The following is a 72089-nucleotide window of genomic DNA, read 5'->3' as shown; positions in this document are numbered from 1 at the left end:
GCATCATTATTGAGACCATTCATTAACTACGATCTAAGCCAAGAGGATCCCCTAACATGCGACAAAGGGATGCCCTATCATACATCCTTTTCATCCTCTTCAAGTCTACCTAATAGCTAGCCTATATTGACGATGTGGATATTATGGGAAAAGCAACCGGACATGTACAATCTACCTTCATCTAGATCGAGCAGGCGGCAATTGGGCTACACGTTAATGAAGGCAAGACGAAGTATATGGTAGCAATGTCAGCACCAAGAAAAGGAATCATTAGCATCAAATAGCACTGCTGAAATAGAACAATAAAGATAGGAGACTGCAATTTTGGGACCGTTGATAATTTATCGTATCTAGGCATGAAATTCAAAACCGATAAGAGCTACGACAATACGCGAACACTTATTGGCAGTTCAGTTCATCCTACGAAAACTGTTCGATTTATCGAAGGTTTGGTTTGAAAATGGAAGTACTTTATTATTTCTATGATACACTAAATTCATTTCTGGTTTGAACACACATTCTGCTCGTCTTCCTTTAAACTTCCGCCAAAAATTACCCAGGCGCAGCATGAGACAACTTAACTAAAATAAGCGAAGACAGCATGGCAGGGAAGGAATCCCATAGATCACATCTCAATAGGAAGATAACACCTCATACAGTAAAGATAATTCATGCTGAACTCCTCTTCCCTCAATGATGGTATTCGAGTAAGTAAAATATTAGGATTCAGTTGCTCCGTCGCAAAATTTACTGTTCTTCCTCTTCCATTTTCGGTTCGAGCCAAGATGTACACGAAGATCGTCACTGGCCGGCTGGGGCACAAACTTTGAACCTAGGGCTTGCCATACGGGGCATAAGGGGCTTCGGCTAACCGGTAGGAAGCATCTAATCCGACCTGGAAAGGGAACATCATCTAATGGTGGCTTATCGTGGATTGCATCTCGTTACTACCTCTGCCAACTAGGGAAAAAGCGTCGTTCCTGAATCAATATGGGTCGACTCTTCGATACCGCTGCCATCCAGTAGTCGGAAAACTTTCTCGCTGTGAAAACGACACAAACTGAAAACGGCTCGTCAGAGAGTATTGATGAATACTGAGCCACCATCCAAAGTGTCTTTATCTCTGGCGCGGGTGACGCCATCGTAAAAGGAGGTTACAAGATTTGGCTGACTGCGGAAACGTGCGGGCAGATTGATAAATATAAGGAACTTCTATCTTCGTGGTTGATTGGATGGGGGGAGCGACGGGACGACCTGGAACTTCATTAGTAAAAAAGTACGATAAAAATATGACAAAAGAAATTCTACCATTGCTTTGGTTACGATCTTGACCGCGTATCCGATACAAAGAAATTTGTAGGTGAATGTTTTGGTGGCCTTATGACGGATGTCAACGGTAGGCATTTAATTTACGATGATGAGGAACTGAAGGAGTGGAAGGAGCACTGCACCACAATTCTCAACTCAATAACATCCAGTGAAGTTCTACCTCTGGTGGATGATATGGAAAACCACCGTACCATCCCGATACGAACTGCTTCTGCAAATAGAGGCAACATAACTATTGCTATCAACTTACTCAAATGGAGTAAGGCCACCGGTCTTGATGGTATCCCTGTGGAACGCTTCCTTAATGCAGTGTCAGTGAAGTTGGTGCTTCACTCATTCGTAAATCGTAGGAATTTGAGGTCCTTTCCATTGATTAAATGAAAGTAATGTTGGTAAGGACTCGAAAGAAGAGCATTCGTCACGAGCGCGAGGAGGGTATGTCTTACTGTGAAGGCACAAGCTAACTATCGACGATTCGTCCGCGCTCAGCACGGAAGTGATGCAATTCACCAAGGAGTAAAACTCAGTCCTCTGCGTGGCGGGTCTACTTGGCGAAGTGAAAATCACGACGCTGGCGGAGCAATCGAGTTTTAAAAAAGCCAATAATTATTGATGAGTGAAAAATAGTTGAGAAATTCTTAAATTGAGTTGCCATAAGTCATAATGGTTTATAATGGTGTTCTCTCTTATAAGTAATAAATAATTTAAATTTATTGGACGAACTAGCCGCAATTTAATTGTGAACCCTGCGAATTGTAGGATTCAGAATTAAAGACAACTCAATTTAAGAAGATTTATCAAATATTAGACATCGTCGTTTTCGTATATTTTAATTTAAACGACGAAAAACTTTTCTCCACTATTTAAAATAATGAAAACAAATCCTTGTTAGCACTGATGAAGAGAACAAGTGGTTCCCGAAATATCGGCATTTACAAAATATAAATCAACACTAGCAAATATTATAGGAAAACCAAGTTTTTATTATTTTAAATAATTTAATCGCTAGAAATACCGCGGAATTATAATCAGATTATCTCAACTATTTTTCACCCATCTCTAATCACTGATTTTTAATGTTTTGCGTAAAACAAAACCTTATTAAAAACGATATAATGTTTGTCTGTCTGTCACACGCACGTTTGTCCAAAACGGCTAAATCGATCCGAACGAAATTTCGTGGACATATGGGAACTATCAAATCCCACGCATAGAGTGGGAGACATACATTTATCTGCAGTTTAAAGGGGGGCTCCCCATACATATAAAGGCGGTGTAAAAATTTTCTTCATCGAATATAGTAGTGTGTATCAAATGAAAGGTCTCAATTAGTACATTCTGAATTGGGTATTAGTTTTGCAAAGTGCACGAGTAAGGAGTCAAAATGTACACACTTAAAGTGAGGCAGGGCTCATTTTCGAGAACTACCCAACCCACAAATTTGAAAAAAAACAGGAAGGTGTGCTTAGATGAAATCTAGGCTTCAAAATACGTCCCATTCCAATATTTGTTCAAAAAATTTAATAATAGTATATTACCCACTTTTAGAAATTGACTAAAAGTCCCCTTAAATTCATCCTAGGGCTATCAAATACCAGCATAGAGAACAATATTTCGTATACATATACAAATTTCAAGGAAATATGGCTAGTAATGCCAAAGTTATAGTAGTTCAAACTTATCAATTTCGTGCGAATTTACCGCATCCTAGGCCATACAAATAAGTTGCTGACGTCATAAATGACGAGGATAATTGATATTCGAGTGAAATATTCAAATTCCATTCATGAAGAATCTAGTTCTCCCCAGTAGTATCTGTTGTAGGTTAAGTTCTTCACATTTGCTAATAATATTAAACTGCGAATGGCAAGCGTATGACGTTGACTGTTATCAATGCAGTGCTTGCCATCAAATGATTTATGTGAATCGCTTTCCAAAATATAGAGGGCAATTGCATTTTTAACTATGTGAACTGTCATGCATTTATGGCTTCTCACATCTTCTTTTCTTCAGTTTTTGTCCTGTTCTTAAACGGGGTTGGCTCGTCGTGATCGGTTTCGCCATTTTATTTTATCAAGTGTCTGATCAGGATGTAATCGCGAGGCTTTGAAATCCCCATCTAGCATATCAAGACACCGTTGTTTCGGCTAACCTTCTGATGGTTTACCATCGACTTCGATGTGCAAACCAATCTTGGCAAAGAAATTCTCGATAGCGAGAATTACGTGACCATACTATCGAAAACGGCTCTCTCACAGTTTTTCCACGATCGGTGCAACCCCATTTCGATCGCAGATATCCTCATTTCGGATGTGATCAAAACATAATCGCAACATCTTCGTCCCCATTACCGCAAGATGCTGTTCATTGTCTTTTATATTCGGCCAACACTCAGAACCATAGGGAGCGCCAGGGCGGTCGACATTGCGGTAAATTTGATATGTCGATCACTAAGAACACAAATTGTGGAATGCCACTTCATCCTGGTTGCGTCAATGCATGAAGCAATTTTATTACGCGGTTCTCCATTTGCTGATCACATTGATTCGAGATATTTAAATCGCTCCGTTCTGTTAGCTGTGACCTGCTCAGAACTGGGCAATATGAGGATATCCGCACACGCGTCACTGCCGCTAACAGAACTGAACTATTAAAATACCTCGAGTCAATGCTATCAGCCAATGGAGAACTGCGTTATGCTCCTCACCTAGGAAAACACAAAACCTTTTATACCTGAAGCGTGAAGCTTCCGGTTTCCCGACTTGTTTTAATACCCGTTTACTCCGTGACTTTCACCTCGCTACCCACAGGCAGGCGAACCAATGAGGCGGGTGAGTTTCAGTCCGTAGTGAATTTTATCATTCCCATGCGGAACCCGGTAATTAGTTTGGGCCTCCACACTGCTATAGTTAAAATCATCTTTCGACAATTTAAACAAGGAGTACTTTTCATATAGTGTTTCTGAGAAGGCGAAAGTGGCTATGAATATATCAAATATTGACAAAGAATGAAAATTCAAATGTCAGCTATGCATTAGGACTCTCTATCCCAAAATGACCAGCGAAAGACAACGATAGCGCATAGGTGTGTTTGGCCCGCTATGCTCTAGATAGGGAATTATGGTAACCATGCATCTTATCTACTCCCGTATTTATTACGATCCCCTCCCCTCGAGGTTTTGTATAAGGAGTCCCCTTAAATATGACATCAAATAATTCAAAATTCTGATGAAACTTCATATCAGCAGGTCCAGGTCCAGGTCCTTCCTTGCGCGTTACAGGTAGTCAGATAGGCAGGCTTACTAAACTGATTCGTTAAATCAAGTATTCTTTCGTGCAAAACGTTAGAAAATTTATTAGCAAAACAATCGATTCTGTGCCCTCTATAACCATCCCTGTAAATTACATTACCATTTTCAATTAGCCAGAAACATGGGCCAAATACGGTTAGGCAACATCTGCCACCAACCTTGGGTAGGCCTTATCTGTACATTTCGAATATTTACCCATTCATAACGTGATTAATAGTTTTCCACCCGGTGGAGTTTTTTTTCGAAAGTAGACTGTATAAAAGCTTAAAATTAGTCAGATCTTCATTCATTCCGATAAGCAGATACCTATTAATTTCGCCTCTTAGCGCTCTTTGTCTTTTTAAACATGAGCAGACATTATAAATTATACGTCGTTTAACGCTTTTTTATTGGAACTCACGATTTAGTGACCGGCAAGTAAATGATTCGAGGAAATTTTATCTTTACGCATTTTGGCACCTAATTTGAAGTTCTCTCGTTTCAGCAATTTTTCACTACACCTTCGCATTTACGAAAAGTTTTCGGTTTCACCAAAACATACATTTCAGAATCGTTAGAACAAAGAGCAAATCTGTTCGTTGTCAAGATATGCCTACGTACCTATCTTTGATGTATCGCTTGTTAATTAAGAATTTGACTACTGACATGAAACAATTCTGACTCCGCGCTCTATGCGCTCGCATCAACCAGTAGATATCCTATCGACCTTCCTTGTTATTTGCTTGATTTCATCGACATGAGAAATGCCAATGGAGCATCTAAAATCTCGTATCTGGTTTGGAACTGTTAATGGGATACGTTAGGCGGAGGTGATATACGGGTACAGTCTCGTAAGACATGTTTTCAGCGTGTTAAAAGATCATTAACTTCTTCTATTATGAATTGAAGTACGTTGGAGGTAGTGGTCGGGTCTGCCAAAGACTCAAAAAGAGAGCTTAACTTTTCAAGTTTTGAATAAAGTGGATGTAAATTTCCTTCAGAACAGAAGAGATTAGGGGGCATCAATGAGTCTTTCGAGGTTTTGCTCGTACGTATTCAATTTAATGTTTTAGGTAGAAAAACAATTCTTCTTTGAATTTCCGGTAAAATTAACGAGCAACGAGGCATGAACAGATTGGCATGGGTTTGCTGAAAAGAATTTCTGGAATAGTGTCAGAAAACTAGGACCTGAATCTGTCCGTTTGCGGGTTGAATATACATTATCTTCTATTCAATAGATAGCCCTCTCTCGCCCCCCTCAGTAACGAATAAGACGTCTGTCTAATTTGCGTTGCTCCCTATTCAAGTATGGTTGAAAATGTAGGGTCACCAATCCTGCACTAAAACTCTTGAAAAAGAACTGCGACCACTATTCGATGACATGATTACAGATAATATACTACTTGCTAAACTGGAGATGCTAATCTGCCCCATAATCTACATATTCCCCGTATCGTCGTTGCTTCCATCTATCATAGCTGCAAATCCGACCTTTCCAATAGTTTAGTACGTTTCCTACCACGTCTTTTGCCAATACAAGGCTTTCTTTGGACTCCGCTCTGTGCCACATAAAATTCCAATTTGTCGTGGCTTATGCCTGCCGCGTTTCAACTCCACTTCCAACTCCACTTATTTAGTGCATCATGAACGTGTTCTTGTATCGTTGCTCTTATCATTTAGGATCTCCTTTCGAGAAGATGAAACGAGCTCTAGGAACGGATCGAATTGGCTGTATGCAAACAATATAAATTACTTTAAACGATTTGTTATTCCTTCTTGAAAGAGCTCCTTTTACATATCAGCCGGACAGACTCTCGCCGAGACGGAGGATTTCATTTCGGTTCAATTCAGTTTCGAGTGCAGGCATGTTGTTAATCACGAACAAATCACCCGATGGTGATAATTCACCAATAAATCTGTAAACGGAATGCACTAAATAAATTCCAGATGGTATCATCACTGGCAGTGACATGGTTAAAAGTTTTCCAAGTTGGGGAATTGCTCCGTTTTGCATTGGATTTGAAGTAAAAATGAGAACGTGGCATTGCCAGCAGTTTTGTATCCATATTCAGAGCGTTTATAGAATAAGGAAGTTATTTCAGTTTAGTTTTGAAAATGAAGTGATCCTTATTTCAACCATGTAAACCGCATGAAGTTGATCTACAAATTCCTTCGTGACTAAATTTTGAAATTACCTTTCATAATTCTACTCTGTAAAAGTGTTTATGGTTCATCATCTTTATAAATGCGGGAGGAATTCAAACAACCAAATGTCAAGCTTGACAAGCTGGGGCAAAAGTCATATGTATGTTCTAAGAAATGGGTACTGAACTCCAGATCCCCTCATGCAACACCGGACGCCGTATTGTACTGAATGTAAGTAACACATAATTTTTGATGACCGACCCGAATGAAATAGGCAGTACCGCCGTCAGTAGCAGTAACCTGCCCAGGACTGAGCGATTTAAATATGTCGGACCAACCAGTCAGTGGGGAGTTGCGATATGAAGTTACTTCACGTATTGGAGCACCTCGGAAGAAGTGGCGTTCCACAACTCTCGTCCTTTGCGGTAGATATATCAAGAAACATTTGAAATCTAAAATTTACCGTCATGTTCTCATCTGAAATGGCGACATCCGGTTGGACCGATCATAGAAAAATTGGGAGAGAGGCGTCTTCAAGGGTATGGGCATATAATTCACACCGATGAGAATTTGCTTCCACTGGTGTGAACTTCGAAACTTGAGCTTGGAGCTTGATACGAGCGAGATGATTTGAAAACGTCGTGATGCTACCTAGACCAGACCTATTATTATTATTATTCTGTTAAGGGGAAGTTGCACCTCGTCCTTAAAGAACTATTGTGCTCTTTTTACTGGTTATAGTGTACCTATTATTTATAGTATTTCAAGCAACCCTGTTAACCGTTAGTCACTTTAGTATATTCCCTACTTCCAAATATTTCAACTTTGTTTCTGGTATTAAGTGTTCTCCCAGACGCCTCGACCTACTTTGCTCAAGTGCCGGACACTGTACCAGAACATGTATAGAGGTTTCTTTACACTCCGCACAGAACCTGCAGGCAGATATCCCTAGCTTCCGAGGTGATAGTTTAGCCGGCAGTGACCAGTGAGAGTTCCCACTATGATACGGAAGTTCTCTTGGTGTGGCTTAAGCAATGCTTTGGGCTCTTGTGTTCATATCCCCCAATAAGCACCCAGGACGACTCCATTCCTGGTAGATCCACCAAGTATAGTTCCCTCAATCGTTCCTCTTCATTTTTTAATGTCATAGCCATGAACCTATTTCCAATTCCAGAAAAGGGTTCTGGGTCATGTAAAGGCGTCCCTGCTCCTTTCTTGGTCAGTTCGTCCGTTGCCTCATTGCCTTCCAACCCACCATGGCCTGGAACTCAGCGAGCCGAGCTTATTCAGTCTTTCAAGGCATTCCCATACCAGTTTAGAGTTCACCTGGTTGGACCTAAGCGCCTTGATCACTGCTTGGCTGTCAGTCAGAATAGCATGTTCTGCCCCCTGTAGTTCCTTTCGAGTTTAAAAGAGGCACAACTATCAATGGCGTATATTTCTGCCTGGACCCAGGCACCTGCTCCTTCTGGTGTGACCCGTCAGTGTACCAAGTAATCAGTTGCTGGTTTACGTCATATGTCACAGCCACGCTCTCCGAGTTGGCCTTGTTAGTTCAACGTGTTTCACACTTTTTACCGAAGTGAAACCTCGCTGTCATGTTATCCCTTGGTATCAATAATTCGGAGTACCGCTTAGAAAGAATATCAATCTTCCTTCCATTTAGACAGCTCTCCGCCTCACTGATACTCCCGGCCATCTTGAATATTGCCCTCCTTGCCTGCATCTGTATGTATGAATGGAGAGGGTCTAATCCCAAAAGGACCTCCAGGGATGCCGTTGGTCGTGTCCTCGTTGCCCTTCACTTGTATGCTGAGCTCAGTTCTTTCTGCCCAGATTACCGCCCATAGGTAATCATTGGCGTTACTATTGCTGTGTATATGCAAAGTAGTATCTTTGGGATGCCAACCCATTTTTTCCTGCTTTGGACCTGCAAGTCATAAGAACCCTTGTGTTTCCAACATACATCTTCCAGAGTAATTTATAGTCTGCCGTGATTCCTAAATATTTGACCTCGTTTCACCTCCATGTCACATAACTTTATAGCTTTCAGCTTGGATTCCATCAGATAGAAGATAGAGATGAAGATCATATTTGCCCCTACAGAATAAAACAATGTCGTCCACGTAACCCTGGATTCAAATATGTGTTATCGAATTCTCCAATATGTGCTATCGAATTCTCCTTCAATATCCAAAAACACACCCAGTAGTACTCCCGTCAAATGATACAGAGCAGTTTGGGTTGACCGTCCAGCCCGATAAGCGAGTTGATACTTATGTATTACGCTTTAGAACGTGAGTTCTAATTCAGTTGTCTTCGACTTTCTCCACGATTTTGAATACGAAATATGTTTGGTAAATTGGTGTGAAAGATAGAGGGTGAAAAGGATCCTTTTGATCCGCTTTCGGAATAAAGACAAATTTTGTCAGCCTCCATGCTGTCGGTATGTATCCCAGAGTTATGCTGCCCCTTGTCACTCTCAGAAGAGACTCTAAGATGATTCCTAGGCCTCTCTGGATTAGTGCTGGCAAAATGCCATCTACTCTGGGTGATTTCGGTGGTTTTAAAGATCCTACTGCCCACCTTACCCTAGCTTCCGAAAACACCTCTTTTGCTAGTTTCCAGTTCTTCATTTCTTCGCTTTCGTTCGTTGTTGGGGTATCAGGCAGTATGTCATCGTCTTCTGCCGTTGGGTATGACCCCGGGAAATGAGTTCTGAGAAGCAGGTACACTCTCTCTTCAAACAAATAAAAGTCTCGCCTTTGGCTAGAGCGAGATACCTACCTACCTATAACCAAGCAAAATGGCGTAATCGATCAAGATGAGCCGACCCCGCTTCTGAGCTGAAGAAAGGTTGGAGAAGAAGAAGAAAACTTCAGTACTAGTTTATGGTTAGCACTCTACGGTGAGGGCCTTTAGCGACCGAAGCACAACAACAAAACTAATGGCACCAAAAGATTGCAGATTTTCCTCGTCCACCGAGATTCCCACAATATTGATTCTTGAACAAATTTAAGCAATTTGCTTAACATTTACCTTGTTTTATAAACCTAAGTTAATAATATCATGGCAAATGTCCACTGTAAATTTCCCGCATTAACCCTGTTTAGTTTTTTCCGCGATAGAGCACAGAACAAAGTTTTTCTAAACACAGACTAAGAAGGTTGTAGTAAGTCCTACTTAAACGAACAGTTGGCATAACCCTATTAAGGGGGCAAGAGACTCGTCTCTATCCTTTTTCGTTTGCAGTTATCCATTTAGAAAGAACTCACAGCGATAACTACATGAGGTCGAGATTGACTCCGGTAGCATCCAGTGGATGCAGGATTCGGGACTGAAATGGCACTACAGATATTTTTGAATGTTATGGAAGCTTCGTGTACATAACAGAAGTTTGTTCAGCATCAGACGACAAATTGGGGCAGCAGCTAGCTGAAACAATTGCGTTACTGGAAGTGCGCTAAGCAGGGACCGGTTCCATAAAGAAAGGAGACAATACCATTTATTATATTTGTTTAACCACATGCTCGGACTAGGTTTGCTAGTAACCTAAAAGTGAAGTCGGTCGTTATCTGCCTTAAAAATACCAACGAACCGCTATGCACTTTGGGCAACAGAGGCAAATTTTGAAACATTAAGCTTGTAAACGATCATTCTCTCACCGTGGGGACTGTCGAACCGGAAAAAGACACCTTCGACGAGTTAGTAGAACCAACCCTTGAAGCCTGCCTTGGTATGAAATAAAAGTGAGATTCGGACATTTGAACAGTATAGTGGGGAGGGACCCCGTATTCAGGCGATACGTAGTTTGCACAAATGCACCACGAACTACGTGTCACACAAAATGGTTGCTAAGATCTAATATCTAATGTACGCAGATGGTTCACCAAGAAACGTGTATCGCTCCTGACAAGAAGAAACTTTCAGTCTATTTGATCACGTTTTAATCGAATGGTGCTACCTCTCAGATTCGACAGGTAGAGAGGAGTCAGTATAGACTCAAGTCACTATCCGTTCGGAATAGTGCTTCCGACTCGAATAACGACTTCACCCAAAATTATTTCTGACAATCAGGTAGAAGTAAGTGTTATAAATGAAGCCCCCCTTTTAGGGAAATGTATGCTGCCATAACCGCAGCTATCACATGCCTGCCACAACTGACATTCATAACTATTGACTCGACAGATCGAAAAAAGAAGCCCGAGAAAACCAGTAAGTCTGCGAATTCTAAAATTATAGACAGATGCTGAGGGGATGTCAAAAGTTTGGCTCCCCTTAGCTGTTGCTTGGTTTCTGGTGACGAGACATTCAGGCAGGTGTCTTTAGTCTTCCGCCCAAACAGCTAGGCTTTCAAAATCGATTGATAGTTGACTTTGGGGAAGAAACCACGCTTGAAGTTTAACATGCTCCTTTTTAAGATCCTTAAAGGTTTTCGGAAGCGGGAAGTTCGACATCGCTTGTACTTTGACTGGGTCCGGTTGTACGGCCAAAGAGGTAATCAGGTGACCGAGAATTTTTATTTCCCAACGTTGAGCTCGAAAGTTGCGCATATTACTGTTTGTCTTTCAAAGCTAGCAGAGATTTGGTGATATGCGTTGATTAAGTTCAAGGTCGAGAAAATACAGAAGTCTTTGATAGAGTGTGAAAAGTCGAGGATGAGTGTAATGGAGCATCGGTTTGAAATTGTCTGCACATTTAGACTTGATTTGATGGATACACCTTAGGAAAGACAGGGGGCAGTAGTGATGACGTGATGGTGGACATCATGCTTAAGGGCCCGGAGAGACTAAGCTAGTGCACGAATACCTGGATCGACAACGTCTTCAAAAACGATTAAAAGACCTTGCAGATTGTATTCTTCTTGATGACCTAAAGGAGGTTGTGGGGTCAATATGGGATTTCTTGTGTAGATCAACTAACAATTCATGTTAGTGCAGGAAGTCTGCGCCTAAGATAGGAGTGCTGATATCCCTTATAATGAAGCGCCAAGAAAATGCTCGACGAAGTCCTAGAGTCATGTCTATCTGCCTGTAGCCATACGTATGGGTCGACTAGGAATCTGCTGTCGCGAGCTTCAAGGTTTCCGGTGTTAGTCTATTATTTCTGAGTGCTGCGAGAACCGAGACTTTAGCGCCTGTATTGAAAATGCATTTAAGCCCCGGCACATGCTGGGAGTCCTGACGACCTATTCGATCCCCTTTTCGAAAAGTGGATCTAGGCTGTGATCTAGTCCTCTTCCTATATGCAAAACATTTATACGCTGCCAACGTCTGTTACAGCTGAGCAACCTGGTCAGACGTGTCACGTAACATCTTTCCAACCACGTGTCGAGCGTAGAACTCATGGCTTTTGCAGACTGTGGGAGCCAACGTGCCTAGAGACCTCAAATTCAAACACGCTCTTCGGAAGTCTCTCCAGCCACAAAGACTGTATTAGCTTGATATCGACTTTGTCACCACTTAACTGCTTCATCTAGCGCAGCTGTTGGCTTGGCGCAAGGTCACCAAGCGCTAGCTTTGCCTGTAACTGATTCGATTTAGCCATTTTACAGGCTTTCAGCTGCATGGTAAAACAGCGTGGCGTCCATCGTGATATCGGCTAAAGCAAATTGTGCTTCGAGCTGGCGGAAACATGTTGCCCGTTTGCGGTGGTACCCAGTATGGATGACAGTACGCCACAGAAATTATTGAGGGCCCTACCATGGTCCTGTGCGCAATGAATTACATTGAACTGAATAAATTTAAAGGGGCTCCCCCATATACCCGAAAGTTGGGTGAGTTTTGCAAATACGGTATCAAATAAAAGGTCTAGATTATTATCAAGTGAAAGGTCTAATATTCTTAGCATTGTAGCATTGATTTTTCAATTTCCCACTTGGTTTTAATTTCAAAAATACATTTTACAAATTATTATGAACATATATAGCCTAATGCTGTCACCGGCTTATCGCTGGTACACTGTTCCAGCAGAGGGGCTGCTCTAAGGCCACAAGATCATTTCGGTTTCGACTAACCGGCAAGGAATGTATAAAGTCATTTGGGTTTCGGCTACTTTGGGAGCAGTAGTAGATTTGGCAGTTGCCTTCTTGCTGTGCGTAACCAAAGAGTACCACGGCTTACGTATCACTACTAAATCTGCTTGCAGCAGAATATAGTGAAAAAAGTTTCATTATCCCTGGTGCTGATAAAGTTGTTTGAGACCTGACTAAATGCAGAAACTAGGAAGCGGGTCGATGAATAGTACTTTACCACAATAGACTTCACGCCCTATTTTCACTAATGACTAATGTTCCGAATTGGTTTTTTTAACGGATATGGTCAAGCTACTATTTCGGCGTAAAAAATATTTAGTCATTTTCTAACGCGGGTAGTCTATTTTGAGTCATATAACATCTGTCGAAGTTCAGCTTCTTGTTGATGATGTGGCTAGCTATCTCTGATCTCAATGTCCTCAACGGAATAAAGCCGATCCCCTTGATGGTCCTCCTGCGGAACTTTGCCGTGTAGCTACTGCAGTCTCTGCGAGGCTGTTACTTTAACTGACTTGTAAACACTGACAATCTGACGTCTTCTTAATACGCAGAAAAGGAGGTGCTGCTGCGAAGATATGAGCCAAAATAATCCTGGAACATGGCAAGTCGGTTTTCAATCCGGATTCTCCTGTATCGAATAAATTATCGTATCGTTATGAAAGCCGGAACTGAGATCATTACTTCGTCGATTTCGAGAAAACTTGCGATAACGAGAACGGGGAATGTACTATCTTGAATGTCATGTGCTATATTGAGGTAAAATTTCGCCAAGATTGCTTCCTATTATAGATACTTTTTTTCCTCTCTTTCGTTATTAATGACGCTCTACATGCTGACTTGGGTGGTGGAAGCGATGAATTTCAATGGAAGATGTAATCTTTATTCAAACTCCTCGAGTAAGATAAAGACTTTTTTCATGCCCACAGCTTCTTCTCATAACTACTCGTGGACTTTTGCAAGCAGGATCAGATTAGAATTAAATATCACCAAAACTAAGCCTTTGATTTGGCTGGTTACAGTTCTATATCCTGTTGGAATTAATGGACAACACATTAGTAGCAGCAAATCTGCCTTATGTTCAAAATTGGCAATGCAATTATCTCAACACCAATATCAAGTTGAGTTTGTTTCGCGCCATTGTGCTCTCCCTGGCGTTATATGGGAACAATACGTAGGAAATAACCGACACGGGTACTCGGAGGTGGCAAGTTCTTATCATTTCATGTCTGAATCGTATTATCGGGGTATTTCTGCCTAAAACAACAACTACCGGTGAACTATATTGGTCAACAGTCCAGATACCAGTACACATAATTATGGGAAAGCGGAAGTTATAGCGGATAAGTCACACAATGGAACCCACTGCACCAGGTTGTCCGACGAATAGGTCGCCCTTAAGCCGCTAGAACATTTCGACCCTAAACCTGCATGTGATATTAGGGTGGCTTAATGAACAACATTTATAGTACACTCCTTATTACAGATGACGAACAAGTTATAAAAACCAGTTAAGTTCTACGATCCTCGCCTGAAATTGTTAGCTGATATAAAATGTAGATGCGGAGTCATTAACTTTTTATTTCATCGTCTAAGCAGAAGCGTTGACATTTTTTAGGGAAACCCTATTCAAATTTCCTGAAAATAGCTTTCGCTGATTGCAAATATAGCGGGTGTGACAGACAGACAGACAGATGGTCGGCTAGATAGATATCCAATCGATTCTGAGAAGGTTTTTTTTATATAAAACTTTAAAAATTAACAAGCGGTGCCTAAATGATACCCATCTGAACTCATTAAATCAGGCTGTCCATGGAACATGAAAGCTATTCATAATTTAATTCTTCATTTAGACGCGCCAATAGATCCCGCAAGAGTGGTCAACAAGAGAGATTTGCCTTATCCGCAAAAAAGGTGACAAGTAAGTGTGAAAATTACAGAGGCATAGCACTACTTTGTAGGTCCTATCTTCACAAAAATTTTAAAAAGAAGAAGTAGAGAGTACGTCCGTAAGACAAGTAGTGAACACCAAGGAGATTTTCGGACTGGAAGATCAACCATTGACCAGCTATTTACGGTGGAACAGGTGATAGAAAAATGCTAAGAATACAACATCCATGTTTGTGAAATATTCGTGGTCTTCAAGTCAAGGTATGATCGAAATATACTGTACAAATTAATGAATGGCTTGAGAATTCCAGTAAAAATGGTAAGCCTTATTGACATGGCAATATCCCACACAAAAGGCAGGTGAGAATCAATGCGTTTGAGGCAAACGTCGAATTATAATAAGAAGATCAGCTAGCACCTCTACTGTTCAATGTAGCACTGGACTAGGTTATTCAACAGTTGCCTGTGAACACAAAAGGCACGCTGCTTTATAGGTCCTGTCAAATCGCCACATATGCCGACGTTATATGTAAATATTATGACGCGATTTTTCGCATCAGCAGAGAAGATTTTTATAAATAGCAAATAAAGCTGATCTACAAATTAACGACAGCAAGGTGGAAATTATGACGGAAACAAGGACGCCTACCACACAAAATATAATGATTAACGAGTATAACTTAAAAAATATAGGCAAATTTATATAGTCAAGCGTACAACTAATGAAAGACGGAGTTGAGCTTCACGAAATAAAACCATCAGCTTGCAATAGAGCCTTCTACTTCCCTTTTCCTCATCATCATCAACGGCGACACAACCGATATCTAGTCTAGGCCTGCCTTAATAAGAACTCCAGACATCCCGGTTTTGCGCCGAGGTCCACCAATTCGATACCCCTAAAAGCTGTCTGGCGTCCTGACCCACGCCATCGCTCCATCTCAGGCAGGGTCTGCCTCATCTTCTTTTTCTACCATAGATATTGCCCTTATAGACTTTCCGGGTGGGATCATCCTCATCCATACGGATTAAGTGACCCATCCACCGCAACCTGTTGAGCCGGATTTTATCCATAACTTGACGGTCATGGTATCGCTCATGAACTTCGACGTTATGTAGGCTACTGAATCGTCTATCCTCATGTAGGAGGCCAAAAATTCTTCGGAGGATGCTTCTATCGAACGAGGCCAGGAGTTCGCAACTTGCTAAGAACCCAAGTTTCCGAGGAATACATGAGGACTGGCAAGATCATAGTCTTGTACAGTAAGAGCTTTGACCCTATGATGAGACATTTCGAGCGGAACAGTCTTTGTAAGCTGAAGTAGGCTCTGTTGGCTGACAACAACTGTGCGCGGATTTCATCATCGTAACTGTTATAGGTTGTGATTTTCGACCCCAGATAGGATGTTGTTGGTTGATTCGTCTTCGGTGCTGACGTTGCCACCATATATTTTGTCTTGCCTTCATTGTTGTGCAGCCCAAGATATCGTGCCGCCCGCTCGATCTGGATGAAGGCAGTTTGTACGTCTCGGGTGATTCCTCCCATGATGTCGATATCGTCAGCATATGCCAGTAGTTGGGTGGACTTAAAGGGGTTCGTACCTCTTGCATTTACCTTAGCATCACGGATCACTTTCTCGAGGGCCAAGTTAAAGAGGACGCATGATAGGGCATGATTGGTCAGGGTTAGCCTAGTCAGTCTTATCAATTTCGTGGGGATACCGAATTTTCTCGTGCCCGTGTACAGTTCTACCCTGGATATGCTATCATAGGCGGCTTTAAAGTCGATGAAAAGATGATGCAACTGATGTCAATATTCCAACAGTTTTTTCATCGCTTGCCGCAGAGAGAAAATATGATCTGTTGCTGATTTGCCTGGAGAGAAGCCTCTTTGGTATGGGCCAATGATGTTCTGGGCGTATTGGGCAAACCGGCTTAACAAAAAAGCGGAGAATATCTTATATATGGTACTCAGCAACGTGATACCTTTATAATTGCTGCACTGCGTGATATTACCCTTTTTATGTATGAGACAGATAATGCCTGTCCGACAACTTGAGCACAAGTTGAAGAACCTCTTGGTGTATAAGGCTTCATCCTGCTGACTTGTTGGTAAAACTTCCGCGCCTGGTACGGTTGCTCCCTGTACTTTTCGAGTTCACAGACTTGTTGGTTTACTTCTCTCCGCTCGGCGGAGTTCGTGATAAGTCTCTACGCGTGCTCGCGTTATTTGAGAATGCAGCATTATTCGTTATGCAACATTCTTCCTTTCTGTTGCTAGCTTACATTCATCGTCAAACCAGCCATTCCGACTCATTTTGCGGCTGGGGCCAAGTATGTTTGTGGTCGTATTTATGATAACGTTCTTCAGGTGATTGTGAAGATCATTTGTTGATGCTTCATCTCCAGGATCTCTGTTGACTGCGGTTATTGCGACATCCATTTCCTTCTTATAGCTGTTGCGGAGAGCTGCGTTGTGGATGGCTTCAGTGTTAACTCCCATCTGATTGTCAGAGGGGATTCTGGGTGGTGTTGTTATTCGAGCTCGTAGCACCATGCCAACGAGATAGTGATCCGAGTCTATATTGGTCCTCCTATATGTTCTCACATCAAGGCTGAGAGGTGGCGGCGTTCGATCAACACGTGGTCAATTTGGTTGAAAGTGGTTCCGTCTGGAGAGGCCCACGTATGTTTGTGGACCGCTTTCCGCGCAAACCAGGTACTTCCAAAAACTATTTCGTGTGACACTTGTAATTGAATGATCCGCAGTCCGTTATCATTTGTTTTTTGGTGCAAGCTATCGGAACCGACGTATCGCCTGAATACGGGCTCCTTCCCTACTTTGCTGTTAAAATCCCCAAGTATGATTTTGATATCATATCTGGGACAGGCTTCGAAGGTTCGTTCTGCTGCCTCGTAGAAGGTATCCTTCTCCGATTCGGCAGCCTCCTCTGTTTCCAAATTTACCTCGCAAGCGCAGAGTGCATAGCCGTTCGCTTATATTTTCAAAGCCGATAACAGCCTACTCCGAGCACATGGTTTACTGGATTGCCGCTATAAAATATGGTTTAGCGACTTTCCTCCAGGAAGCCGGTCCCTGTCGAAAGCATCTGATGTAACACTTTTACATCAGTCCTGTATTGGAACAGGGTATTCGCTATCTGCTCATCAGCTTCATCTCTGTACAGAGAGCGCACGTTCCATGAGAAAATGCGCAAACCGTTATTCCGTTTTTGTTTTCGGGTTTGTCGTTGTAAAATCCATCCCGTCCGTGGCTTCTGTTGTGGCTTCGAAAGTTCGGTTTTCCGTGTCAGATTATCAGCCCTACCCAACCCCCAACCTGGAGGACCAGTTGGTACAATTGTTTGTGTGTTTGTTTTTAGATGTAAAAGATTCGCCTTCATCCTTCTCCGTCTGCAGCTTTTCGTTAATAAAGAGCTCCCAGTGGTTACCACGTGGAGGTGGAAATAGGCTTTAGTAGTAGAGCTGTTGGTGTTGGTTCAGCAGGCATTTCTTAGGTTTTATGCCCCATCGTGGTTATCAATCCACGTTTCGCCCTGGGACCTATACTACCCTTCGGCCACCCTCTTCCTACCGATTCTGAAAGCCAATTGCATGCACAGCAAAGCTAAGGTTCGTGAACAAAATGATAGTCAAACCGGTGCTATGCTATGGATGTGAAACATGGACCCTAACACAGACTTCCAAAAACCTACTCAACACCTTCGAAATTAAGGTCCTGAAGAGCTAAACGGGAGGACGACCAATGACAAATCGGATACAACCTTGAGTTGTATTAAATATTTGACGACCTTGTAGTCTCCAAATCAATAAAACTTCAGAAATTGTAATCGATTAGGCACGTTTTGTGTATGGACGACATTCGATTACTTAAAAGGGTATTGGAAATGACGGCAAAAGGACGTCCGGTAGGAAAACCCCAAAAGCGCTGGGCACATTCTGCTGCCGAAGACAACGTATCACTGCTAGGACTTCAAAATTCGACGACCCAATCGATGGATCGAGATGATTGGCCAAAGGACATCCTGAAGGCCAAGGCCCAAAATGGGCTGTAGAGGCTCGACGACGATGAATCTCGAAGATTATTTATCACTGATTATTCTATAGAGGATCCTGATTTCGTTTTAAGAAAATCTAGAGGCAGATTACTCTTCATGAATTATATTATCTATGCCCTCATGTTTATATTATCTATGCTTTCATATTTCCGTTTAGTTTATCTGGAAATTTAGGAGTGATTTTTGATGGATTTTCACTTAAATTTGTATTGTTTGCGGGCAAATACTTTTCGACCAGCTGCAACAGCTCCTCTAAGATTTAGTAGTTAGTCTGGTTAAGCAATTTTTCCTGTTAGTTTCTCCATTATATTTATACCAGCAGAAGAATTATATAATATTAGACTCTTTAATTTGGTATTATAACGCAACTCTATTCATTTGTATAGTTGGCAACATCACACATTGATGGGTCGCCCGAGTTTTCGGCCACTTACAAGGCCAATCTTTCACCACTCAGATACATATCCCGAAAGGAAATTAATATATCACCTTGATTTATTCAAAATAAAGACACACAAAATATTTATCAAGATCGTCTTTACTCCTAACACCCACACTCCTGTAACTTTAACTGAGAGAGGTTGGACATTTTTATATTTTGTAACGACACTTCATGCTCGAGTACGTTCTGGGCCTTAGTGTAAAATGTGGTCAAACGTGAAGCACCTACGCCTTTCCCGAAGGAGTACTTTGGTTGCATGAAACACCTTTTCACGTAATTGTGACAAAATGCTTTCCGGTTAAAGAGCAATTCATATCTGAACGATGAAAGCATTCGGATAGGTTTCATGTACGCCCCTATCTGATTTATGAGGTAAAACTCGGTTCGGATCAAGGGTCCAAATCGTAAAAAGTCTACATTGAAGCAATTGAATATGGACGGAACGAGTAAATATTGGCGACCAATGCTCAGGATAAATTTTATATGAATTTTAGTAGCCTTTAAAGACTGCAATGAAATTATCATTTTTGCAATTCTGGAATTGCGAGTTTAATTAAAAATTCAGCACTTACGAGCGCCAAGTAAAACACTAAACATTTACGATGGCACGAGGGTAGTGGACATGCAAGTTTCGCTGAGTGGTCGCTCCGATTATGGTCGCAAAATTTGCTGCTGAATAAATTAAAAGTTATAAAGGCAGTCGTGCTGGCCAAAATAAAAGAGGCTCAGTATTGCGAATTGAAGCCTATTCACATGTGGAAAAATAGATTTCTTAAGGAGTTATTATAAAATTCTCAATTTCCATTCGTCAAAAGTAATTTTAAATTGTTTGGACCCGCTACTAGGGTGATACCGACAACCCTCTTTGGACTTCAGCACTATATGTTACGGCAATAGTTCAGTTCATGCCAATTACTGTTTAATCAAACAAACATTCCATCCATTTATAGCTAATAATTTTCGCGGGTTTATGCCTAAATAATAATAAGATATTGGAAATTAGCAGTAAACCCCTTATTTCTTAAAAATCTTCAACTGCTATATAAGCATAGTTTGGGGAAAAATCATAAAACTTGAATTGGAATGGAACTTGCTTGCGAGCGTGAAGATTAAGAGAATATCAGAGGTCATTACTTGGAAGACTTTATAACCTCTCTGCGAATAACGGCTGAATTAATGCATCATGACAAACAATGAGCAGTCTTAATTAAAACATCTCATTTACTGTAGAGATCAATGTCTCATTTCAAGTTATTATCGTAAATCTTCGAGAATGAGATAGTCCTGAGTTTATAGTTAAGGGATCGAGTGATTGAGCTCGAAGGGAATAAGATTGTGGTAGGAGGCGATGTGCGATTTTCGCTGGCTCTATATAATAGGATTATTGGCTTATATCATTTTTACAGCTTCTGAATTTTTCTGGACTAGGCAATCAACGAGAAGTTAAAATAAAGAGTTAACCTCTTTTTCACGATATTCGGATTGGAAACGATTTTCACAGCTTTTTTGGCTAAAGTATGATTATTTTTCTGATTGACTTTGTTTTTAAATTTGTCTTATTCATCTCTCCATACTGGTGGACCAAACTAACAACAATTTTAATAATATCGGCTGAGAGTGGCCTTTCACAAATTCCTTGCATGCTGTCACAATAAAATACAATATCCTCCTGAAGAGAAACAAAAACAATCTTTTTTTTAACCTTTGGAATCCCCCGGAAAAGAAAACGTCAAAGATTTATGAAAGTCCTAATGGAATCATGGATATATTTGTGATTATTGTGAGCTACATACTAAATATAGAACGATACAAGGAACTTTGGTATTCTACTATGAACTGCGATGTGCGATCTTCCTCCATTTGCAAAATTATTTTCCAGAAAGTTATTGAAAAAACTCTAAATTTTATAGTATATAAATAGGGTAGGTAGGTAACACTGACCGCTCCGAGATGCCTAATTAGCGCTGTGATACGCCGTTTTGATGCAACAAGAGCTGGGAAATCGTAAAGGAATTGCCTAAGAGTTCTTTCCTCTTCTCCGCAGCTCCGGTAATGCTCGCCGAACCTGGAGCATAATTCCATACAGGCAAGTGCAACCGTGCAGACCACAATAGTCTTGTATGCTTCTGCAGGCGTCTGACAAAAGAGCTGTCATGATCGGATTTATTGTAAGCCGGGCCAAATCCGCATTGACTTGGCGCGGGTGATGAGCCTTCGCCATCTGCGGTTCACGGCTGTCAAGTAGTGCGAGTGTATTTCACCTTTAATAGCCACTAGTGGGAGAAAGACTGTGCCCATCGAAGGGCCGCCAAAAGCAGACCCACGTCTGCCCAGTCGGTCAGTTCAGTTTCACAATCCACAACGAAATCTCTCGTGAAGTTCGAATTGCGTGTGGCGTAGTCTGTTCGGAGTACCCAGAGTTCCCGAGGTACCTCGTCCAGGATATTACTATAGTAAGGAGCTTGGCAGACCAGGGTACGAACTCACGTGGCCTCACAGCAATGCACGCTAGAGCATATTTAATGAGGAGATCTAGGAGAGGAAGTGTTGGAGTACATTGAGAGCATCTGCCGGGCAGAACTGCAGAGCCTCAGTAGCGCCATCAAAAGCGGCTCTTTGAATCCTATTAAAGTTGGTTCTATTTTATTTTTTGCTCAGCGCTAGACTTACCACGGCTGTGTACATTCAGCCAACCATCCTCGGCCAGAATCCCGATCCCCTTGCCAAAGTCCTCTTGTAGACTTAGGAGGCTGTACAAGACTTCTTAACTTGCAGTTCCATGTTCAATCTCCAATTTAGCTTCGGATCCAGAATTACATCTAGATAATTTACTTTGGAGGAAAGAACCAATCTGTGTTAATTTCGCCACGGGTGGTGTAATTCGGGTAGTTCCTTCTGATGAATAGCATCAGCTCCACTTTGGCCAGATTTATGCCGAACCCACATATTGCGGCCTACAGATGCGCCTTTTCAAACGCTTCTTTCATGATGACATAATGAAGACCACTAATCTCACAAATTCGTCGGTATATGCCACCACCTTTACAACGCTCCTATCCAGTATCCGCAGAACTTCGTCCACCATTAGCAGCCAGACCACCAGATACCAGAGAGATGGCAACAGCCTGGAACTTCTACTCATAGCTTTGATCAAGTGGCTACCTCCCAAATCAGATCAGACTGGATTATCCTAGTCCTTACCATGGATACTATCCGATGTGTAGGACACTCCTCCAATCCAATACCTTTTACGACGTCCTTAAGGGCAGTGGCGCTAACGTTTTTAAGTGCTTTTAAGTATCCCTCTATACTTTCGGTATGAAAACCATTCGCGCACGTTTGCAAGAGTGTGGTATGTGTCTGAAAAATAATCAACTCCGGTAAATATCGACAAGCCACGGCAAAACCCTTTCTTGCTGCTAATGTAACAAGACCATCCATATACCATCTAGACCCGAAAATTTATATGCGGAGAAGCTGTTTATAGACCAGCCGACAATGTTCTCGGTACTTACTTGGTAGTGTCATACGACTGAGGCTACATACCCTTCAAACAAGACTGTAACTCGTAGTCCTTCTCGCTGGCTTGATAGTTCGTCTGAACCAGCAGCTCCAGAGCTTCACCAAAACATTCTGAACGGGAGTCATCAACTTATCAAGAAAGAATCGGACCCTTAATATGTTCTTTGAAAAGAATCTTACTCTTTTTTTCTTCAGGGTTTGGAAGAATCTTACTGCGTCTCGCAAAATCGCTGGTACTTTCAATGTTCTGGTAGTAGTAGTCCAACCAAGACCGCCCCTTGGCAGTCTTTATGGCCAACTTGTACTTTTCAGGCAGCCCTTGTATGGTTGCCAATATATCGAGTCTGTAGTGTCTTGATCACAACATTTCATGGGCATGTATGTAGTCTTTTTAGTAGTAGTCTTTTTTCAGTCCTCAGTGGATAAAAACACGTTAAGATTTTTGTCATTCTATTTATTTATTTTATTTATTTAATTTAACAGACAACAAACACAGTAAACTCCAATTACTCATTGTAAAGAAGTTAAAAGGACCAAGCTGTTGTGCGTTGTAATTTCGACAAAGCCTAGTAATCGGGGAATGAAAATAGACTTCGAGCTCTGCGAAGGGCATGTTGAAAACGTCCGTAGCACATGTGTTATAAGACGCAGGAGGGCAGGTGATGTCGTTAGCGGTGGAGCAGTCCATCAGATACGAGGAAACTTTAAGAAATGTGCCTAGATCCAGATAGGATCTACGCTGTTCTAGGAAGGGAAGGTTCAGAAAGCGGAGGCGGGAGGGATAGTCCACACGAGGGAAGCTTTTCTTAAAGAAGAGGGAATGGACAATTTAACGTTGCACATTTTCAAGGACAAGACAATCCGAGTTACGCGAGGGTGACCAAATCACAGAGAAGTACTCGAGGGTATTCCTCACGAGGGAATTGAAGAGAGCTAAGGAAGGTTGGATGGAGTCCAAATCAGTAAAGGAGCGAAGTATAAAGCCTGACAATTTTGACAATCGGTGTCAAAGCAGAGCTTGTTGTCGAAAGTGACTCCGAGATCTCAAGTGGAATTTAACCAGGATAAGAAATGTCCGTTAAGATAGTCGGAGAAATAAGTGGGTGAGGATTTTAGGGAGTAGTATATAGAGGGACACTTTCTGACTTTTAGCACTAAAGCAATAGTCGAGCACCAACGAACGGTTAGATTGGAGGGAAACACAGTCCAATCCATTCCGACTATTGCAGTAATGCGTAAGGTAAGCTTTTTTAAAAATTATTTTCTTATACTTAGGAAAGAGACGCTAAACTTCAAGAAAATCATAATCAGGTTTAGTCGTAATTTGTAATATTTTTGAAAGGTATGTGTCCTCTTTCAGAAACATATTTCGGTTCTAAGAACAATGATAGTTACGTTTTCTATAACGGTAGGAAATTTGAGAGTGATTCAAATTTAAGTTCGAACGCAGCTCGGAATATTAAATGCGCTTGGTGTTGATGTCATTTCTCAGGTAGCGGTAAGCCGTTGGTTTAAAAAGTTCGCATCTTGGAATTTCGACTTATTGAATGTACTACCTCGCCGATGTGGAAACAGAACATATGAGTTGTCACTGGTGTTCGGTGTTTCCAAGAAAACAATCTTACCCCACCTGGTGGAAATGGAGAAAGTGAAAAAGCTGGCCAACACCGCCCGAATTAACCAATGTATAGAGAAAAACACGCCTTTCCTTAATGTTACAGAATTATCGCGTATGAAGAAAAACTGATCAGCCCGATAATTGCAGGTATTCTGCCCAGTAGTTGGTTAAAAATTAACCACTAAAATAGAGTCCAAAGCGGTACTTTCCCTGTAAGAGGCTGGTGGTGAATGTCTGGTGGTTTGGCTCAAGCCTTATCGACTACAGCTTCATGGTAACTTGTACATCGCACATTGCAGATGCCTACTACAAGCAAATAAACGAACGAAAACGAATCTTGCAATCAAACAGCGGAGTTTGCCCAATCGATCGGTTTATATCCTCTTGAACGACAAAGCCCGACCACATTCAAAAATGAACAGTTTAAATAGAAATTAAATGAAGTGAATTTGGAATTTTTCTTTAGTCATTTCAGCAACCCAATAATTCGGTCTTCAAAAGGAAAAATATTTCCCTTCATGGAAACTTCTCCCTGCTCTTTTAAATACAGAACAAAGGCTTTAGTTGAAGAGTTATCTTTAAATCCCAGGGTGAAGTGTGTTTGCGTCTCATTCAGAACCTGGACATTACTATCGTTGGCAGACCTTGTTTTGATGTACATCTTGAACATGTCTGGGGTTGGTCTTCGAACTTAGTTCCGTCGAAAGGGAGATTTGATGAAACTCCAATGCTCTTCTTCTTTTCGGTTCTTGAGCTGGAGTAAGATTGGCGAGCACCTGTCATTGGAAACTACTCTCACATTTGTCCATTAAGCCGTCGATGTTCCGGCCAGTGCACTCATAAGCCTCGCTACTTTTTGAATATATTTAGTCTCTTTAGGCGCGCTCTTCGAGCATATGCCGAGGGTTAGAATGGAATGAATCTATCGGCTGAAAGAGTCAAATTTTCACTGGCTATGCTTTAGATTGCCGTGGTTCGTTATTCCGGAGATGACCGATTTTGAATTTGCCCATTTGCCATAGATTTTCAGCTTTGAAGGTTTCTGTTTCCATCTCAATAGTAGATTTAAAATTGTTGCTGTCCTTCCTTTTACATCTCCAAGGTGAATTCCCTAAATAGACTCAATCAGAATATTGAATTCGTGATAGAGGTGGAAAAAGTAGGGTAGCTATCATTTTTGGATCTATTATTAAGAAGGAAACAGAAAATGAAAATGAAGTTAACTGAGCTGAGCTCTTAACATCCTAATAGCTTATCCACATTCAACCGACCAAAATTCTGCAACAAATAAGACATGCTTCCCTTAGACTATTTTGAGTTTATTTCCCCCAAATTATCGCATTTTCCGATCACTGCAGGCCGAACCAAGCAGCTTAATTCCAACAAAAGTTTCCCCTGCAATGCAACCAAACTACTTGTCAAACAACTTGTATTCAAACCCCGGGCAAAGAGACGACGACCCCCAAATATAAATGGAGGAAAAAGCTAACGAAACCTTATTCAGCTGAACCTGACAATTTCTTTCCTGCAGTCACCAGCAGAGACACCAGGCACGCTATATCCCAGAAGGTAGTAACAAAGTTTGTAATTATTATACTAATTAGGATTGCCAAGCTCCTAAGATGGTCTCGAAAAATGAGAAGCCCTTTTTCTTCACAAAGTCATAGAGTTATCACGCGAGGCCATACATTGGGGACTATTTATATAACGAGTTAGAGATGGTAAAAATTGAGTATCCGGATCGATTACGATCAGTCAAAAGGGAAAAAATGAATGGCTCGACCACGTACGTTGAGGGGAGCATCTCGCAATTAGCGATACCGCGATTGATAAAGGGACAGATTCTAATTTCACCTAACATTCGCCACCTCATAGGCTAATTCCGTCATAGACGGTCCCAAGCCTGTTTAAGGCACTACAGCCTAAATGGGCATGTAATATCCATGCGTCAGAGTGAGTAGGTGGGGTCTTCTTAATATCAATCGCTATTAACCTATTGAATCTTCACCCCGCAGAGATAGCGACTCCGCTGCTTTCTTCTTAGGGAAACTTTACCCGGATAAGAACGCCTTATCATTCATGGCAGATTGTTCGAGCAAACAGTTAGTCGTAAGGTCAGCTGGATTTTAGCTAGCCGGCAACGCGCGAGTAATCAGGTTGACCACACTCCTATCAGTAGTGAACTTAGGAGTTATTTTCTGCATGCGCGTAAGAAAAGAAGCACTGACATGGGCTACGAAAGGGATCATCATCTAATGGTCGCATTCTTTCGCTTGAGTATTGCCTCCGCCGCTACTCGCAGGATTGGAGAACTGTGACCCGCCGAGTTCAACACTCATTACTTACATGGCCTAGCTGTAGTTCGATATAGCGGTAGCGAGGCAGCTCTCCTGAATCGAAAAGCAGATACCGTGATTTATCCACCTGAGAATATTGACGAGTATTGCTTCGCCGTTAAAAATTGTGTTTTCTTGGTAGTTACTCAGGTTTTCGGTCATATTTCGAATGGTTATCATAAGATCTAACTTAGCGTTGAATCTTGAAACTGATTAAAGTGATGAACTCAAGGAGCTGAAGGCTATATTGATTGCTTTGAGTAATGTCGAACGGGATGCACTCAAAGCATTTTGCGTGCTGATAAACGAAAATTTATTATTACATTGGCTAGGGAAGCTAAAGCGAAGGAACTAGCCGCTGATCACAAGTTGCTAACGGTTCTGTGAGAGGCCCTAACGATCGACCCCTCAACCATGATGACGAGCAGTTGAAAAAGCGGAACGAGCACTTCAGCACGGTTTCTAACCTTATAAGATTCCGTAAAAGGGCTCTCGTCTTGAGTGGGGGATATTTGCGTACTTCGTGCTGTATGAAAGATAATAATTAAAATATTTACGGAACGTATGAACGAACATCTCGGCTAGTATCCACTCAGCACTGATCACATCAACACCCCGCTGATCAGCACTGCACGGACTTCAGCTCTTTGTTTTTTGTTGATTTCAAGAAGACGAAAATAGGCCCAAAATTTTACATACTTCATCGAGGAATTGGAACCCAAAGTAGGGTCAGCAGGGTTGCATCCTGTCAACGACTTTATTTGTCCTTGTATTTCTTGTTATAAGTGACACTCTTCATGCTACGTGGGCTAAAAGATGTGGAGGGTTTCAATGGACTATGTCATCTTTACTCAAACACGTTGGCTATGCTGATGACATTTACTTTGCCTAATCGGTTTTGAATTTGAGGGAGCGAGTAGAAGCCAATTTGAGTTGGACTAGAACCAAAAGAGTTCTTCTTCTTTTCTTCAGCCTTTGTCCTGTTAGGTCGGCTCGTCGTGATCGGTTTCGCCATTTGTTTCTGTCAAATGTCTCATTTCGATGCAATCGCGAGGCTTTCAAATCCTCATCCAGCGTATCAAGTGACCGTTGTTTGGGCCGGTCTTTTGGTCGCTTACCATCGACTTTGATGTTCAGAACAATCTTAGCAAGTGAATTCTCGTTAGCGCAAATTACGTGACCATATCATCGAAGACGCCTTTCTCGCAATTTTTCCACGATCGGTTCAACTCCATATCGATGCAGCTATTTTCATTTCGGATGTGATTAAAACTTGTCACGCCGCTAGTCCAACGTAACATATTCGTCTCCATTACCGCAAAACGCCGTTCACTGTCTTTTAGAGTCGGTCAGAACTCAGAACCATAGAGAGCGACAGGCTGATTGGATTGACTGGAGATATTTAAATCGCTCAGTTCTGGGCAGGTCACTGCCGTTAACAGGACTAAGCGATTTAAAAATCTCGAGTCAATGCTATCAGACAATGGAGAAATGCGTTATGCTCCTCACAGAGGGAAACACAAACCCTTTTATACTTGAAGTATCAAGTTTCCGGTTTTCCGGCTTGTTTAAATCTAAAAGCAATTAAAACGACCCTACAGCCGACTGATCCTCAAAAATATCATCAAATTAAATTAAATCAAATTAAGCCACCAACGTATGCCACAATGATCAAAAAATAAATTCACCGAAAAAAAATTAACAGATGTTCGTTACGCAAAGTTACGTTCATCAGCTCACAAGCACTGCAAAATGTAATATTGACTGAGTGCATTGATCTTAGCAAAATCTTTGAAATCCTACTATTGACTATATCTACCAACCAGAAAACTCCATAGATTTACAACTGCTGATAGTTGCTTTATTTTCTCACATTAAGATGTCTAGACTGCACGGAGCTTACTATTGCCTGTTTCAGTACTGCTTTGCTCAAGTTTGCAGAGACCTATTGGTCATTTCATATGCTCTCTTTGTGCACAACTCCTTTTGTCACTTGGAATTTTAATGCACGAACTGCCTCAATATTTGGAAAAGTAAATATTCATACTCTCTGTACAAAACGGGATTTACATAATTTGTAGCTTTACAAGTCGCTGGAGTCATTGCCACCGGATAGAGATCCGAGTCTATATTTGCCCTCTATGTTCTGACATTCATTAGGAGATAGGGAAAGTGGTCTCATCTAGAGGGCCCCTCGTTTTTTGGGAATCCCTTTTCAACAAAATCAGATATTTCCAAGAAACATTCCGTATGACATTACTAGTTGAACAATCCCCAGTCTGTTGTCATCGGTAATTAGATGCCGGTGTGCTGACTGAATAGGGGCTCCATTCTTACTTAGCTGTTAAAAGCTCCAATCATTATTTACTCATTCATTGCGTTGTACAAGGTTTTTCTTCCGATTCTGCAGTCTGTTCCGTATGGGGTGAACGTTAATGACACTAATCTTTTGAAATTTATTTCGCAAGCGCAGAGTACATAGTTGGACAGTAAGTTTCATTTTTTGACTAACTCCGAATCCTACTCCAACCATATGGTTTACTGGGTCCCCGCTATAAGATATGGGGAAGAAATCTTCCACCGTAAACCGGCCCCTGGCCAGCGCATCTTTTATAACGCATCGCCAACATTGAGACAGGTAATTGCTTAGGTAGGCACTAGTTGTCTTTCTTCATTGCCGGGTTCATCGTTGTGTTGTCAGCCCTCCGTGGCTTGGTAACCAGAAATTTTCCGCATACGATTGCCAACCTTACACCAACCCCTAACCTAGAAGACCAGTTGGTGCAGTTTAGTTCGCTTTTAAATGCGGGGAACCTTCTTGTATCCCTTCGCCGTCTGAAGTTTTGTCGTTAAGAAAGGAATTCCAAATGATCACCACGCGGAGGTGAAAGTAGGATTTCGGTAGCGGAACTCTTGGTATTGTTTCAACAGGAGTATCTTAAGTTTTTAAGCTCCATTGTCGAATACCATTCCACCTTTCGCCATGGAACCTATAACCTATCCCCTTGACCACGCTTTATAATGTGTCTCCCCTCCGTCGCATTAAACTAGTACGGATTGATGGGGGTTGACGTTTTCAACATTTCCACCAAATGTCATATCAATAGGTATAACCGTTTCTGACCAAAATATGTTAATAGACAGACCTGGACTTGTTTCGAAAAGAACTGTAAATTAGGACAATGTGGTTCAAGGAAAGATTGCATTTGGATCCGCAGTCACAATTTCTTTCAAACTTTTTCTTTGTACAGGTTTTGAAAACGAAACGAACGAATTTTACATTCTACGGTCTCATTATTTTCTAAAGGTGCGCGAAACATCACCTTTGTAGGTAATATGAAATCATATCATAAATACAAATAAAGTGATAAAGTATTACAAAATAATATCACAAGCATCCCTCTCATTATACTAATCGTACATATGATGTTACATCATTAAAAACAAATATTATCACTCCGCAGCCGATAGTGCCAAATATTATGATACCTATGATTTGCCCTGGTGTACGATAACGCCAAACAGGTATAGGGAAAAATGAATGAACTTTAATGCAAGAGAAGAAAGAAAACGAATGATCCAATATAATATTAGAGTACATACAATATTTTCAAATGCGAAGTGCTGGGAATTATGATTTTAAGAAGTAATCTTGTAAGTTTGTTAGTAACGCACAAAATCGAAATCATCTTTCTCACAACAAAGCCAGCCGAGATACAAGAAAATCTGCAGTTGATAGATACTTTGGCCGCTTGTACTAGTAGATATTACGCAGACCGCACATCAACCAGCTGTCGGCAATCATTCAATGCCATACTATTACAAATCAATTACTTAAAGCCAAAAATCTGCAACCCCATATTCACATGCGCCCAAAATCATTTTCTGGCCCAAAACTAGGCCTGCCCAAATGTCAAATCATAACAATAATAAATATCGCTTGCGCTCCACAACTGCAGGCGGCAAAAGCGGCAGCTATGAAAAGCTGTAATACTAGGTGATATATTGATATGTGGTATCACATTACAAAACATTACTTATGACAAAAGTAATATCACCATCACTTTTGTAATATGCTGACGTTAGATAATGCGGTGATGTTGGTAATGCGATAATGCTAGGTGATGTTGTAATGTTTGGATCGCGCTCGGGGATTGTAATGTGATATTTCACTCTTAAGGTGATATCACTTTTATGGTATTACATACATCACCTAGCCAGTTTTAGGAGTCTAAACGCCTAAGGAAAGAGCCAAAAATTGAGTTTAGTAGGAACTGAAAAATAACTGCTGACAGAACAAGAACCTATTTCTTGTATTAGACTATTATCCAGAATGAAAATACAATTCAGAACAGAAAAAAATTATCGGTTTATCCAAGTCATATACATACGGAAAGCTGCTTTACAATGTGATTGCGTAAATCTGGTCATTTTGCTCCAGGATCATAATTGACTACATTCTGGTATACCAGAAAAGAAAAACCCAACCTTTCTCACGACTTTAGCAGATGTAGCCCCTTTTGATTTTTTTTCCGGATATCGCTTGCCGGAGCAACATTTTACTTGTTAATTGACTTGACTTTAGGGACTGATCTGATGATCTGATCTCAAAAATAAGGATAATCTGAAATTTGTTTCGAACCTGTAGAAAAATCGAAAACTGATGATAAGTTGGAACTTAATCCAATCATGACCAGACAGAAGATAACGATGACTTTGTTCTTCTGTTCCAATCGTCGAAAACCATTTTAATTTGGCTTTTATCGTCTAAAACTCCTTTCTGTGCCTGCAATTAAATGCAGCTCTGCAGAAACTATATTCCTTTCTCAGGAATCTTGCCCTGTGACTTCATCATTTGTAAGGAAATGAGTACCGAAAAGTCCAACAATAGCCAAAACTACAAGTGATATTGAACGCAATATCACAGAATCGCAAGAAAAAACTGCTCACCCATTTAGGTCGGGTGAAGCAGCTCTTGATCTTGGACGACATGATCGACCCGGAAGGACAACTACGTCAACTCATACTTGGTTTCAATCTTAAACATCATGAGATGTGCCTTATTAGATATTTCAAGTCTTGTTGGCAATTCAGACGTCTTGAAAAAGCTGCTAGGACTTTCAAAGAGGAGTAGGAAGACCTTAAATGGAAAAAAAATACTTCAAATACATTATGATAAAAAATATACGATACATATGCTACAGAAAAATATGTCAAACTTAGAAGAGAAGGGAGAAAATATAACAACTACAACGTTGGTATTGGGTTTTCAAAGGAATTGTTTTCAGTTACTCGACTACCCGGTCTGAATAGGTTCAGACTTGGTTTTCAGTTGTATTTATTGATCTTAATTTAATCAGAAATTGGAATAAAGGAAATAATAAAATAAAAAATAAGGAGGGGAATGACACACGAGTAGCAACCAAACATATTTGCAACGCGACAAAGAAACAGGATGAAATTAGTACATAAACCCTAGTTTGCCAGCGGGAAAATATTGCAAAAACCACTTTTTTTCGCAAAAAGATAGAACAACAAACCAAGAAGTATCTACCAGGTAACCATGTCTTTAATCCGAGGAATACAATCTTAAGTTGGCATGATTCTTTCCTATTTCCACACTCACAGCCGTGGAAATAAAATTAATTGAAAAATTTAGTATCCTCAGCAAACTTTATCCTTCTCAATAATTAAAAGGAAGAAAATAAAACACGATGTTAAGGCTATGTACTGTTTTGTATTTGAAAAATATTTTCTTATGTATGCCTTACAGCTAGCTTTAACATAAATGTTGAACATATCGAATATCTACCAAAATACAATAAAATATTTCAATTTTTCTCCTTTATTACTACTTTATCAGCTTTTATAAGAATCACATTTTTCTAACTAAAGTAAAAAGAGACAAAATAGCCTAGAGGATCCTCAATTTTATCAGTAATCATAATCTAAATACATTCTCATTAATCAATTGTGAAAATCACATCTAAATTGGCTGTTGTGCAACCTTTCTCAGAAGGATTTGGAGCTTCCGATCTAGCCACGGGCGTGATGAGTTGCTGATCACTAAGGCTCGTTGTTATCGCTGCCAAATTATGTGTCAAACTATGCCTGCGGAGATCACAATTGCGTCGAAATACCTTCCCGCACGATACACAGTGATAGGGCTTAATATCGGTGTGCGTTAACAGGTGGGTTTTGAGGTTCGAACGTTGATTGAAGCTTCGATTGCACACAGGACATTTGTGCGGTGATTCTTCCATGTGCAAGATTTTGTGTACGGCTAGGGTACGAGATTGACAAAAGCCTTTTCCGCATTCAGTGCATTTGAAGGGCTTTTCTTTTGAGTGGATATATCTGAAAGGAAGAAAAGAATTTTGATTAATTACTGATCAAGTGAAGTTTGAAATGATTTTTGATCTCCGGAAAATAAGATACTCTACACAGATTATTTATTTGAAAAGCAAGCAAACGACGCTAAAAAATATTTTATTTTCATCTAATGTTTAGCTAGGATTCCAAATTCAGATAATAATATTAAATCAAGTGTTTCTCTTAAACTTTTATGGAAATCCTCCAAACAATGGAAGAGTAAGGTTCACAAAGAAAATTGCTTTCTAGTTCAAATTCTGTCGTTTAAAGAGCATTTTCAGGCGTATAGATTGCTCCAACCTGAAACTCAGAGCATCCTGTAGTAACTCCCAATGAAAAATAAAAGTTTTTTCATATTTCTGGAAAAACTGGTTCGTTTCAAAACACTGCATATTAGGCCCAGGCGTTTGTATTATTTTTTTTGTTGTACTTGATCCGGCACACATAACACATGTGGCGCCCAAACAATCTCTTGTAGGTGTTCACTTTTAATTTATTGTTACGATTTTCACCTTTTTCATGAGACGACTTTTTTAGTAGATTTTCGGAATTTATATTCGGGGCCAAATCTTTGTATTCTCTTGCACTCGATACCAATGCGAAGGAAGAACGCGCCTTTTATGTTCAGCACACAAAGAAATCCCATTATTGGAGCATATTTATTCGGTATTGGATCGGCGACATGGGCTATAACAAGGTTGAAGATATTGTGGTCCACGATGAAGGAGTCGTTGGTTGTTAGGATGCTAAGAAGACAAACCAGATCTCTATGGAGGAATGATCGTTTTTTGGAACAATTTTTTCGATATAAATCTTTTGGCGTGAGGCAAGCCACATGGATAGTGGTAACAGAGAGATAAAAGCGTATCAGTTATTTTTTCTTAATTCAGGGTATAGATTTATGAATATGGAATTGGGATAAATGTTTTTCAAATTGCTAAGGAATGCTTTATAGAGTCACTTTAACTCCAAATTGGTGATTTGAATGTAGCCATGCAAGGAACAGGCAGGAACATTTACGATATATGAAACCAGGATGAAGGAATGCGTTACTGTATGAAGTTGGACATTTATTTATTCAAATTATTTAAAAATATTCATTCATGTGTGCATATACCAGTATGGGAATTGTCATATACCATTAGGATTTCAGACCCCTAAACCAAACAGAAAGCGACAACGGCGCTTCAGAGATAGACAATTTCCCTTATTGTCTATATAAAAATCCGTCCATGTAGGCTAGTTTCATTTGTAATTCGAAACAATCACAATAGTTTATCTTTCTCATACAAGAATAATATTCGACTCTGTATGGTAATGCGGACTCGTCTACACTTGAAAGCCATCCTTAAGGAACACTCGCATTCCTGCAAAAAAGCATTTTTCTCCCCCAAAATTTGCCTGTTTAATCCAACTTTTCTTGAACTTTGGCATACATTATGATAAAGTTTCCTTACAGAAAATGAATCTCTCTTTCACTATGATAAAATTTTGTTGACTATATTTTACCCAACCTACACAATTAGTGGGAGTTCATCATCATCAAGGAAGCAACAACCGGTATCCGGTCTAGGCCTGCCTTAATAAGGAACTCCGGTTTCCACCGAGGTCCACCAAATCGATATCCTTAAAAGCTGTCTGGTGTCCTAACCTACGCCATCGCTCCCTCCCAGGCAGGGTCTGCCTCGTCTTCTTTTCTTACCATAAATATTGCCCTTATAGATTTTTCGGCCTGGGTCGTCCTCACCCATACGGATTAAGTGTTGAGCCAGATTTTATTCAATACCAGACCGTGATATCGATCATAGATTTCGTCGTTATGTAGGCTACGGAATCGCCCATCCTTATGTAGGGGGCCGGAAATTCGTCGGAAGATTCTTCTCTCGAACACGGCCAGGGGTTTGCAATTTTTTGCTTCCGGGAATTCAACAAGACTGGCAGGTTCATTGTATTGTACAGTACGGTAAGAGCTTTGACCCCATGGTGGGACATTTCGAGCGAAAAAAATTTTTGTAAGCTAAAATAGGCTCTGTTGGTAACCAATAACCCTGCGCGGATTTCATCGTTATAGCTGTAGACAGGAAAAATTTTCAATGGTCTCAAACTTGAAGTTAACTATCTTAGTTGTTTTCGTTTGACCAGTGTGATTCGATGTTGCACGTTCTTTGCTTTTTGGCGCTGACAATGCCACCATGTACTTCGTCTTGCCTTCATTAAGGTGTAGCCCGAGATTCCGCGAATCACTTTCTCCAGGGTCAGATTGAAGAGAACGCATGCTAGGACACCCCCTTGTCTTAGACCGTTGTATATGTTGAATGGCCTCGACAGTGATCCTGCTTCTTTTATCTGGTCTCGCACATTAGTTAGGGTCAACCTAGTCAGTCTTATCAATTTCGTTGAGATACCGAATTCTCTCATAGCTTTGTACAGTTTTGCCTTGACTATGCTGTCATAGGCGGTTTTAAAGTCGATAAAAAGATGGCGAAACTGATAGCCACATTCCAACAGTTTTTCCATCGCTTGACGCACAGGCAAAATCTAATCTATTGCTGATTTGCCCGGTTGCCTGAAGTGAAGCCTCTTTGGTATGAGCCAATGATATTTTATGCGTATGGGGATATCCGGCCTAGCATGATAGCGGAGAATATCTTATAGATGGTACTCAGCAGCGTGATGCCTCTATAATTGCTGCACTGTGTGATATCTCCCTTTTTTTGTATGGGATAGAAAATGCCTCGGCGGTAGTCGTCAGGTATCGATTCGCTGTCCCACACCTTGAACACCAGTTTTTGAACCACTTGGTGTAGTTGGTCGGCTCCATATTTAGCCAATTCGGTTGTAATTCCATCGGCTCCTGGCGACTTAAACCGATAGATTGCACAGACTGCTTTTTCTATACTTCGTGGTGGCAGTATATATAACTGGTTGTATCAAATCATTGATAGTGGCGGTTATTTATCAATAGGCAGTTTGCCTTCCAGAAGGCTCGGTCAGCGGTTGATGCAACCAAAATGGTTTTTGAACTGGCCAGCAAGCTGTTGATGAAGGAAAATACTGCGCACTAGTGACTCTCGACATCAAAAACGCATTTAAATCTGCCAGATGGAACCGTATGATTGAAGCGCTCAATGCGGCATAAGGACAGGGGTTCCACAGGAGTTTGTCTTGGGCCCTCTGCTATGAAACATATGTATGATGGATATTGTCGTGGGCTTCGCAGATGACGTTGGAGTGGCCATAATATCCAATCACCCTGACGAAGTAGAAATAGAACAGCATCAGACTAGTCGAAGAATGATCGGTGGACATACAGGCTAATCGCGAATATAAGGTTGTGGACTGGAATAAATGGAGATGAACCTGCTCCCACTTTTGTAGGTTCCCTCGTTTTGGGTTAAGCAACCAAGGATTCAAAAGTAAGAGATAGTTTCGTTCAGGGCAGATGCAACTCATCAGTTGGAACAACTTACAGTTTCATCTAAGGTAGAAACAAATCATCAGACGCTGCCTCACCTTTGCTCTGGGAGCAGTGGCAACGAAGCTTTCGCAGATGTTAAGCGCACCTTAAAATCCTTCACAGTTCAAACGTTAGGTCGGCCGGAGCTAGGTTTATGTTTAATAATTGAGGAATCCGCAGTTCGGAACCATGCCCGACCGGAATTGGAAAGCAATCTGCTGATTTTTTTGTTGTTCCGCGGACCCCTCTCTCTTTCGTGTTCTCGATGGAAAACGTAGAATCTCTTTGCCTTTTTTTGAGATGCTTGGATGCTAAGTCCCAAAAGAGCGGTTTGTAGACCAAAAAAAGTGGGAACGAGTTGCTCTTTAATTCATCCGGTCCAGTATCAAGTGAATTCGGATTTAGCATCCCTCAATCTTTAAACAAAAAACTGGTATCGTCTTAAAAGGAAGAATTCGGGAAATAATTGAATTTATGAAAAATCATACAAACCAAGAAATTCAGTCAGCTTTAAAACACTCTATGGTCTTCTGGGTCGTAAATATTGAAAAGTTGGTGGAAATCTATTGTAAGATTTCTAATACCGATGTCTAGGCAAACACGTAGAATTCAAGAAAAAAAGGGAAATTTCTGGTTGTTATATTCGAGGAAAAGCAAAAGCAACGGGCTAGGTAATAGTAAAAACTTTAAACCTTAAAGCCCTGGTAAAAGCACAAATTTCGTTGTCTTGTTATACGGGATATTCGCTAAATACTTCAAATTCGGGGCAGAAAAACGAAATCTCTGACCGTTTTCGCAATAAAATGAAATCAGTTCGACAACCGGAGGATTTACTGGGAGTAAAATTTCTGGACGTGAGGGACTCCAAGTAAATCCACATCTTGCAAAAGGGCTGTCCCGAATTTAGCTGGAATTACCTCGGTCAATTATTCCCTCCTACTCTGGATGGGATTGCACGCTCCTTTTTGTTGAGACTATAGTGGATGGAATTGATCTCGCATCGGATGGTTTATAAAACAGGTAGCTTTACAACAACAACAACAACAATACACTTATAGTGAGCAAGGCGGGCTCAGATCCATGCCTCACCTACTTTTCGTTGATTTAAACAAAACTGTCGGCAGCACCAAAAGGAAGTTTATTCATAGTATTCGTAGCAAGGGCACTCGGAAAGAACTAATAGATGGTATCATATCCACATATGTCAACGCAAAATATTATGGGTTCAAAATAAAGTCTGTGAAGCCTTCATTATGTCATCCTCTTTACGATCAATGAGCATTGAAGTTTTCAAGTTTTTTTTTATGTAGGGAGGTCAAATGCATTTACGCACTGCCGGACTCCTGTCTAAATCAAACTACCGGCCAAAATACCCCTTGGTGCGTCCCTAACCGGGAATCGTTTCACACATTACCTCAGGCCAGGCTTATTTAGTGTAAGAGCACAACCTCATGATTCAGGGAGCCATAGCTGCCCAGCCATCTTCCCTATTTACCTCCCTCTTTGTCGCTTTAAGGATACCTTGAGTGTAATGTGCCACTCTGTTCCACGTGCCCGCTTGGCATGCCCTCAATTATGGTGTTCGGAGACACTTGACACCCTTCCATCGAAAGGTGATGTGTGCAGATAAGGCTGAAAATATTCGTCCACTTAGTAATTGGGTTAGATAATAGTCAACCTCACCGTGCTTTCAATTCAACTACGGCCTCACGTTTCAGTGTGTACCTTCTCTCAGCAGCATAGAGGGAGATCGGGAAAACTTCTACTGCTACCATTATTGCTGGCTTCAGGACGGTATGATAGGCGGCAGCCACTTCCAGGGCTATTCAACTTTGTACTTGCGTTAGGCGCTTGCAGTACATCGCTCCGTATTAAAATCATATTGTGTTGGGGGGTAACCACCCGTAGCATGTATTGCGTCAGTCAGTTTTGGCTTGATAAGCTTCTCAAGCAGCTTCCCCACTGTGTCCAACAATACAACGGTACGCTGACGGAGTGTCCAGGTCATCTTTGCCCTTACTTATCAGCACAAGCTACGCAACTTTCAAGCGGGAGGGGAAAAAACCCACTGCCAAATATTCGTTGAAAGCGTGAGTAGCAAGTCCGACTTATACTTGCATACATGTCTTAGCATTTCGCTGAGAATAGCATCCGGGCCTGGTCCTTTTTTGTCCTTCATGGAAAGCACCGCCTCTTCTAGTTCCTTTAAAGTAAAAAGTGAGCATTCCTCAGTACTCTTCTTCTCGTCGAAGGCTTTAATAATAGACGATTCCATTCCTCAAATAAGACTACCTCTCACAATTCCACTACACAAATATAAAGTAGTTTTCATTTGAATACTATGAGAAACTTAAGATGACTTCCTTCCTGCCTGAATGCGAATTAAATCCTTAAAATTAAGTATCTTAATTTAAGAGGAAACACGTTCGCAATACTAAAATGTCCATTATGCTGCCAAAGGGCACCGTATTTACACTTGAAAGATCTCAGCTTGCTAATATTGAGGGTTGATTCCACGCCTATAAATGAAAAGCTTAGTCCATGGATCCGTTAATATTGGCTCACAGATTCTAAATAGATTTAAGCAACATACTTTTCAAAGCTATTTAGGCGGTGAACTTCCTTGGAAACCTCAGACCGACAGTTAATACTAAAATTACTAAAGTGCTTCCAGATATAAATGAAATCAGACTTATCTTAATATTTTGCAAAGTGAAAGACTTCAACGCTATGCTTGGAATTCATCCAGGTAACAACAAGTAGAATTAATCCAATGTTTTTCAGCTCCCATCTAAAACCCAGAAACAGATTCTAAGCTATTTCGATTGGTATGTGACCACTATCATCGGTGTCTCACCTCACCTGACTTAGCATTATACAGATCGGCAAACTTACACCTAAGCCTCGGCCGTAAGACTGGGATTGCAATTAATCATCGTTTGCGTCACTTGAAATTCTAATTGAAGCAGACATGCGTGTGCATTCGGCGTAAACATGACAAGAAGTCAATTCTACGAGTAGATCGATTCCATTTCAAAAATGGATTTGACTTTGCTTCCCAGACCGAACCGTGGAACGCGGCCTAGCTCGATGACCATTTCAAGAAGTAGTCCTTGTCCGCAGATGGAATCTACCATTCTGACCATTCTGAGCAGTGCAATCACCAAATCCAGGGATCGGTCAGAATTATGATCCGATGCGATCCGATTTGGGAACAAGTTTTTCTTAAACATCACATCTAATCCAGCTTTTAGAGAAGGTCTTGACTTCATAATTTTGTGTCACTGAGATTCCGTGCAGGCGCTGCTGTTACAAAAATTGTCTTCATTTTATTTGGATTAGTTGAAAGTGATTTGATTTGGATCGCAGTTAATTGATTCCGATCGAACTGCCATTGAGGTTGTTTTGCGGTCTTGTTCGGTCTTTGGGTTTCAATCTCTATCTGAAGTTTTAAACCTGCCGGTTAATTACATTATCCGTCTAGAATTAAAGCTTGATGTGATTTTTATTTCTTCCGCGAATGGTTGCGATTCTAGTGTGTATGGAGATTTCCTTTTGTTGACTTGTTGATATTTTCACGTTTTACAACATATTTTTCATTGGTTCATAGAATTTGGGTCATTTGGATTTCGCCAGATATATTATAAAACGATTGCAAAAATGCTTCATTTACTGTTCCCCTGACTTGTCGTCTAACTAAAAGTTGGTAAATTGAACCCCACCTTGAATGGACTTGATAGGATCATATGTAATTCAAGCAAGAAGAATAATTTGAATAATTCTTCCTTTGATTATCTTTCTCCAGTAAGGGAAAACAATGAAAACCAAAAGGAAAAAAATCAAAATTTTGGGTGACTTGACCGGCCAAAGATAGGCTAAATAGATATCAGAGGCATGTCAATATTTCTGAGTGGTAGTGTGATTGCACTTCTATGCCTTCCTCATTAATACATTCAGATACATCCGATCATAGTATCTAAACATCGCAGTACTGAAACAAAGTAATAAAGATACGATCGTAATGTATCGATTGTGGGCTTTAATACCGAATTATTCTTTTTCCAAGAGAGTTGACCGACAGAAGAGTGAGGGTTACTCCAAGATTTGTTGTCGACAAACACTGAAATACCTTGCGGGACATTTACTTTGTCGGGCTTCTGGAATAATTGATTTCAACTAATTTGATTTGACACAGAGTTTCCAATTGAATTTTTAAATATGCTAATTTATGAACCATTGGGATACGATCGACCACTATAATGTAGCGGTAGTTAAATCTAACACCTCTGCGCTGCCTAGTTTTTGTTGAGATTAGCTCTGGAAGCTCTACTTGAAGCGGTATTATCATATCTTGGAGATAATCTTGAATTCCGATGGTATTGAATTACAGTTTGTAAGTTTTCTTGTGTGGTATAGTTTTCAATGAATATGAATCGAATTTGAATTACAATCGTCTTGAAAGTTCGGAATATTAATGAACTAATGGAGAGATCTTCCAATATGTGAGAGATTTTGAAACAAGAATCTCAAATCATCGTTTAAATATCCTCAATAAATTCGCTAATAATTCTCTATTACCCAACATTGGTCGTTCAGTGTCTGTTTTACAATTCTCAGTGATACCTTCTTCCCAAAAATGGGGGAGAGTGTGGTAGTTTACCACTTACTCCATCAAGGGTGTCCACAAATACATGAAGGTGGTAAAAGTCGCAGATTTCGAATCCATCCGAAACTATGAGAAATCAGGCCGTGACCATGGTATGGATTTGGGAGACCTCACCAGATTCATGTTCATCCACGGGGAAATTTGTGGAAGACAGGTTCTTCACTTAACTGGAAAACCTGCACCCGCCGTCTACGGCCTGGTCAGCCAGAAAGGGTAGTACAGCAACTCCCTTAATGAAAAGAACTGGAAATCTGATTATGGCCGGCGTATTGGTGACACTGTCTCTTCTAAAAAATTGAGAGGAAGTTTCGGCAGAAGGAAACCTCAGCCGCAAAGGAGAAAGGAACTACAGGCTTCCTTGTCAGAACCTTCTCTTCCGCCTCTACTAGGAAAAGCGGAAGAAACGAAAGCTGATGATGTGGAAGCAACTGGTCTTATTCGCATACCCAACAACAATGGAAGGCACTGTTAAAAAAGGGGAAGTTTCTTGGAAATGAGGACATGGGCGTTACTTCACCACCAAGTGTGGCGATATTCAGAGAAATCGGATGCAAGAAAGCGGAACTTTCGGCGGAAGGTGAGAACACCCGATGGTAACCCGAGTGAGATCCCCGCTGAATGCAACAGATTTTTTAGTTAGCGGCGGTTTTCATATTAGACTACACTTACGTCTACAAACATAAGAGTTAGTCAAATTAACTTGCGGCATACCGAAGCCTCTTCCTATCTACTGGCATCAAGGCTGGCAAAGTTTTGTATTCGTTCTAACAAATTACAGATTTTTTTAGATTGGATAAGTTAAAGAAGCTAGGATCTTGTTCGAATAGAGATCCTCGAGACCGAGAGCTTGCGCGCTGAAGTCAAAATTTTTAAAAGCAACTACGCTGAGTCATTTCTGTTCCCAGGGCCTTGTTGCGGTCAACTTAAAATACCAGGTTAATGGTAAGAGGAGAATAATCATAGTTGCCTCTGCTTACCTACCCCATGATTCTGTGTGCCTGGCGCCGACATAAGAACTAAGGGATCTGGTAATGTATGCACAATTAAGTGGCCTTGAACTCTTAATGGGTTGTGATGCGAACCCTCAGCATATTTGTAGGGGCAGTAGCAAATGCAATCCTAGAGAAGAGAAGCTGGTTGATTTTATCACTTCAGCTTGTTTGGTGGGCGCGAACGTAGGGTGCCCCATTATGTTCTTCGGGTCAAGAAGAAGTGAAATAATCGACTTAATAATCTGCACTTGAAATTGGTTGAAGTTGATTAGAGACTGATGAGTGCTCTTCAGGTATGAAGTCTCACTCTCAGATCACCTTTAATTAGAAACTAGTATGAATATTACAGGTGAACAGTCTGTAATACAAAGACGGAACCCTAGGAAAACGAATTGGACGAAGTCCAATGAACTACTTGACGGCAAAATGGAGCTCCCTAGACGACTGGAAACACTGAATCGTACACTTTTAGCGTGCTTTGAAGAGACGGGTTATATTTTCCGAGGCCAATGCGGTAAAACGGTCGAGGACTTCAAAGACTCAAAAAATCAATCAGACAACTTCCAAAGCGTACTTGCAAAAGCGAAAAGGAGAAAGACTTGTTAAACTTACGGAACTCACAGCATGAATATATATTATTTATATTGTGAGAAACTGAAAGGTTAAAGGAAAACTTCCAGGCTGTTCAGAGTCCTAATAAATTGGCCAATTTGTAATCCCTTAGAAAACCGGATGGAACTTATGAACTCCAGAGCAGAATCTATAAAAACTCTTTTGGAAGTACACCACTCAGGAGAATTCGTGGTTTCTGCAAACCTCTCAACACGAAGGTGTAACAAGGGGAATTAGGACTCTGCGAGAGCGGTTGTTACCAATGAAATGGCGAGACCTGCTATACTATCATTTGAACACTTCAAAGCACCTGGCATGGATGACATTTATCCAGCGATGCTAAAGGAGGGTATGAGCACTTCCACAACTTCTAAGAAATATTTTTCGAGGATGTCTTGCCCTGCGCTACGTGCTTCCCCTTGGCAGAAGGTAAGGTAGTTTTCATAACCAAGCATGAGAAAGATGACTATTTAAATCCAAGAACTTCAAGCAAATCAGCTTAACATCATTTTCGCTGAAATGTCCGCAGAGACCGGTTGAGCATCGCATTCGTCAGACAGCGCTAAGGTCGGACCCACTAAATAAAAACCAACATGCTTGCCAACGTGGAAAGTCCTATGGGTGTGCTCTCCATTCTTTGGTATCAAAGATAGAGGATGCAACTTTGAAAAGCGAGTACACGATGGGAGTGTTCGTGGACATTGAAGGGCCGTTTGACAGTGCGCCCTTCCAAAAGCTTCCAAAAACTTTAATTAAGTGAATTTACCCTATGCTAACGCAGAGATTGCTGTGTGCTGAAGTGCGTGTTGACCGCTACCTAACAAAAGAAGGGACGAAAGACTGCCTTCAAGGAGGTGTGCTAGCGCCACTTCTGTGGAGTATGTTGATCGAACCACTACTATGCGAACTGCAAAATCTATCAATACAAGTTTAATATTATGCCGATGACGTGGCTGTCCTCAGCGTTGGTCCAGATCTCGGAATGGTGTGTAGAAATATACACGCGCTGTTGATTTGATTGATAGCTGGTGTCGCAGGCATGGACTTTCAGTAAATAAAACCATAATGGTATTATTTAAAAAAAACAGGAAACTGAATGGTCTTAGCTTTCAGGGATGAAGGGGTGCAACCCTTCAACCCTCTGAAGTGTACTGGGAGAACACACGACGTGGTCTTCGAGAAACCAGATTACTGCGCTTGCTACGGAAATTGAAGGGGTCTCCGTCATTTCACCATGTGCAGTCTGCGACCCAATCCCTGGGGAGTTTGAAATCTGCATGGGGACTAATACCATCGAGAAGCCGCTACAGCCAGTATACGGAAGACGCGTTCAGTTCAGGACGGCGGTGGCAAATCCAAGACGATCTCCTTAGACTGACTGAAGCCTTTCTGTCAGGAGGCAGACGACACTGGAAGGAAGTATGAACACCGCGTAAGTTTTAACGTCCACTAAAGCATAGCCAGCTGTACCTGCCAGGGGATCTCTCGCCAAAACTCTCGGCATCAGCTGGGGCGGAGTGTGGTAGGCCAAGCTTCAACAGTTGCCCGTAAAAAAGTGTCATAAAATTGCTTCTATTTTTTGTTTTGCCGCTGGCAAATTTAGAAAAAATTTAATTTTCAAATATTTCTCAAATAAAACTGCAATTAGCAGATTTTATAATCATATCTGATTAAAGTTCTTAAACTAATAAAAGAATAAATGTATCTTAAAGTGAAGTAACAAAGTAATAAGCCAGTAAAAATATAAGGAAAGGAAAAAACCCGTCCGCGACAGTCCGCTGCTCCCAAGTCAAAGTTGCCTATGTCTCTCAATTTTGTTCGGTCTATTCTATAATTCAGGATATAACTGACAAACCCTAAGCATTCTTAGTATTCTTTTTTATGAGTGTAATGTAAAACCAAGGGGTGCTTTCGTTAAATTTACAATATAATATAGTATATACTAATATTCAATAATAATAATAATAATCGTTGACACAACAATCCATGTTGGATCAGGGCCTTGAAGTGTGTTAGAGCACTTCATTCAAGACCGTAACGGTACACTAGGAGGCAATGTGGTCAGCATTGCGCTCGCCCGAGATTATTACCCTGATTTGACTCAGGTACTCATTCACAGCTGATTCGACTGGTATCCGACGTCAAATCACAATACAAATTCCACTGTCACCAGTGAGATTTGAACCGCGACCTTCCGTATCGCCTTATATTCAATAAGGCCCTCGATAACTTACTCCTGACAGAAATATATGGTCAAAATCAAGGTTGTATTTGCATGAAAAAAATATACACCCAGGGTCCTCATATCCGCGACTTCGGTCCTCCCTCATCTTCATCAAGTTTGCAGGCTTCTTGTGACTTATTTCACAATAAATTTTCCTCGGTGTGTGTCCTCTTCTCCCCCTTTTTTACTCTACTCTACTAATAATTAAACTTATTTGAAGAAACATGGGAATGAGAATACTTTTGGGCGTATGCTTTCTGGTCTTTCTGATTTTTCATTTGTGTAATTTTCAGCAGTAGGTTATTGATTTACGTTCTCAATTTAACCCTCGCCTTCACTCCCTGACAATTGATCTCTAAAATGGTAACGGAATTAAAAAGCACAAATGAAAACCTTTCATTAAATACTCCACGTGGATATAACTGGGGAAAAAATGTTGCGCTCTTTTATTGCATATATGTGTACCCCTTAAGCTCAATGATGTCGTGGACTATGTATGTTTTGTAAGTCAAAGTCAGAATTTTTCAAACTAAGTTCAGATTTTTCCAAATTCATTTCAAATTCAAACTTTTCCATTTCCAATTCCTATTTTTTCAATATTATAAAGTTTATACCAACTTTTTACCACTGGATAAGGATGGAGTAGGGATTCGTCGAATATAATCCGGTTGCCTTTCAAGACGCCTTCAAGTCTTGAAAGAGAGCAAAACCCGATACAAACAAATTCATCATTCATTGAAAATTTAGGTAAAGAAAACGCTTTAAAAGCACCGAAACAAATGAAAGAGACTATTGCACCGAGATATAATTTTAATCTTATGTGACATGGATATCCTATTTTCTGTCTTTACTGAACAGACTAATTTTGCTAAATGAGGGGGAGTTATCGTTGGGAAGCTACGGGACTACTTGGACGAATTGTACTCCACCATCAATATTTATCAGTGTATACAGACTATAAATTGACGAAACTTTAATGTCGTTTCGCCTCAGTTTCAGCTTTATAGGTATCTATATCTTATCCGATCCTAATGCTTTATGTCCTAATTCTTTAACTTTCCTTGTTGTTCGCCAATAATGAGAAGATAGTATTTAGTGGCAAACACCTTGAAAATAATCTACGTAGAATATATAATTTGAGCTTGAAGATACTCATAAAACTGAGCGATCTTTGTTTTAGTTTTGTTTTGGTAAAAATGAAGGGACTGTCGTGAGAAAACGCATCCAAACTTCTGCCGTTATTTTCACTTGACAAACATTTAACATAGTGGCTCCTTTTTCTGAAGAGGACCCCTTCCTTAATTGCACCAGAACTATTCATATTTTCTCTAATAACTTTTAAAAACCTCTTTGTGAAGTGATTATTTTATAGAATGATATTTATTTTTAGTTTCCTTTCCCTTCCTTTTCTCCCATGGTGGTATATTTTCAATTAAACATTTTTCTAGCTGAAAGTGCGGACACTAATATCAAAACAAATCTTAAATAAATACTTCTCAGACGCTCTGCAGTCTAGTAATAAAAGAATGAATTCATAGAGCCTTATATCTAACACTTTTTTTTATCAAATAATGAATCATGATCTTTTAGATGCATTTGAAAGTTTCACTGTGTCAATGTTCTGAATTACCAGTACAAAAGTGACATGCAAAACAGACGTTCAGTCTGCCCCATGATACGTTTTTTTGTGAAATAAATCGCGAGGTGGTAAGTTTCGTTGATATTTTTATGTTGCCTATAATTTTATCAGTTAATTTCTCTTCATCTAAAGGCCTCATGAAACCCCTCCAGTATGAACATATGCTTATGTAAAAAATGCTTTCCAAATATAAAGTAAATATTTTCCCCTTTTAATAACTCAGAAATAGAATTTATTGCTAGAATTCTATTTACTGTTTGTCTGCTATTGTTATTGTTTTATTTTGCGGAGTAGTTGTATAATTGCTCAAAGTATTCTTGTGATTTTGTTTTAAATAAATGTCATCACCCGACCAAAAAGTTTGTTAGGACCGATTAATTGGTTAGAATACGAAATCATTTTCAAATATAAGAAACCGTAAAGCCGTCATCGCCTGACATTATCTCAACGTTGTTTTCCTGAGTTCGAATCTCAGGCGAGAATGGTTGTGTCTGTTTCACTGCGGGAGCTTATGACTGGCCTAGCATAAAGTGTAATGGTAATGAAAGTGAAGCACAGTTTCACTGAAAATAAAAAAAAAACTTTTCCCTTACTTACAACCCCTTCAACCATCCAACTTTAAAAATACTAACAGAACATTCAAGAAATTAGTCTCCCTACTCACAAAGAAAACAAAGCCAAACCATAGAATCAAACAGTATGAAACACCTTCTTATTCTGGGCGCGGACTTTGAGAGTCTCATCCCCATAAGTAATACAGACAAAAAGTCACTCGAGATATCCCATTTGACCTAAATTGATAGAGACTTATCGATGTGATCAACATGGATCTCCTTATCCTCGGGAATGACAGAATCTCGGCACAAAAGCCGGAAAATTCTTGAGGGCCTATCATAATGAAAACTGTAAAAATAATTTTCCATGGAAGAACCCTAATTTAAGAACTCTGAAGGGAAACTGGACTGTATTAGAAAATGGAATACCGCCTCCTTAAAATCAAATGAATATACAAACTTTGCTAAACTAGACGACAGAAAGAAATTTTTCTAAATTCCGCCAACGATGCGTTTTATACAAAACATTCTAGATTTCAACCCAAATCGTATCCTAACCCCGCGTCCTTTGTATCAATAATGTATAATTAAGCAACGATCATGAAAGTCTCGGCGACTGCCCAAGAAAGCTACCGATGAAAACATTATTAAAACAGTACCATAACGAGGAAACAGACTATTGAAAAAGGTCAACTATCCAACAATTGGTCCAAAATTTCACGATCACGGATGTGGAAACCTATTTCCTAGAGATCCATCAAAAATGAGGAAAGCAAAAATTCTTTAACCCAGCCATTCTCGTTAATCAGGTACTACGAACAAACTTCACACTGGCGAAAACCAACACATTGAATTCCCTCAAAGAGCTAGGACAGCCTCCTTGGAAGCCTCCTCTCCATATGAAATATGATAAAAGAGGATCACATCACTAGATTTACAGATTTAATAATCACCAATATCTGATACATCTCCACAAGCAGACCAAAACCTATCATAACTTCAAATAAATAAGTAGTACTTGCGATGATTTCTTGAAAAACAGTTTAGTAACCTTAACACAGCAACCTATGACATCGTCTTTGTTGACGGAAAACAACCGATTACCGACTTATAGTCCAAACTAGCACACTCAATTACAAACCTCAAACTTCCAAATAATTTAAAAAGCCACGAAGTCTTTCTGTAACAATATCATACGAACATAGCTTTGTTCAAGAATCGTTTTCCCTTCCCACAGATGGGATGGAATGACGGATATGGAGGTCTACTCACACTCATATGTAAAAAATACCGTCGCAGAAGGCTAACCCGCCAAACAATTATTGAATTCCAGTAGCCGAACTCCCAATCAACAATCGCTAACGATTTAACTGCCCATGATACACAGTAGGGGTACGACAAGCGACTCCAAGGAAAAAACTATTTTGAACACCAATCAAAGATACAGCTTTCATCTAAGAACTCCAATATTCCAAAGCATAAGAAACACAAAAATGGCAGTAATGTTCACATCATCAATAATCCTTCCGTCATCTAACTACACTAGATTTTCACCCAGAAAATCTCTCGATCTCCCGATTACCTTCAAATTACCGCAATTACACATCGGATAACAAATCTCTTCCAAAAAGTAGTGTTGGCCCTCCTCCCGTTAATATGGAAGTCGCCTCCAATTCCATCCTTAAAATTCATCATTTAAGCAAATTCCCAACAGTAATAAACCTAAATATTGGTGGAAAGACGCTAATTGCCTTTTAAAATAAAAAATCATTGTCTGAAGCAATACAGATAGCTACCTCAAGTGGAAAGGCTAAGTGCCCCCGGCAAAAAAATCATATCATGGCGGCCAATCAGCGGTAGACTGAACAAAAGTCCAATTAGGAATTTATGGAACCTTATTCACGTCATTGGAAGGAAAATACAACCTACTACCCCCATGGAAAAATGCTTCAAACTTCGCCAAACATCTCGAATTCCAAATTAATTTCCACTCCCATCTATCTTTCATCCGTTTGCCCAATCCCTATAAATTTGAACGAGCTGGTCATTACCTTAATCAAAAAAAAAAAAAAAACAAGTCGGAAAACAGCAAGGTGGACGCTTCATGTGTGAAAGGTTTTGTGTATTTTTTTTAGAAAAACATTTGAGTGGACATTTGTCCCATTAGCACCTAGCACGTAATATATGTATATATTATGTGAGAATATCCACTTGATGATGATGATGATAATGGCATTCAAAAGTATCGAATTCGCACAAAAGCGACAGATTAGACCTATTATAACTTTGTTAATAATAGTGCAATTTCCTCCAAACTTTTCAGGATCATGCTCTATATTATAGCTTACACTGCTTCGTGACTTTAGGATGGGCTTAGAAGGTGTTTTACAGCCAATTACTAAAAATTATAGTAATATCCTCTTATTAACTTCATTTGAACAGATATCGGTATGGAGGGTATTTCGGAACCTAGGCGCTCAATAGTGGCAACGCCTTAATTTTTTCAGATTTTTCGTTTAGGTAGTTTCAGAGACTTTTGACTTCCGCACTCCCCACCTTTCCAACAAATATTACAACTAAGACTGGCTTCGAAAAGTACTAGACGAGACCTTTCATTTGATACCCCACATGACTATATTTGTCGGGAAAACAAATTAAACAAATTAAAAATGTAATAATATGCTGCTGTCAACTTTATCTGAGCAATACTTTTATTTATTTGATATTTTTTATTTTTAACACTGTTGGATGGGTTGTTTTTGAGCATGAGTGCTTTCTCACTTCCTGTTTATACTTTTTACTACTTATTTCGAAATTAATTTCGAATCCGAGATGTGCTCCATGCAACATTGTAGTATTTTGTTTTAGTAGGCATAGCTATTTTTAAGAAAACTGGTATACCTCCAGAGTGACGAAATCCGTGCACGGTTGTTGGCTGCCAACAGAACCTATTTCAGCTTATGAAAACTGTTCCGCTCGAAACGTTTCACCGTAGGGTCAAAGCTCTTACTGTAGAAAACAATGATCTTGCCAGTCTTCATGTTTCCCGAGATTCGGTTCTTAACACGAGAAGTTGCGAACTCTTAAACGCTTTCGAGAGAAGAATCTTCCGAAGATGGCCCCCCCATGGGGATGGACGATTCCGTAGCCTACATAACGACGAAATCCATGAGCGATACCATGACCGCCTAGTTGTGGATAAAATCCAGCTAAATAGGCTGCGGTGTGCACGTCATTCAATCTATATGAGTAAGAATGATCCCACTCAGAAAGTCTATAAGGGCAATATCTATGGTAGAAAAAGAAGACGGTGAAGACCCTGCCTCAGATGAAGCGATGGCGTAGGTTAGGATGCCAAACAGCCTTTAGTGATATGGAATTGGTGGACCTGGAGCCTAGACCAGATACCGGGTATGGCAAGTGCAAGCGCCTACAAGGCAATATGAGAAAACGCAGTGTGTATATTGGCCAGAAAGATACCGATGGATATTCTTGCATCAAAAATTAAACGCCTGATAGCTAGAAAACGAAATCGATGATTTTATTAGGAACATCCCGGTACCATAGTTGTCGATTAAAGAAGGAAGGTATATTGCAGAAAGGAAGGTGAAAATACCCGCTAGTCCCAAAGATCGAGCAGTGGTTGATCCGCAACGTTGGTATAATAAATTGTACAGTTCATCACTGCGCATTGATAGCCCAATGGTTGGGTGGGTGTAGCATCAGCCTCTTAATCTCGCTGCCCTGGATTCGAATCCCAGTCATCATAGGTGTCTGTGTTCGTCTTGTGTTTGTCTCGTTGCTGTGAGGTTATCACTAGGATAGAGTTAAGTGTGATGACAATGAAATTGAAGCACAGTCTGACTGTGTGAATGCCCTATACTCCACTAAGGAGTGAACAGAAACACTATCACTGGGCACGGTTGTTATAGAAGCTCCTTACCTTGCATCAGACGTGAAATCATTCCTTGTTTTGAAACATGTGCAGATGATTGGAAGGGCAAGTGTTATTTCATTATTTGAGATTGAGGAGGAGCGGGGTGGCGAACATCGTTGGACGTTGATCAGTGCATAGAGGATTGAAACGGTAAGCCCAGAAATGTTAGAGTCAGAGAAATTATGGAGTGCAATGAGAAAGCCATCAGCTGCATTCATAATGAACTGAGGGAGATAGAAGAGAAAATAAGGGGTTGCACTGAGAAAGGGGAAAATCGGCAGAACTGAGTTTAATTGATGGCGGTGATGTCAGCAGGAAAGCTGAGCTTCTAGTGTCTTACCTGTCCCTTGGAGTACCACACTGATATGTACATATACGTTTAAACACAATGCAAAATTTTTCTTATTTGCTCTCTTACACCGAAAATAAGGTTGAGAAAGCAATATATTGTGGCTCGTTGAGCTGATAAGAAATATTTATATGCTAACACTTTCTTTTGTCTTACAACTGCGACGTGGCAATATGCGAGAATTGTCGTTAAAGAGGGTACAAATTCGTTTAAACACCCCATTTAAAAGTGCAAAGTTAGTGAATCCTTGACACAAAAGTTAATAGTTTTTCAACTGTATATCAATAATGGGGTGCTTTGAGGAATACTAATTTTGCTTTAGATGAGTTTTGGAAAAACCTATCCAATTTTGGATATGCCAGAAGAAAAGGACTTAACGGAAGCAGAAAAAAAACCGAATTATTTTTTTCGTATCGCGGTATAATTTATTAGAGAAACAGGAGATGAAATTAAACAGTCTGAAGTTACGCGGGAAATTATACGAAAACAGAAGTATGGTATTAAAAATCCCTAAAAAAGTAGGCGAAAGTTGCCAAATAAGGAAATAAATGTCATTAAATATGGAGCTAATCACAATAATTTGAAAGCAACTCAAATGCAGCCAAAATTGGAGCTTCCTGTGACAACACAACACCTTCCACATGACTCCTTAAGTAAAATATGTAGAAAAAAAGTCTAAGTGCATGCTTTTTTTTAAATAACACAATAAAGGTTGCAGAGAAATGGGAATTTGGCAATATGCAAATGAGGTGGATATCGGGTAGCAAAGAAATGTTTTCTCAGATGGAAAAAAAAATAATTTAGACGATTCTGGTTCGTTCCTCTGTTATTGCTATGAGATAAGGAAGAAAGATGTTCTTAAACGATTTTGAGGCGGAAAATATTATGATTTGGGCACCATTTCCAAAAATGAATTCAACTATGTGGAATAATATTCTAGAAAGTGCTCCTATCGCTTTCATGGATGAGAAAATAGGTCCATTTATTAGCGGGACAGTACTTTCTTGTATGCCACCAAGATGTTAAATTTTATGATTCAAAGAGCACGTAATACAAATATTGGAGCTGTTAGCATATATCATGGATCTGAATCCCGCGGAAAATCTAAGGCGTTACTTAGCACCCAATATTTATAAAAATAAATTGTGAAATCAGACTCTCCATACTTTTGCGAAACTGAGATTAAGCACTAAAGAGGTGCGAGATCATCTAGATCTAAGTTTTCCCGAAACTTTGGTGAAATCTATGTCAAACCGAGTCTTTGAGGCTGTCCTTATAAATAATAACCCCATCCATTATTAATAACTTTCTTTTAATAGATTTTTATTAGTATGTTTAGACGGATATGACAATTTGACGCAAAATTTACAAAACTTTTATAAAAAATATTTTTTTTGGTAAAAGACTATGAATGACTTTGAAATATGAAAAGGAACAGATTAAATTTGAGGTCAAAAATAGCGAAGCCATATTTCTATGCAATATTTAAAAGTTATACGTGCGTTTATACGTATATGTGTCATTGTATTTGACGTCGGCTCTGCGGGGATGGGTGTCTTTCGACGCGCAGGACAGACAGTGAAATTATTTTAAAGTAGTTTTGCTTTTTCACAAAACCTTGAAAACTAAGGAAATCTCATGGTATGAGACAGGTACCCCTTTAAATAGATCATAAGGTAAAAACCTTCTCCCGGTATTGTCTACCAAATCATATTTTGCAAAACCATTTATAAAAATAATAATTTACAATCAAGAAATATTACGGTAACCTATTTTGAATTCCTATAATTGTGACCAGCTGCGCTTTGAATAAATTTGTAGTTTTAGAAATTAATAGATATTTTACGAATTCCATTTTTTCATGGGCAAATATTAAATTTACATATTGATAACTTGGCAATCGAAAAAATAAATTTCATCTATGGGTGCGTTTCTTGAAAATCAGAGTGACATATTTTTAGATATCTATGAGGGTTGCATATTTGAAGCAGTTTTGTATAAGCATTTAAGAGGGGGGAAATGTGAAGGCATAAGTGGTGAAGAAGAAGAAAAAATTTTTTTTTTGCGAATCTAATCTAATCTAATTAAAGGACACAACAAGAATAATTATGAATTATAGAAAGCAAGGATAAACCATGTATAGGTTATATCATAGCAAAAGTAAAACTATATTTCGAACTGATAGGAGCCATACCAAAAGGAATAAGAACAGTTATTAAAATTAGTTGTATGCATAATAACAATCGTTGGCGCTACAATCTAATCGGGTCTGGGAATTGAAGTGGGTTGGAGCACTTCATTCAGCACCACAACGGTACACTTCAGTATTGCTGTACTCACTGCCATCAGTGGGATTTGCACCTCGAGCTCCCGCACTACAGCCTGGCGTTCCAGGGAAAGTGGAAGTAAGTTATTTTCCATTTTGTTCAATACGACATCAAGTGGGTGCGGATCGCTCCATCCTTACACAAAAAATTTCAGGAGTTTAGTATATGAAAGGCATAGGTGCAGATTCGCAAGAGTAATTAAAGGATTGTAGAGGACGGGGAGTGAGAGTAGGGAAATATTCCCGGTGTGTTTGAGTTATTTCAACTCATTCTGCCATTTGGCCATAGTTGTGAAATCCGCAAAGGTAAAATAAAATCTAAGACAAAACCAAAATTAAAATGTCTTTTTGAGGTACACTTCCACAAATAACATATATAAGTACAGTGTCCAGTGCATCTTTTAAGGTTTTGTGTAAAACAAAACAAAACCTTAGTAAAATCGATTCACTGTCTGTCTGTTTGTCTGTCACACGCACTTTTTTCCAAAACGGCTAAACCGATCCGAACGAAATTTGGTGGACAGATGGCAACTATGAAATCCCACGCATACAGCGAGTGACATAAATTTAGGTTGAGTTTAAAGTAGGCTCCCCATTTACGAAGGGGGAGGGGGGAATTAAAAAAGTTTTTCATCAGATATAGTCGTGTAGGTTATCAAATGAAAAACCACGATTAGTACTTTCCGAAACTGACATTAGTTTTGGCGTGACTTGCAAAGTGCGCGAGCAAGGAGTCCGAATGTAAGCACTTAAAGTGCAACAGGATCCATTTACAAAAACTACCCGACCTACAAATCCGAAGAAAATCTGGAAGGTGCGTTTAGATGAAATCTAGGCCTCAAAATATGTCCCTTTCGGATATCTGCTCAAATAAACTCAGTAATAGTATATTACCAACTTTTAGAATCTTTTTAAAAAACCCGCCTTAAATTCACCCTAGGACTACTAACCAGCGCGCCAGCATAGAGGACCATATTTCACATACAGGTGACAAATTTGATCAAGCCATTAATGCTGAAGTTATAGCAGTTCAAACTTTGCAATTTCGTGCGAATTTACTGCTTCTGAAGCTATGCAAATAAAATGCTCACGCCATAATTAACGAGAATAATTGACATTCGAATGAAATATTAAAATTCTTTTCATGAAGAATCTACTTCTCCTCAGCCTTTTTTGGTTTCTGTTGCAGGTTAGGTTTTCACATTTGCTAATAATATTAAATTCGGAGTGTAAAGTGTATGAGGTTGACTATTATCAATACAGGGCTTTCCATCAAATCGCTTTCTAAAAAATAGAGACCAATGGAATTTTCAACTATGCGGCACGAAACTGTCATACACTCATCGTTTCTCACATCTTCTTCTTTTTCTTTAGCCTTTGTCCCGCTCACGAGCGGGGTCGGCTTGTCGTGGTCGGTTTCGCAATTTTATTTTATGAAATTCCTGCTTTGGATGTAATCGCGACGTTTATAAATCCCCATCAAGCATATCAAGCCACCTTCTTTCGGCTGGCCTTTTGGTCGCTTACCATCGACTTCGATGTTCAGACTAATTTTGGCAAGTGAATTCTTGTTCGCGTAAATTTTGTGGCCGTACCTGCCTCTCTCCCAATTTTCCACGATTGGTGCAACCTCATATCGATTGCGGATACCCTCATTTCGGATGTGATCAAAACGTGTCAGGATACTAATCCAACGAAACATCGTCGTCTCCATTATCACTGGACGCCCTTCATTGTCTTTTATAGCCACCCAACACTAAGAACAATAGAGAGGGGCAGGAAGGATGGTTTTGCGGTAAATTTTAGATATGAGACGTTTGCTGATAAGTCGATCACAAAGAACACCAGTTGTGGACTGCCATTTAATCTAGGTTGCATAATGCATGAAGTAGTTTCATTACGTAGTTCTCCATTCGCTGATAGCATTGACCCGAGATATTTAAATCGCTAAATTTTGGGCAAGTTACTGCCATTGAAGAGCTGAGCGATTCAAATATCTCGAGTCAATGCTATCAGCCAAAGGAGAACTGCGTTATGCTTCTCACATACGGAAACACAACATTTTTTTTACCTGAAGCGTCAAATTTCCGGTTTTCCGACTTATTTTCATTTTTTTATATTGTTGTGAAATGGATGAAATGGTATGCAGGATCGGTCCCGCTTCAATGTCCATAGGATAGTATCGAGCAAAGCATGCCAAATGGGGAGAAAAGACAACAAATAAGCAGCACCAATCACAATAGGCGTTACTGAATGAAAAGCGTCTAATAATATGAGCAGCTACACCCAATAAATTATGTTCCAGATAATAAAAATGCAACTAAGTCGATGAATGGGTAGCAAGGTTATTCATATGGGAAATCACCTTGTATATTTGTTCCTTTTTCTCAAAAAGCAATTGTCCGAATTTATTGAAATTTTGACAGAATGTTCACGTTTTTGTATTTAATATTAAAGGAAGCAGGAATGATTTTAAATGATACTCTTTTTTTAGAGCAACATGAAAGTTGTGAGAAAATACCCATTTTCTACTTTGATATTTTTTATATTAACTATGGAATGTATTTAAAATCATTTTTCCATAATGAAAGAAGAAGCATTAATCTACACTATTGTAAAATTCTGGAACGATTAGTTAACTTGGTTCCGAGAAAAAGGAAAATTTATCGGAAAAAACGTAATTTTTCAGGAGAGCCAAAAACGTGGCGATTCGTATTTCCCGGCTTTCTTATCGATATCTCTATCATATCATTAGATATCAGTGAATCTCTTTAAATGATATATTATAATACAACCCAAGAAGTCTTTGGTTTTGACTGATTTCATTGTCCGCTAACTCACAGGTCAAAACAATTAACTTCAATAATTTTTTTAAAAATACTTCCAGTTGTTGGATTTGATTTTTAGACAATCTAATGACAGATTGAGGACAGTCTGAAGAATTTTTTAAGCTAATAAAAAAATTTGATTTTTTTTCAATTTTTGCTACCCACTCCCCTTAAGTGAAGCAAATATTTCTCCGTTTGAAGTAATTAGTTTGCAAATGTGCTGTGTTCAAATGTTTTCTGAAAGTGCAGGCTACATATAAAAACAAGAACAAGAATAGAAACTTTGTAAATTGTTTTCGATAAAGTGATTTAAACGAGCTTTTGTTAAGAATTTCCACTTTTATTAAGTAGTTATTTTGGTTATGAAATTTCAATAAAATGCGCAAAATCGGGGAATCTAAGAAAAATATAATGTATACCTTTAACCATAGTTGTGGATACTTATATATATTATGTTCCCAATTTATTTCTATAAACAAAATAGTCCTTTTGAAATTTGTACATGGGTGAACTAAAGTTAAAAAATGTAAAGAATATTATCGGGCACCATTTGGTCTGGTTCGACATTAAGTGGATGCGGATTTAGGACTTCCCAATCCCTTACCAAAAAAATTGTTTACCATTGCTTTTACCCCAGTACTTTTGTCTATGAGATAACATGATATAGCAACAGATTAAGCCTCTATCACTGGAACTTGCCTATGGAAAACCCCCTATCCACCTTAATTTCCGAACTATTTATGGGCGACTTCGTAAAAGGAATGCAGGGAAAAATCTGCTTCCCAGACGATGGATACCTTCCTTCTCCTTTCTATTATCGACATCCCAGGCTCACTAGAATTTTATGTTTACAGAAAACATTTTAGGCGAATGATTCCGATCATTACTTTGCATACAAAATGGCACTATTCCACACTTATAAAACAGCGTTATGACCGGGAACTTAACTCGATTCTGGAAACAGTGGAATTGATCTGCAATTGAATCCTTATTAAACTCAAAGAGGAAAAGGGTGGAAAGAGAACTTTTAACTTCACTGAAACTCCATAATGAAACACTGGAAGATAGGAAAAGGGTGGCTGGTATCTTCTCAGCTGCAACTCATAAACTAAACAATGTTTCTGCTAGGGCGTATAGGTAGGTTGACCTCAGTGAAGAAGAAGAGATATCTGTGGGAAAGTGGAATCTGCAGGATAACTTTTTCTGTTTGGGAAATGCATGTAGGAGAAAAGAAAAGGCTCGTAGACATGAGGCAGGAAAATCACCTGAGGGAGTCAGAAGCAGCCGCCAAAAGAGGGAAGGATGAAAACATGATAAAATAAACAGTAGCAAGCCACATCCTGGGAGAAAGTCTCCATATCTCTTGAAACGACTTAACTAGGAACTAGGAACTACTGAAGGATATCAGAGTTCGAAAAAACTTCGACTCGACTGCTCTTTTTCTACTTCCTACATTGCTCCCATTCGGTCAGTGAAAATACACGGAAGAAGCATGTAACATTTGCCTCATTTGTATCTAGCGCGTAACGTTTATGCATCTAGTTTATTAGACCATTCACTTTGCTATGACTCTGACATCTAAAGCCTTAGAATGCAACCAATTTGGATAAAAGTGATAAATTTGAAACTCCGCCATGCTATTAACATAGTATGCTGGTCCCAAGCCCAGGTAAAGGAAGAGGGTTTGAGGCAACGTACTCTGTACTATCCTCAGTAAAACAAAAGTAAATTTCTGAGATCAGGGAAAGAGATAAATAGAGTATAGTTGGAGTTATTCTACTATGCTAAATCCTACCTGATCTCTCTTGGTGACAGGCCCCGCGACAGGTCGACCAAGAAAATGCATAGAATGTCGTTACAAACATGATGATCGGATTGAGTCACAAGCCTCCATCTCAGTCGACGCGGCAGGGCGGGCCCCGGTCCTGCCGAGAAATGGGCAAGGGTTCTTGACGCATGGACGGCGTCAGGACGTAAGCAAGTTAGTCCGCACACAACGAACAAAACAAATACGTGTCTGCAGCCTTCTGGCAACTTCTCGATGAAAAGATTTGTCACGTGCCTGCTGACGATTACATAATCATTGCCGGCGACCTTAATGGTCATGTGGGTGAAAAGGCAGACGGTAACAGGTGCCATGGGGGAAAGGGGTTCGGAGCGCGCAATGAAGGTGGCGAGCGTATAATCGATTTTGCGGACACCCATGACCTTGCACTTATGAATACATGGTTCATCACACGATTGTCTCATCTTCTCAACAATAAAACGCAAATCGACTATATTCTCATAAGACGCCAACATTTTACCACTGTCACTGATTGCAAAGTCGTTCCCTATGAGACCATCGCACCTCAACATCGGCCATTGATTGCCGTCCTGCGAATTAAGCCACCGATAAAACAGCGTGAGGAACGCACTGGCCTGCCGCGCATTAAATGGTGACGATTTGGTGAGAAGAAAGAAGGAACAGTCTCACTCATACGATTGCCAACCATTACGAATGTGGAAGAATCATGGAACCAAATGAAAGACACGATCCACAAAGCGACCTCTGCAACCCTCGGGGTCAACCGAGATACTTGGCTTTGGAATGATGATGTTGAAATGAAGGTCCGTGAAAAGAAACGCCTCTACCACAAATTTCTCGACGATAAAACACCTGCTAATTGGCAAATTTATAAAAATGCCAACCGGGAAGCAAAGAAAGCGGTCGGTGTCACCCGAGCGAACCATTTCAAAAATCTTTACGATAAACTGGACACTCTGGATGGCGAGAGAGATCTGTATCGACTTGCTAAAAGCCGTGATGAACGCACACAGGATATCGAACACTCTGTTGTGTTAATGACAAGAACTTTGCTTTCCAACCTTCAAGCCGCAACGGATAGATGGCGAGAATACTTCGAGCAGATTTCAACTGAAGAATTTGCTCATCCTCCACTTCCACAATCAATGCCGACATTTGAAGCAATTCCACCAGTCAGCGCAACTGAAGTCGAGGAGGCAATAAAACAAATGAAATCGGGGAAAGCAACAGGACCTGACGTCATCGCATCTGAGCTCTGGAAAGCGAAGAGCTGGGACCCAACACTGTGGCTCAGTGAATTCTTTAACCGGGTTATTCAGGAAGGAAGAACACCATCTGACTGGCAAGAAAGTACCGCTGTTCCAATATGGAAAAAGAAAGGTAGCCCAGCAGAATGTTCAAATTACCGTCCGATCCGGTTGCTTTCCCATACCATGAAGATTTTTGAACGCATTCTTGACAACCGTATTCGCGAAATCGTTGAAATAACCGTGAATCAAGCCGGATTTGTCAAGAACTGCGGAACTACTGACGCAATACAAGCTGCGCGGTTAGTCATGGAGAAACACCGTGAGAAGCATCGCCCTCTTTACATTGCCTTTCTGGATCTAGAGCAAGCGTTTGACCGTGTACCACACGAACTCATCTGGTATGCTTTACGACAACACTTAGTGCTAGAAGAACTCGTGCTCTGGGTTCAATTGCTCTACCACGATCCAAAAAGTAAAGTTCGAAGTATGGCGGGTGTATCAAAACCGCTTCGTGTCTCTGTTGGTGTTCATCAAGGAAGTGCCATCTCGCCACTCTTCTTTGTCCTTGTTATGGACACCGCCACACGGGATATCCAACGTCCAGCGTATGTCACGCAATTCGTGCAAACGAGAATTCACTTGCCAAGATTGGTCTGAACATCGAAGTCGATGGTAAACGGCCAAAAGGCAGACCTAAGCAACGGTGGCTTGATACGCTGGATGGGGATTGCACCCAGATCAGGCATTCGATAGAGCCAAATGACGAAGCCGATCACGACGAGCCGACCCCGCTTGTAAACGGGATAAAGGCTGAAGAAAAAGAAGAAGAAGAAAAGTGATAAATTTGATCTATTATAACTTTGTTAGTAATACTGCGAATTTGACCAAAAGTTGTTGGTATCGTGCTCTGCAGTATAGCCTTCATTACTGCAACGTGCCTCAAGCCCACGTAAAGGAGGACGGTTTGAGGCAATGTACTTTTTACTATCCTCAGTAAAAAAAAAACAAAATGCTAAGATCAAGTTAAGAGATAAATAAAGTATAATTAGAGTAATTTCAATATGCTAAATCCTACCTCTCTCTTGGTGACAGGTCCCTCAACAGGACGATCAAGAAAATGCATTCAATGTCGCCCAAACAACATGATCACGTCGAGTAACAAGCCTCCGAAAAATGCAAGGGCGGTCACCTCGGTTGACGGGGCAGGAGGAGTCTGGTCCTATCGAGAAATGGGCAAGGGATCTTGATGCTTGGGCGACGTGAGGAGGAAAGTGAATTAGTCTGCATGCTTAATATTCGCACCCTAACTGGAAAGATCAAGGAACTCGCAAAATCCCTTTGGAAAAGGCGCACTGATATCTGCGCTGTACAAAAACTCGATGGTCTAGTGGCAAAAGCGCGATGTAGAATGCAAACACGGTAAAATTGGCTAAAAACTCGTTTTACATAGCATACATGTTCAATGCGGTGTTGGCTTTGCCACCTCAGAGGATTTCCACGATTTGATGACCTGTTGATGAAGATCACCATTGTATCAGCTGATCGCACTATTCACTTCCTCACTACATATGCTGGAAGTACCGACAGGCACAAATTCCATTGTCATGAATACTACCCAAGGTCCAGCGTTACGCTGACGACATTATTTTAATCTGTAGGGGCAAATATGAAGGTACCCTATGAGATAGAATCCAAACTTGACTAAGGGCTACTAGTGTCTGGTGTAGGAAAGTGGGACTCTGTGTCAATCCAGCCAAAATCACCATAGTACCATTCACTAGGAAACGTAAGCTCGATCAGCTGAGAGCCATAAGGTTATATGATATGGAGGTGGAATGAGAAACAGAGGTCAAATATTTGGGAATTACGCTAGACCAAAAATTACTCTGGAAGACGCATGTCGGAAACACTTATCGGTGACTTGAAGGTCCATAGCAGGAAAAGATGCGTTTGCAGCCTGAACATATTATTTTGGATATACACTGCAATACTAAGGCCAACGATTACTTATTCTCCATCTGCACATACAGATGCAGACAAGGAGGACAATCTTCAGGATGAACACTGGCTTTAGTGAGACGGGGAGCTGCCTAAATCGAAGGAAGATATTGATATTCTTTTTAGGCGGTACCCCGAATTACTGATAGCAAGGGATAACACGACAATGCGGTTTCACCTCGATAAGAAGTTTGGAAAACGTTGGAGTAACAAGGCATACTAGGAGAGCATGGCTGTGACATACGACTCAAACCAGCAACTGATTATTTGGAACCCTGACAGATCCTTCACGGCAGAGGGAGTGGGTGCCGGGGTCGTTGGTCCAAGGAAAATGTATTTGGAGTTAATGGGTAAGCACATTAACATATTCCAAGCGGAAATTTAGCCATGGCCCTCCTTTAACCTCGAAAGTAACTACAATGGGCAGAACATTGCTATTCTGACTGACAGTCAAGCAGCGGCCAAAGCACTTCGTTCCAACTAGGTGAACTCTAAACTGGTGTGGGAATGCGTTGAGAGACTGAATACCTTCGACTGGTTAAACAAGGTCTGGATACTCTCGGTTCCAGGCCATCTTGGGTTGGATGGTAATGGAGCAGGGGATGAACTAGCCAAGAAGGGAGCAGGGACGCCGTTACACCGGCTAGAACCTTTCAAAAACGGGCTCATGGTTATCACATTACAAAATGAAAAGGAATGGTTGCGGGAATTATACTGGGCGGGCCTACCAGGAATGGAGCAGTCCAGGGTGCTTATTGGGGATACGAACCAAAGCGCACAAAGAATTGCCTAAACCTCACCAAAAAGAACCTCCGACTAAACTATCACCAAGAAAAGCTAGGGATATCTACGGACACTACCTGCAGGTTCTGTGCGGAGTGTAATGAAGCCTTAATACACGTTCTGGAACAGTGTTCGGCATTTGTGCAATGTTGGTTGAGGCATCTACGAGAATATTTAATACCAGATGTAAAGTTGAAAGACTTAGAGGTAGGGAATTTACTAAAATTTCCAATGGTTATAGGCTTGCTTGAAATGCTATGATTAATAGGTAAACTATAACCAGTAAAAGGGGCCCAATAGTTCTTTAAGGACGCTGTGCGACTTCCCCTTAACAGGATAATAATAATAACATTCCAACTGTTATTCAATTTCAGCTTGATCTGGCCACTTTGTTTTATTTAAGAGTAAGCGGTGCGCGCAATGAGTGCCACATTCTTTAACAATGTAACAACAATGAATCCGAATGCGATTTTCTCAGCAGCATTTGGGGCGTTTTAGGAAAAATATAAAAGAGTTTGTCCGTCGAATCATCAACATCCATGATCTTGAATCGAAACAAGAGGATAAGGAGTGCCGTCCACCCGATTCTTTCGCACCGACGAGAGTTCGTGAGCAAAAAACACCTTAACAGGTGTTAGCGTCAGTGTTGTGGGATGATAAAAGAATTTTGTTAGGGGATTATCCCCAACCGGTAAAAAAATAAACCAAGATTACTACTGTACAGCTGGACATGAAAATTCATACGAAAAGGCCTGGTTTGGAGAAGAAAAAAGTAATTTTGAATCAAAACAATATTCACAAAGCTTACAAAAATCGAGGAATTAAAGTTTGAATTGTTGCAACATCTACCTATTCGCCAGGTTTATGTAGCTCCGTCTAGCCTGTGGCTGCTTCCGCACCTCAAACATTGTTACGTGCATATCAACTTTCTTCAAATGAAATAGTAATAGTTGCTGTAAACGGGTATTCTGGTGATTTTCCAGAAAACCATTATATGGATGAGATCCTTAAATGGAAGAATCACTGGAATAAGTGCACAGAAGTTAAGGGAGATTACACCGCCTTTCCATTCCAATTTCGCGAACTTTTTGATATACCTAGTAAGCTACTTTTTCACGTCTGTAGGTAAAGCCTAAGTTCGCAACCAGTTGATGTCGAACCGGACTATTGGGAAGAAACTTTCATCCACATTTGTGGTCCACGGACACCTCCTTTTTGGACTAAGTACCCAAAAATTCAAAAAAGGGACTGACGGTTTCGTCCACGGCAGAGACAACTCATCAGACGCGGCTTTACCTCTGCCCTGGGAGCAACGTGATTGAAAGTGGCTACAGCAACTAATCGCTCCTTTATGTATAATCGCAAACACGACATAAAAGCAAATTATATCCAAGTGAAATCCACGTTATATATTCACACGAAAATGTCAGTCACTTTTTTGAATTTTTGGGTACTTAGTCCAAAAAGGAGGTGTCCGTGGACCACAAATGTTGATGAAAGTTTCTTCCCAATTGGTCCGGTCCGAGATCAACTGACTTAGGACCCCCACAATCCTCAAACAAAAATAATTTAGCTTCGCTCTAGTTTGGGTCTAAATATATAAGGCGGATTTCACTCAAAGGAGCATTAATCCCATGGCAGAGGTGAGGCAGCGTCTGATGAGTTGCCTCAGCCCTAGACGAAACCGTCAGACACCTTTGTTTAATTTCAACAGGTTTCAATAGTGATCTATTCCCCCTCACCCCTGTCAGATTAAGATATAATAATCTGTATAACAAATGTAACTCAGTAGCTCGCTTTTGGGGGGAAAAAATCTCAGCCCACCATATGAACGAGGGAAACTGAGACTACGAATTGTTCAATTTAGAAGTCGGTTGTTACATAAATAAAGCAAAGTGTCGGAAAAAGTGGTATAATATCAGCTTGTTTTCCGGTATACCAATCTCTCGCTTGACGACAGCATTGCTTTCATGTGTCCCATCTTTGAAATATCAGAAATCCAGCACTAATCTAAGTCTTACACAATCCTGATTTTTCACCAGTTTCAATACTGGAAAAATGTTCCGCATATGTCCATCCCAAGCTCATTATTTGATGCTTAACCCTCCCAGCGACGTTTCATTTGAGAACATTTGCAATTCAAAGCATCGTTTTCAACGAACATGCTTTCTGAGCTGGTGCTAAATGAGGAAGGACATGTGTTAAATAATGACTAATATAATCCATCCGCCAGTTTGTTCGAAGAAGGAACTTCCTAGGCATCCAGTAAAACATTATTATTTATTGATAATGAATGCTATTGATTCATTCACCACGCACCAAGCCATGTCATTACTCATTCGTAATAACGTATCCACCATGCCGACGGGAAGCCGTAACAAGCGAAAAACTTCATTTCCATGTGTGAATATAATATTTTATTTATAATGTAAATGATCCAACCGAAGAGATTATGAACTTCAGATAATATATTCATTGGATGACTTGAATTTCAGTCAATAACTTGTATTTGTTTATTTATTGCAATGAGGAATGCTAATGCCACGCAGTTAACATAGAGTCCACATAAATTGCGGAGATCATCTCCAGGTGAGATGCCAACGATCGGCCAAAATGCCGACGGCAATCATGCAAGTGAGACTTGGAGACTGTTAGAACAGGTAATATTGGCGTAGGTAAACAAATGGTTAAGTCAGGGAAATAATTTTATAAGTAAACGATATCTCCAGCCGGAGTGGGCATAGGGAAAGGTGCATGCGCAATTCCAAAGTACTATAAAGTTTATGAGGAAATATTGGCGAAAGTGTGTTGCTGGGGCAAGAATAGTCTGCATCAGAGTATTCCAGGATTGAATATATTCTTCGCTAATAGTTTTTGAATTACCAAAGACGCCAATGATGCCAGGATCCTATGACATAAATTTGGGCGAGCTTCATTTTGAACTAGGAGATTCAGAAATTACTAAAATTATGTATCTGTCCCTAGTCAACCACCAAACTTCCTGGTCTACACTACATTAAGCGTCCAACTCACCTATGATCCCTGAGATGATCCTGTCGCCGGAATGCTTTACCGCATATATCACATGCATATGGCCTCTCGTCCGTGTGCGTGCGCTCGTGTATTAGTAAATTGTAGGATTTTGTGAATTGTCTATTACAAAATCGGCAGATAAATTGTTTCTTGGGTCGTTGACCTGCCCCACCACTGTTTGCAACACTTGCATTGGTTGCCGTGGATGTCGTACCGATATTTGCTGCGATTACTACACTATTCGCACTAGTGGTTGTAACACCACTTGCCGCTGCACTATTCGTTGTGATTAATGACGATTGCGATGATGATGTCGATTGTGATGATGATTGATGTTGATTGTGATGCTTTTTCGTTGTACCACTAGTCGATATTGTTTGTACTTGATGATGTTGTTGGACAATTGTTTGTAGCGGTTCATTAGCTAATTGCTGGTAGGCGGCGTTCAACAATAAGCTCTGATAGCCATTCTCCAGCAGGTGTTCATCGTCCGTTGGTGAGTCCAGTGGTGACTCGACGAAAGACAAGTGATCATCATTGTCTAGGAGTCCCAAATCATCGCAGTCGCCAAGATCGTTTGCTAGCTGGTTATTGAGGTGTTGATTTTGCTGATCGGAATGATGGTTTTGCTGGTGAGTTTGATGATGACCATTATCAAGGATAAGGCTAGGCAGTTTCTGTGTTTGACGATTCACTTGTGACGGTTGTTGGTGAGAATGATTTGTGGTTATTTGTGGGGTTGAGAGTGATGTTGACGATGATTGCTGCACTACAGGGGTTGTTGATGGAGTATTGGTGAAACGTAGCACATCTGCTTTGCCGGTTATCCGTTGCAAGGCTAGGTACGACTCTAGAGCTTGGAGGTTCAGGGCTGCAGCAGCTGCTGAGTTAGCAGGAAGCAGAGCAGCTTGTTGCAAGCTAGACACCATTGCACCTTGCAGAGACAGGACAACAGCAGCAGCTGCAGCCAAGTCACCAGATGGCGAAGTTACCGCTGAAGACGTTGTCGACGCTGTTGTTATTGTTGCCGAAGGCACAACTGATGATGTATTGGTTGGTGAGGAAACTAAGTGTGTTGCTGCATTCCCATGATAATCGATCGTTATACTATTGCCGGCATTTCTCATTTTAGCGGCTGTGCTTGTTGCTACATCACTAGCGGCTATTTGTTCCATTATTATTGTCTTAGTCTCGTTAAAATATGGAAGAAATACACCAACTCTCAGCAGGTTTCAGTCATAAAATCACGAAATAACACGCGACCGTAAATCACTTGCTGGTCACGCTTCTTCGGCTTGAAAAGGCGAAATGCTGCTGAGAAGGGGTTAAGCGTGTAGGTGGGTTCGACGAAGAGAAGGCAACGATTAACGACCGGACATTCGTTTCTACTCTATTCAAATGCGATTTCCATTTCAATCTTACTCTTTGCGACCAAACAAAATCTCTTCCATTTTGAAATCTGTTACTTGGACGTTTAGCGGAATGTGAGCTTACAAACTCATGCTTTTGATAATCAGTTGAAACAATTATGTTTGATACTGATAGTTGTGAAATCTGCAATTATCGATGGTCTCACTTTTTACACTTTTCAGAACGTTGGTTATATCTGAAGAATGGTTCCGATCAAACACAATTTCCCAATGAACATACCAAATTTTAGACAATGCACACAACATTTTTGGAGTTTTATTTCAACTTATTAAACAATTTCATTTTTAGTTATGATTACTGAAATTACAATTACGGGAAAATTTTAATGTAAATCGTATTCACTGATGTTAGTTAGAGTCAATTATTCAATGATACTGTTTGTTTGTTTATTGTGGTGATGTCACAATTGATCGCCGAATAAACAATGAGATCAACAACAAATGAAAACAACAACAAATACGTGTATATATGAAAGAAAAAAAACAAGCTTTTCCATATGTCCTCCTTTATATTATTCACTGTTGATTATTCAAATAGATGCGCGCGCAATGTTAACAAAGTCCACGATACAACTAAACGTCTTACGAATCGAATGCTTAATACGGACCTGTGCTGCCCTCTAATGCACACATACACAGATACTTATAAACCTGACGAGAAGAAGAGTTCTTCAGGGGTTTACTTGTTTGGCCACAAACGGCACGTATAAAGGCTTTGTATCTTACATGAAAGTATGTATGTATGACTCAAGAAAAAAAACTGGGCTCAAGAAAATTGCTCAAGTCTTGAATCTTTTTGGGACGAAACCGAATCGCGTATTAAAGTTGGACCAGTGCGGACGGAACAAAAGAAAGAAACACCTTAGTCAAGATTTTATGTTGTAGTCTTGAGATCTAGACATATTGAAGAGTGCCGATGGGATCGTGGTGTGGTGTCTTATTTCTTGTAGGTACGAATGTATTTCTTCGGATAGGCTTCGTGCTCACCTGAGATTTCTTCCACTTTACACACTATGAGATTCGGTGCTTGGTGCCTCGAACGCCAACCAGAAACGCTACAGCATGATCTTTATGATAGTCAGCCTTCACTACAACAATATATTTGACTGTCGTATGGCGCACAAGATCATGTTAGTTAACATAGTATCTTAACTTTTTTCCCGACCGTAACTCCGCTTGTAGTTTTATGTATCTGTTTGGCCGCTATTAGCACCATGCGTTTAGTGTCTTATCAAGCCTTCTCTGTCCGTACTTTTCCGTTTGACTCGATTAGATTAGTTTTTAAATTCAGATTTGCGAATCTATGTACATAGAATGCTGTTAAGTGCATGAGTAATTTTAGCAATCTGAAAAGTAAGTTAACTTTCATAGCCGATAAGAAATTAGAAAGGAAGCTAATATATTGGCCGATAAGGTATCCTGAACTTTCAAGCGAATGCAAGGATGCAAACCTATCCCTAATTTTCCATCAGGTTCACCAATAGAAAATTTTTCCTATTAGAAATATTTTTTCAAAAAAAAAGATTTGATGACCATCGAAGAACGGCGAAAATTGTCCTACAATTGAGAATTAAAATTTAAAAGTTTTGTAAGTCATGCTTGGGTCCCGAAACAATTGATTAATTTGTAAAAAAACTCTCTAGGACGAAATGACTGTAAAGGCTAATTTGACTGAAAACGATCTAACTCACATACCATTAAAGGACGGTGTGATGTTCGAATTGGTTGAGCGTTAGCCTCTGAGTCTTGTTGCCATGGGTCTGAATCCCAGTCGTGTGGATATTTGTGCTCATCCTGTGTTTGTATCGATGCTGTGAACTAATCACTTGCAAAGTACTAAGTGTGGTGTGGTGTGGTGACTTACTGAAAAATGCAGGAAAAGCCAGTAAAGGCAAAAGGACTATTTGAATGCCCCCCACGACACAGAGGAGTAAAAAGGGGATATGCATATATTTCAGCAAACTAACCTATATCAGTACTTACTTTGCTACTTTTTTTCCTTGTCATCGACAAAATCAGTAAAAAACAGCAAATTCATGCCGTTCACTAGACCCGGGAAATGTTATTGAAATTCTGGATGAAATTCTTAGATCCTTTCTTGATTAATAAGCACTTGAGAAAAGGAACTCCAAATAAAATACAGTAAAATTCAAGAATGGGACAAATATGTTTCCCTTTTAAGATGATCAGGCGAAATTTCAAAATAGCGCCCAACGTGGGATAAAATGTTTGGAATTTTTCTCAGTACCTTTATCATAAGTGATGAGAAAACTAGATATTAGACGAAATCGTTTATAAAGTTCGAAAGTTCGAAAAATGACAAAGCCTCATTAGAATTACTTTGCTGCCCGCCTATCTGCCTCTCTGTCAGTCTTTCTCTAATCCGCCCCCCCCATAATTTATTAGGCACTGGTTGACCATGCGAAACGAAATTAGATGAGAATTTACTAGCTAGGAAAACCTGTACATGCAATAAATGGCATAATTTTTCACTATGAAATACAAGGAGGCGCTAATAGGCTTAATAGTTTTTATTCCTGTTGGATAAAATTTGTTACAGAGATCTAGATTATCGTTTCATTATTAGAGCGAAATATGGCTTGAAGAGTCAAATGAAAGGCGAGAAACAAACAACGGCAGAAGTATAAAAAAAAATTGTTTTTAGATTTCAGAATAGCGTTTTTACAACAAAATCTGCTTAATTTTAATTATTTTCGAGATTTGGAAATTTTCAAAAGCTAACCACACATGACCTGAGGGTGTGGAATTTTTGCCCACTAAAAGCACCACACCGTCAAGCAACTTTCTTTCCAAATTGGAGTTTTCGAATTTAAAGGCACCCTGCGGTCAACCCCAACACATTAGTTGGCTTCACTGAGGCTAAATAGCTTATGTCATTAGATAGGTTAGCCCTTGTCGTACGTCCTCTGGCTTTACTCTTTTCATTCGTCGTCATAGCTATTGAGATTCCGGTCAATTTGCGGACTTCGTTATTTTCATGTGAACTTGTTCTGGCAGAGATCATTTGAACTTTATAATCCCCAAAACCTTAAAGGCTGACAGGCTGATTAATTTTGCAACTGGTGTTTTTAGTTTTCACATCCCAAAAGGTTACCAGTCTCTATACACCTACGAGCTACGTCCGCTATGAATATGCCCAGATGCTTTGAAAACAAGCTTAACTTTATATCTGCTAGTACTCTGACCAGATTCCTGGGACTAGAAACACCCCCTTTCACCACATTTTTGCTTTGGTAATCCCTCTTGCCGGCTAAAGAACTTCTTAAACTAAAGAAAAGGAATCCTAACACCTAGATTTTGGTGGTACGAAACCCAGATGCTGACAATGGTGTGTCCTCGATCTATAGGTCGTCTCGGAGTCTGTTTGACACTGTAGTTCCAAATGAAGTTTCCGTGATTTCAAATAAGGTTCAGGTCATCTTGTCTTATGATTTGGCAGGGCCCATGTGGTGACTGCTTCTGGTAGATTGGCCAGTGGCCTTTTTTCATTCTGGTGTCGGATGATGCCTTAAGGCGTGATGGTTCGACCTGTGCGGTTGCTGTTCCCGACGGGACCTAAGTCACGCGCTTTTCTTTGAAAGTTTGTGCGGCTTTGGTGGCTGAACTTTTTGCTGTCTTTCAGGCCATCACGGTGGCTTTCAAGATTGGTGAGGAGAAGTTTGCATTACAGACTTTCTCCAGACTTGTAAATTACTCAAGCAAACTTCGTGATCCCACTAACTAGTGGGCAAAAAACATGCCCTGGCTTCTAACCGCTGTTTCAAGTCACTGAAAATTCTCTGGTGCCCAGCTCATTGGAGGTATCGATGAAATGAACTTGCCCATGTAGAGGCTCGCAATCTCTGAATTCGTATCCCACGAGATTAGTCGAGACATCCCCTGTTGATGTTCTGAAGGCCCTGTAGCCACACTCAGACAAGGAGTAGGAGGATGATTTATGGCGTCATCACGGGTGAAAGGACATTTTTTTTGCCAACATTCATGCGACTTTATATATAATTGAACCGGAGGCCGTCCGTGTACTTTCGGCTTAGGAGGGAAAATAACTGAATCGTCTTCAAACTAATCACATATATATACACACTAATAAAGTCTTTTCCAAGAGCTTTGGAAAACATAGTTTCGGACATATATAACACTTCTAAAGTTAGGAAAACTAATGAACACATAATCTTCTGGTGTAAGGAGTATACCAGCTTTGAGTAAAGTGTAGATGGTATGACAACTATTTGAACCTTCAACAAATACTGTTGAGTAGGGAAGCTTGCACGATTGATGGTCTTCTATATTTTTTTAAGGGGGCTTGAATTAGGTTATGATACTTTTTCTTTGGTTTGGCGCTGTGACAAGTAAAGTTGCGAAGAACTTCCCATTGCATACTTTGTTGGATACAGTTATATTTTCGAGCAGCCTCCATACGCCCGTGCGTCAAGTTTTACCGCCTTTCTGGCATACAAGACCAATGTTCTTGGTAGATTGCCGAATTTCAGCTTACAGCTTATTTGATACAGCCTCCTTTATTGTCACAAAGCTGTCACACACCCACAAAGGTTTTTTATTGCACTTGGGTATTATAACATCACACTTTTGAGTAATTTTGGAACCCTGAGTGCAACTATTGTTGCTTTTTCTAAATAGATCGTCATATAACATTGAAGCAGCGTGAAATGGAAATTCGTCGCTTTAAAAAAGTACTTTGTCTTTCTTTTTCTTTTTCTCAAAAATGTTAAATGTTAAATCTGACAAATAAATGTTTTAAGCCAGCCAGATGAGCGATGTATTATCCGAAAAATGCAAGCAAGCTATCTACTCTAGGCAGGTTAGTGATGAACTGGAAAGTGATGCAATATTGAAGTAGTTCGACCTGTGCTGCGCGACATGATTAAAATGGCCGAGTAACTCGAAAGAAGCCTTGCATTTCAGCAATACGAAAAGCCGACTTGCCTTTGCCAGAGAGCACATAAATAAGGATTCTACGTTTTGACATACCGTAATTTTTGCAGACGAGTCAAAGTTTACCATTTTCGGCTCCTATAGAATATCTTATGTCTGACACAAAGCGAATACTGTGCTGAGCAATGAGAAGTTCAAAACAACTGTGAAGTATGGGGTGCCCATGAGATGGTTCGGACC

The 72089-nt window shown here is 40.2% G+C and overlaps 1 protein-coding gene across 1 annotated transcript; it reads right to left on the bottom strand.

The window, feature by feature from the left end:
- Positions 1 to 32395: 32395 nt before the first annotated feature.
- LOC119647173 (protein sister of odd and bowel-like) lies at positions 32396 to 67496 on the bottom strand. Its single transcript, XM_038047980.1, has 2 exons — positions 65506 to 67496; positions 32396 to 33035 (listed from the first exon to the last, which is right to left on the bottom strand). The coding sequence occupies exons 1-2, from the start codon at positions 66678 to 66680 to the stop codon at positions 32642 to 32644; spliced, it is 1569 nt and encodes a 522-aa protein (XP_037903908.1). The 5' UTR covers positions 66681 to 67496; the 3' UTR covers positions 32396 to 32641.
- Positions 67497 to 72089: the final 4593 nt, after the last annotated feature.

Source organism: Hermetia illucens, chromosome 1 (assembly GCF_905115235.1).
Source record: "Hermetia illucens chromosome 1, iHerIll2.2.curated.20191125, whole genome shotgun sequence".
In the NCBI taxonomy this organism is placed as follows: Eukaryota; Metazoa; Arthropoda; class Insecta; order Diptera; family Stratiomyidae; genus Hermetia; species Hermetia illucens.
Note: the sequence above shows the minus strand (reverse complement) of the source record. Positions and strands in the feature narration are given on the sequence as shown.

What these genes read in the sequence shown, in the direction of transcription:
- LOC119647173 (XM_038047980.1), bottom strand. Translation starts at nt 66,680, where the DNA reads ATGGAACAAATAGCCGCTAGTGATGTAGCAACAAGCACAGCCGCTAAA. An exon ending in GATCATCTCAGGGATCATAG is followed by an intron (nt 33,036 to 65,505) that starts GTGAGTTGGACG and finishes TCTTCCTTTCAG; the next exon opens with ATATATCCACTCAAAAGAAA.